The sequence below is a fragment of the Rattus norvegicus genome, chromosome 1 (genome assembly GCF_021556685.1).
Source record: "Rattus norvegicus strain SHRSP/BbbUtx chromosome 1, alternate assembly SHRSP_T2T, whole genome shotgun sequence".
Classification (NCBI taxonomy): Eukaryota; Metazoa; Chordata; class Mammalia; order Rodentia; family Muridae; genus Rattus; species Rattus norvegicus.
The window spans coordinates 130,155,751-130,221,241 of NC_141534.1; the positions used below are offsets into that span (position 1 = coordinate 130,155,751).

General features: G+C 48.2%; 3 long non-coding RNA genes across 9 annotated transcripts; 1 reads left to right on the forward strand and 2 right to left on the reverse strand.

Moving 5' to 3' along the window:
- The first annotated feature begins 2,042 nt into the window (after window positions 1-2,042).
- On the forward strand, window positions 2,043-50,502 carry LOC148007698 (uncharacterized). Of its 2 annotated transcripts, XR_015646847.1 has the most exons (6): window positions 2,043-2,516; window positions 10,540-10,844; window positions 12,611-12,684; window positions 23,807-23,967; window positions 37,084-37,221; window positions 48,078-50,502. It is a non-coding gene; the product is annotated as an uncharacterized LOC148007698 (long non-coding RNA). The 2 variants fall into 2 exon arrangements; XR_015646846.1 differs by lacking the exon at window positions 23,807-23,967.
- LOC102548601 (uncharacterized) lies at window positions 11,974-16,672 on the reverse strand. Of its 4 annotated transcripts, none has more exons than XR_015646852.1 (4): window positions 16,504-16,672; window positions 14,182-14,384; window positions 12,455-12,559; window positions 11,974-12,240 (listed from the first exon to the last, which is right to left on the reverse strand). It is a non-coding gene; the product is annotated as an uncharacterized LOC102548601 (long non-coding RNA). The 4 variants fall into 4 exon arrangements; XR_015646850.1 differs by having other exon boundaries at window positions 14,182-14,780; window positions 16,504-16,635; XR_015646851.1 differs by lacking the exon at window positions 16,504-16,672 and adding an exon at window positions 15,321-15,458.
- On the reverse strand, window positions 45,084-56,319 carry LOC134485125 (uncharacterized). Of its 3 annotated transcripts, none has more exons than XR_015646856.1 (3): window positions 51,540-51,655; window positions 48,461-48,662; window positions 45,084-47,662 (listed from the first exon to the last, which is right to left on the reverse strand). It is a non-coding gene; the product is annotated as an uncharacterized LOC134485125 (long non-coding RNA). The 3 variants fall into 3 exon arrangements; XR_015646858.1 differs by lacking the exon at window positions 51,540-51,655 and adding an exon at window positions 56,211-56,319 and having other exon boundaries at window positions 45,085-47,662; XR_015646857.1 differs by having other exon boundaries at window positions 46,426-47,662; window positions 51,083-51,655.
- Between the last annotated feature and the right edge of the window lie 9,172 nt (window positions 56,320-65,491).

Here is a 65,491-nt window from a genome sequence, read left to right on the forward strand (position 1 = left end):
CTTAATTTATGTTGAGTTCTCTCTACTTTTTGAGTTTCTTGGAGTAGAAATTTTGTCTTTGGGTTGAGGTTCTTGTTTCCCTACGTGTTTGTGGTGTGTGTGTGTGTGTGTGTGTGTGTGTTGAGAATATGTGTGTGCACATGTCTGTTTATCTGTGTGTGGGTACATATGTGTGCATGTAGAGAACAGAGGATGACAGTATCTTCCTCAATTCCTTTCCACCTTACCTGTTGAGGCATAGTCTCACTTGACCCCAGAGCTTGCCCATGTGGCTGGTCTAGCCGGCCAACTTGCTCTGGGGATCCCTCTGCCTCCTAAGGCTGGGATTACAGGTGAGCTGCTATGCCCTGTCACCCACCAGGCATTTTCATGGGTACTAAGGGTCCAGACTCTGGTCCTCACTCTTGTATAGCAAGCACTTTAGGCATGTAGTGACCCCTACCTCCTCCCTTTCCTGCTTTAAAGAAATGTGTTCATTAATTCTTTAAGAATTCATACAATGTACTCTGATCACATTCCTTCCCGGCTTCTCCAAGGTTTACACTTGTTCTTTTTAACACACACGTTTGCAACAGTAGACGTACCAGTTTCACTGACTCTGCACAGGAGACAACATTAACAGTGACTGGGAGGGGCATGTTGGACATCTTGGTGCCTTACTCCAATTTTGGTATGAACCTGAAACTGTTCTAAGTCTGTTGAAGCCCTACCCTTTTTTCCCTTGAAATGGTACGTTCCATATGGGGAACCAACTAATAATGTGTGTCAGAAACGACGTGGGCATTAAAGAGTTAAATGTACATTTTTAAAGTGCTGGGAGCAAAAAGCAACGTTTTATTTTCAGCTGACTGTGGTTGCATGTACCTTTAACCCTGACACTCAGGAAGCAGGGGCAGGTGGATCTCTGTGGGTTGGGTGGTGGTTTGGGGGGATGGTGTGCTACCGTGCACATGTGGAAGTCAGAAGACAAATTGCAGGCACTGGTTCAGTCCCAGCGAGGCGAGCATTGCTTCTGATCCACATCCTCAGTCCATCCTAGTACTTTTTAATGCTAACTACGATGTACTGCCCACTAATCATATTTATAAATAAGTTTTAAATGGAACTCCCAGGGGGCAAACCATCAAAGTATACAGACATATGTATCATGGGAGCACTGACCTTGGCAGTCTGAATTGCTTCATTAATATTGGATAAAGTATTCTTCTGAAAGAGAAACGTTACTGGACCCAAGGAGGGGAATTACATGCAATTAAAAGTGTCCTTGTTTGTTTATTTGTTTGTTTTGTTGAGACAGGAACTCTAGACATAATCCCGGAATTCACAATGTAGATCAGACTAGCTTCAAACTCACAGAGGTCTGTCTGCCTCTGCCTCTTGAGTGCTGAGATTAAAGGCCTGTACCCTCACATACAGCTAAAAGTGTCCTTTGTAAAAAAGACATGGTCAGAGTAAGACATGGTGCTCACCTAGCATTCTGAAGCAACAGCAGGAAAATCTCAAGTTCCAGGACAGACATGCTCTCAGGCACAATCCCTAGTGACACTCAGTCTAGAACAAGCAAGCAAGCAAGCACGACAAAACCCAAAACTATCTGGCACAGACTGAAGTGTTTACCAGAAAATCCTTGTGTTTAGCTCTACCCACAAATGTGACTGTGTTTACATCCAGGGTCTTGAGCAAGTCACTGAGGTTGAGTGGGTCTCTAGAGCAGAGTCTGAGATGGAAAGATTTGTGTGCTCTTACAAGCAGCGAAAGCATGAGTACTCCTGTCTCCCCCCACCCCGCACCCCACCCCACCCTGTCTCCATGTGTGTTCTGAGCCTCTTGGAGTTTGCATTGTGTGATCACCTAGGGAGACACATCCACGGCCAGGAAATAGAGCTTCACCATCACCCATTACCCAGCCATGCCAGCACCCTTCCCAGCCTTGAGATGGGTAAGAAATAGTCTGTTCTTTAAGCACCAAGCGGAGCTTTGCTATGGTGGACTGAGTAGAGGAAGATACTATTTTAATGCACAGGCTCACAATCGCGCAGATTAGAGAGACTCGGAGCAGCCCCATCTCTCAGTGCTCCTGGAGACCCGAGCTCTGCAGTCTGCCTGACCAGGAGACACTGATACAGTGTTTCATTCCTAGGATGCAGAAGGTACCTGATTTTCATGTTTACTAGACAGACACACAAGGGATCAGCAAAGAAGTCTCAAGACAACGAAGAGGGCTGGAAACCATAAGAACAATGTGTCTGACCACGAAGGAATGAAAAGAGAAATTAGTCGCACCGAGACATGGGCAGAGTCCCCAGATCTATGAAAAGTAAAGAAATTCTTCTAAAAACAAAAAAGAAAGAAAGAAAAAAATACCCGCCACAGGGAGGTAAAGGGGGAGGGGCCGAGCAGGAAACTTTGTGAATGGAGTTGCAGTGAAGACTCAGCCTGCACAGACCACAGGGACAAGTCGAAGGGTTTCCAGGGAAGCCTATGGTTTGAAACACATACTTTATTTCAAGAGAGAGGTGAGTAAAGGGGTGAGATATAACCCAGCCACACCCCAATGATGCTTTATGAGATGTTGAGGGGTGTGGGCCAAGGCAGGATTAGACGGAAGTTCAGAGCAAATAGAACAAGGGAGACAAATGCTGCGTGCAGTGTGTGTGTGTGTGTGTGTGTGTGTGTGTGTGTGTATGCATGTGCATATATGTATGAATGCATGTGTGTGTATGTGTGGTGTATGTGCATGTGTGCACATGGGTGAGCATGTGCATATGTGCTGTGTGTCTTATGTGTACCTAGAGACATCAGAACACCAGTCTTCTTGAGCCCCAGGGAATTTTCCAGACTGCTGTTTCTGACAGACTGATGCTTGGAGCATGCTCCGTGCTCCCCAGATGCCTGGAGAGGCAATAGAAGTGCTGTGGTTGGTACCAGTAGAGGAGGCTAACTTAATGGGTGCTGAGCAGCTGGGACCCGAGGGTGTGGAGCTTAGCTAAGTCTCTTCAGCCTCGCTCTTGGACCTGACTCCCTCTGGGTAGGGGCAGGTCGTAGCTGCTCTGTTCTGACCTCACAGTGAAATCTGAATAATTGATGCCCTAGTCTAATGTTTCACCCAATTGTCATAAAGCAGAAACACAAGCCCAGTGTATGGAGGCTGCAGACAAAGGGCTGTTTTCATCGCTCGCTTTCCCCCAGCCTCAGGTCTGTGTGGCTCTCTCTCCAGCACATGATCTGTGACAATTATCCTGTGTTCTCCCACCCTTCCCCAGGGAACCAGGGCAGGAATTATTAGGGAGGTGGCTCCCCAAGGGCGCAGGGGGAGGTCTGGAACCTCCTGCAGTGTGGCATGTGGACTGTGTGCCCAGCTGTTGCTTGACACCCACTTGGCACAGCCTTCCCTCTGCCAGGGCTGCCTGCAGGGCCTCTGAACGCAGGGCTCTCACCCAAACAAGCAGCCAGATGGGTCCCCAGTGGCTTGTGAGCAGGCTCCCTGTGCAGGAGGTAGGACATGAGGGTGGGAGGGGCCGCCTAGGAACTCCCTGAGCCCCAGGCAGATGGAAAGCCCAGCCCTGCTCGCAGGCTTGCACAGGGATTGGGGGTAGGGTTCACTTCTAACTGTCAGCACAAAACAAAACACAGGAAATGAACTTCAAACGCAGTCTGGGAAGCTGAGGACAGGTGACATCCAACCTCCTTTGGCTCTGCAGGAAGAACTATGTCCGACAGGATATCTAAACCATGGCAGGACAGTTAGTGTCAACCTGGCCTCTACAGAGCTACCAAGACCGGTGCGGACAGAATGAAGCTCGTGTTTGGTGTAATGTTCCCGTCAGTCTCCTAGGCCAGGTTTGGGAAATCAAAGGAATCTTTGAGTTTAAGTTGAACACTCCCAAGTTACCAGCAGCACTGTGCTCCCTTTAGTCGGTTTGGCTGGTTTGGTGGAGTCCAGGTAGCAGGAAGCAGGTGAGAGACTCCGGGCAGGACCATGCCGATGTTTGGTTTATTCCTAAGAAAGCGGGATGTAAGAGGAAGGAAAGCAAGGGTGCAAACAACCCGGCTCACAATATAGGAGCAAAGCTATTTGCTTGGCTTGAAGCTGGGTGTAGCTAACACAGTCCAGGCTAGCCTCAAACTCTAAATCCTCCCATCTCAGACTCCTTAGTATTGGGATGATAAGTGAATGACATGATGTCCGGCTATTTTCAATAGTATATTATTGAAAAAAAATCGCACATTATTGGGCTCAAGCGTCTCATTAGGTGACCAGACTTTGGCTTGTTTGTGTGGGGTGCCTTTTATTCAACCTGCAGGAACCAAGCCTGAGTCCCGCCTAGCCAAGGTGCCTAAACACTGGAATGGGGACAGGTGGCCACAGCCTTTATTAGAGATAAGAGGATGTGAGCTCAGAGAGGCCCTCAAGGACTCTCCTGCATTGTCAACTTCATTTACAAGGGTTGAAGCATGAAGCATTCCGTGCCTTGGCCTGCATCTGAGAGGGTGTACGGCCAACTGGCCTTCCACCGAGCTGGTCCTGTCTGCAAGGTCTCTCCCCTGCCTTTTAGAGAAGCTGCTGTCAGACAATGTGATGACCTGTGGGAGGTGAGGAGGACTATGAGTCTCACATGGTCCATGATGCCTTACAGTGAGAAAGTATCCGGTTTGGAAGTGAGTGGGAACTAGACTGAGCTATAGATGGGCGTCTAGAGAGGGCTCTGTTGTCCTTAGTGGCTCATTCCTACCGCCAGGAACAGGCTGTCAGTGCATTACCCATTCTTCTTAAATTCCACTCTCAAGGGAAGCCCTTGTGCAAGCCTCACTCTACCTCATCTGTGTCCAGTGGTCCCCTAAGATCCTTGGTGCAGATCTCAGTCCTGGACACTCATGTTCCTGAGGAATGCTGGGACTTCCTGGTCCTCTCTCCTTGTGCATGGTCCCGTCGTCTCCTTGTTCTTTACAGGCATGTTCTCCAAGACACCCAACTTCCATGGCATTACTTGACAGAAGCCAGCACCCAGGGCCAACCCCCAGTCCTAGATAGCATGAACCTGACAAAACAGTCACTATCAGGAGGGATCTTGGGGGAAGGGGACCTGCTGGCTACTGCAGCATCCTGACCTGTGAGGAGTTCCAGTGTTCTAGAGCTGGGACTACAGTCTTCTCTGAATACAGCTCATGAAGAAGAGAGAAGAGTGATTAAATTCAAATATGAGAGAGAGGGTCTCCCCTCAGCGTCCAGGGAAGCCCTAATTCTTGGCAGCTGGGGTAGTTGGGTAGAAGGAGTGCGAAAGGCTGGTTTGGAGGATTAGACTATATAGGTATTGTGGAATCCTCAGCTCCTGTCTGCTGTGGTCTGAAGATGGGGAAGAGTGGAGACCCAGGACCTTCAGTTGGGAAGGTGTGGGAGCCTTGGATTCCTGTCAGCACAGCAGCCCCATAGAAGTAACCATTTCATCCCCCTTGATGACCAGGTAATGGTCTCAAGCAGGATTAGTGTCTAACGAGATAATGATCTCACGGAACCTGCTCTCTGACCTCTCAGTATGATGTTACTCATAGGCAGGGAGGAATGGACCCCAGTGTAGCCAGCTGGGGAGGTACAGAACCCTTTGAGGGAGGCATTGCAGTTCAGACATGATGTGTCAGACTTCTTCCTCAGCTGGCGAAGCCAATCACCGAGGGCTGCCAGCTAGTTCCTGAGGGCTCCTACCAAACAGGTTAGTCACCGATAGGTTCCTACTAATGGCATTAATGACAAGTGATGGAAACTTCCAGCAGTGGAGCCTCAGGGAAATAAGTGGGCCATTGGGAATATGGTTTCAGAGGTTGAACCTTTACCGAGATCCCTCTTTGCACACCCATGCAGCTGTGAAATTCTGTCTCCCTGCAAGGCCACAGCAATGGAGCCAGCTGCCCATGGACTGGCACCTTGAAACTGTGAGCCCAAATGATCTCTCCTCCCCTAACATGTTTATCTCAGGCATTTGTAGCAGAAATGTAAAATCCAGTATAAGAGACAAGGTTTTTGTTGATTTGGATGTGTGTGTGTGTGTGTGTGTGTGTGTGTGTGTGTGTTTAGTGACTAATTGTTAGAAAATACACATAAACCTGCCAGTAGTGGTGGCATACTCCTTTAATCCTATCACTTGGGAGGCAGAGGCAGATGGATCTCTGAGTTTGAGGCCAGCCTGGTCTATAGAACAAGTTCCAGGACAGCCAGGGCTATGCAGAGAAACCCCACCTTGAGAAATTAAAATAAAACAGACAAATAAAATAAGACAAACAAATAAAATAAAACAAATTATCTTAAATCGCTTTTAAGTACCTAGGCCTGGGGTGTTAAGAAGATGTGTAGTGCTGTGTGACATCACATCTGTCCTGGTTGTCCTGATGAAACTTCATGACCCAAGCAACAAACACTTTTACATCACTGTTCATCACCAGTGGAGGTCAGGACAGGAACTCAAACAAGGCAGGAACCTGGAATCAGGAGCTGATGCAGAGGCCAGAGAGCTGTGTGCTCCTTACTGGCTAGCTCCCCATGGCTTGCTTAACCTGCTTTTGTATAGAACCTAGAGCCACTAGCCCAGGGGTGGTACCATCCACAATAGGCTGGGCCCTTACCAACAATCACTAATTAAGAAAATGTCCTACGGGTTTGCCTAAAGCCAGAGCATATGGAGGCATTTTCTTCCACTGAGCTTCCTTCCACTCAGATCACTATTGCTTGTGTCAAGGTGACCTAAAACTAGCCAGCAGAACATCCAACCACAGAAGTCTTCATCTTGCAAAACTGAAGCTCAGACTGGTTAAGCAGTAAACTTCCCAGCTTTCCTCCCGGCCCTTGACAACCACATCCCCACCTCTCCATGAAACTGATGTCAGTAGACAGTTTGGATGAGCAGAGAGAGCTATCAGGGTATGTCCTCCGTAACTGGCCAACTTCACCCAGTGTACCTATGGTCCACAGATTCCTCAGTAGTTGTAGTCAGTGTCACAGGGGAGGGAGGAGTTTCGTGCTGCAGATTTTGCAGGTCCAGGCAGCACCTAGAAACACAATAGCGTGTGCCTGGGACCGAGCGAGAATGGATGTATGGGAAGAGCCATTCATACAGGCAGCCCCTCCCTGAGGTGGAACTTTATGTTCAGGCAGGGACCTGAGGCAACAGTGCTCCCATGTTCTAGGATGACTCTTGGAGTAGCTGGGAAGGGACAGCCCAGACTACATGCTGAGAAATGCCAGGACCAGGACCTTGAGGAGAAAAGCAAGGAGGCATGAGGCCCAAACCCAGGCTGACGGCTGCTGCATTCCCTAATGTGACAAAGATAAAGTGTTGTTGAGAAGCTCAGCCCGACTGCCCTTTGAGGGCCAGGGGTGACAGGAAAGCTGCTGTGGGGACTTCCATAGCAACGGGGAGGATGACAGCATGGCCATAGTGTAGTTGACAGGTGGCGGCACATTACTGTCTGGAGCAAGGTGGCTGCAATTATCTCAGTGAGTGGCCAGCTGGATAACAGCTGGGGCCACCATCTAGAGAGGAGGGCTGGTGGGACTTAGGCACTCCCCGATTCCAAAAATTAATACTCTGGATGGACACCAAGGAGACGAGGAGCATCCCTCTCCCAAACCCTAAATCCGGATCACTCTCATCCCAAGCAGGTTCTCAGGCAGAGGATCCGGGTTGAAGGAGAAATGCATTCTGAGGGTGATGTACCACCTCATGGGAGTGTGTGAGTAGTGAATCTAGGCCTCCAATGAGGGCCCTCAATCATTTCCATTTCTTTAGGTGCCCATGCACAGGAGCGTAGGGAGCATCCTGGGCCCTTCAGGACTGGGCCAGTCTGAACTGACTTGGTGTAGAGATGGCAGGGTCCCCATTGTCTCTCTGAGAGAATACCCCGTGGAACCAGGCCTGGTATTCCTGCTCCATGAGGCAGTCCCGGGAGCAGTATATCTCCTGTACCCCATAGCGGCTGCTCTTGAGTACCCCACTTACCATTTCTGTAAGGCAAGACGACTGGATTTATAAGATAAGATTAAACTTCCCACCCTCCCTTGCAGTTTTGGGAGGTGAAGCAGATTACAAAGGGAAGGCATCTGTATCTCTTTTGCAGCTGCTCAGGCCTCATGACAGCCGGGTCTGAGCCAGGCTTGAGGAAAAAGTTGGAGTGGTTGCTCCCAGACAGACCTCTATGGAGCTGCAAGGGGCCTGAGTTTAAAGTCCATGTGTTGGGGTGTGCAACCTGCTCTTCGGGGCAGATGGTGTTCCCCAGGCTGTGGGCAGAAGCTCCTTTGTAGACAGCCTTCACACAGCCTGGGTTTCGACCCAAAATAGCTTCCTCTCCTCACCCCGAGCAGGGTGGCCAGCTGCTCCCCCTGTGCGGGTTCCTGGCCAAGGTGCAGCTCCACCTGGTCCGTATGCGAATGGCACCAGGCTCCTCTACCTGCAGGGGCAGGCCATGTTGGATGCCCGGGGGCCTTGTGTGGAAACCACCCTTGTGAGGTGGCGGTCAGGGCCAAGGAGGGAGGAGTCTTGGAGAACAGGATGTAAGGGATTAGCCTGCCCAAGCCTGGAGCTCAGTCACACCCACCTGGCTCTCAGGGCTCTGGAAGCAAGGCCACCTTTTCCTTAGCATGATGGTTTAAACTCTCTCTCTCTCTCTCTCTCTCTCTCTCTCTCTCTCTCTCTCTCTCTCTCTGTTATTTACATATTTTTAAAATCAACAATGGCAGCCTTCTGCAGAGGCCTCCTGAAAATTTACCTTTCCATCCAAATCCAAATTTAGCCCTGACTTCCAGGCCTCTTACCATCTGGTCCTGCCAGGCCTCTGCCAAATGGATCACCTGCCGCAGGGCGAAGAACCACTGCCCCTCCTTCCGTCTGACGACGGCTGCTTCCTGCCTTGGAAAGCCCACTGTCCCTACAACCCACACCCACTGGGCTCAGGAGAGGCGTCGCTGACGCAGGCTTTGAGGCTACACCTACCACTCCCGAGTCCCCTCCAGGGACATATGCCATTTCACGCTTTTAGACTGGCCATTCAGAGTGATAGTGTCCATTTCACTTTGCACTGGTGGTCTTTGGAACCAAAGCCAAGAAGGCTGGAGCTGGGATTGAAAACTTGGGCCACCTAGAGCCTCCCTGGAAGGCCAGGCCACCCAGGGAGTGCCTCATGTTCCTTTGTCCACAGCCAACCTGGATTACATTTGGGCCTCCTAATCAAGCTTTGCAACCCAGGAGGTCAACGGGCTGGTATTTGGTTCTGTGCCAGACACTAGCCTGGGGAAGTGGAGATGTGGGCTATAGGTCTCTACTTCTCACAGCTGGCAAAGACGAAGGGATCCAGGAGTAGGGTGGGCAGGGTGTCCAGAGGTTTTTTTTCCTGTAATTTAGTGTAGTTTGTCGGTTATCTCTTGACCACTGCAAATGCCAAATCTAGATTCAAGGAAGAGATCATCACAGGCAAGGTAGGGGGCTTGTGTCTAATCCTGTGGGGATGAGGTCTCTAGCCCTTCTTCTCGAACCTTCTTGCTTACATTTGTCCCATAGCCTAGTGGCTGGAGGGAAAGGCTGGCTTGGCTCATGGTCCACCTTAGTCAGCTGTCCACTGTCTGATTTTCATCTCCAACCTCCGCAATAAATCGTCAGTGTGACTCTTAACCTTGGCCAAGCTGCGAGTCCATTTCCTAAGGACTGTCTGATACAAGAGACAAAATAAAGAAAGAAGACTGACTATTTTAGGTTCACAGCCTCCAAGGCTGGGAAGTTCAAGGTCACAGGGCCACAGCTGGAGAGGGCCTCCTGCTGCTTCCTAAGCTGGTGGAAGCCAAAGATAAAGTGTGCATGAACAAGACAGAGAGATCTAGCCCCCATAACTATGGCTAATGCATTTCCATGACAGATCTGCCTCGGTGATCCATCCCAAGTCACCCGTTCCCCACAGAGGAACTAAGGCTCCTATGCCTGATTATTTAGAGGCCACACTCAAGCCATAGAATAACCAAGAATTAAGAACTGGATGTTGCAAGGCTGGAGAAATGGCTTAACAGAGTGTATACTGCTCTCCCAGAGGAACTGCGTTCATGTCCCAGACACCTGTAATTCTAGCTCCAGGGAATTCAGTTCCCTCCTCTGCCTTCCATAGGTGTGCCCATGTGTACATACCCATACATATACACATACTAAAAATAAGTAAATTAAAAGAAAAACAACACCACCACCACCACCACCACCACCACCACCACCACCACCACCACCACCACCACCACCAAAAACCCAAGAAAACAACAACTGGAGTTTTCAACCTAGCTGTACTGAATGTTGACTGGCTATGGTTGCTTGCTTGGATTCTCTCCCCTAGGTTCATGGGAATCCCCTTCTTATCCCATCGATTCTGTGACAGTCAGGGTTATGTAGGGGAGCAGAACTGAGTGAGTGAGCATAGACTACAAAGGAAATGCTTCAGATTGTCTTACAGGATACATGCTGGGTAGTCTAGCAACGGCTGTCTGCACACTGAACAGACTGAAAACTGTGACCTGCTCAGTCCCCAGGGCTGCAAACTTCAATGATCCCAAGCTGGCACTGAAAGTGTGGAGGATTCCTGGAGATCTGATCTTCAGTTCGTGTTGGAAGGTCCAGGAGGCTGGGCTGAGCAACAGCTAAGGATGGTGGCAGCAGAGACACCAACCGAAGGATGCACTTGCCAGCAAGGCGCAAGGCAGGCACATGAGATGAATCTCTCACCTCTCCATGTCTGGGCAGCTGATGGTGGCTTCTACCACTCTGAGGAAAGGGCTTTTCTGTCTCAGCCAATGGGCCCAGGAAACACCCTTGAAGACCTACCCAGAGGTGCGTCTCTTAGTTGTTCCCAGATCCAGTCAAACCGATAACCACAATTAGCCATTACACACTCCTTTCCCAGCTCACCCTTCTTCCTAACAGCTTGTTTCTGACAAAAATCCCCAAGTACCAAAACCACAGTGTAGCCTAATGATGTCTTATCAACGACAGTCTTTTTAGAAGATAATAGGCCATCTTCCCCATATTCCCTGGGGCTTAGAGGACAGAACTGACAGAACTTACATATGTCACACGCGTGTTGCTATGCAGCCTATTGTGTCTTGAGATCCTACAGACCACAGATCACATGTGTTGGCTGGCATGGCAACTGTTACTGTGTGCTTGGCAGGTGGGATTGGGTGGGAAGGTCTAGAAAGCCTTCCTTTGCCTGTCTGGTGCATGTGTAGTCCTCCTCATTGTCCTTCCATGCGGCCATCATGGTCTTTCTTACTGTATGGCAGCCTCAGGACAGTCAGGGCATAGACAGGAGGGTCTATGAGTCCAGGGAGCCAAGAGAGTAGACATGCTTATAAAGGGTAAATGTGGTATTTCCTCAACGTGTGACCTACTGTCAAGGATCTGGGCTGTAGTGGTTGGTCAAGTGTCTGATATATGTGACTTGTGACTGGGTAATGTTCTTTGCTCTCCTCTGAATACCATGGGCTCCTGTGCATTTGTACCACGTGGGGACAGTGGTGGCCAGAGGATGACTAGTAACCAGGCAGCATCCTTGGAGCCAGGAGCCTCTAGGTTACAATAGCAACAGGAGTAACAGGTCTCCGTACCAAAACATTTGGGATTCTCTCAGCTTTTCCCTCAACAAGGCTTTAACCTAGGCTTCTTAGTGAAAAAGAATTTATCTGCTTCTTAACTGTCCCATGTTTAAAAACCAAAAAGCTGGGTGTGCTGGGACATGCCTTTGATCCCAGCACTCAGGAGGCAGAGACAGAGGCAGGTACATTTCTGTGAACCTGAGGCCAGTCTGGTCTACAAAGTCAATTCCAGGACAGGCAGAACTACAGAGAGAACCCCTGTCTCAGAAAAAAAAAAAAAAGGGAAAACAAAATTACTATAACTATTCACAGTTCAAGGCCACATCCCAAGGATAACACAGACTGTAAGTATTCACCAAAGGAAGTTCAACATTGCCACAGTTTACTGGTTCTAGGCAGGTGGGGTTCAAGTCACCCCTTGTGAAACAGCTGCTGTCCAAATTTGCACCTTCTCAGCTGAGGATGTGCACCCCTCACCAGCTCCTACATCTCCATGTGGCCTTGGAAGCTTCTCTTTGAAATGTGAACCTTCAGGCCTGTGGCTCCGGTTCTTCCCTTGTTCCTGTGGTGGGGAGAGGCCTGGAAGGATGAGTGCTTAGCTCCAGCCTCTGCCACAGCTTCCTGTCAACAGACTGAAGAAATACAGGATACTTGGTTGTGAATTGCAGCATCTGTCTGAGTGGTTTTTTTTCTTCTCACTGCTGGTGATAAAATATTCTGACAAAAGCAACCTGTGGGTTTATTCTAGCTCACAGTTTAAGGGTGCTGTCTCAGTTAGGTTTTACCGCTGTGAACAGCCACTGTGTCCAAGGCAAGTGTTGTAACATTTCATTGGGGCTGGCTTACAGGTACAGAGGTTCAGTCCACCATCATCAAGTTGGGAGGGAGCAGGGCAGCATCCAGGCAGATACAGTGCAGGTAGAGCTGAGAGTTCTACATTTTCTTTCTTTCCTTTTTAAAAAAAGATTTATTTGTTTATTCTCTGTATGTCATTGCCTTCAGACACACCAGAAGAGGGCATAGGATTCCATTACAGATGGTGGCTGGGAATTGAACTCAGGACCTCTGGACGAGCAGTGAGTACTCTTAACCACTGAGCCATCTCTCCAGCCCAAGAGTTCTGTATTTTCATCTGAAGACTGCTAGTGGAAGACTAACTTCTGGGTAGCTAGGATGAGGTCTTAAGTCCACACACACAATGACACACCTTCTCCAACAGGGTTGCACCCTCTAATAGTGCCATTCCCTGGGCCTAGCATACATAAACCATCACAGGTACAGTCTTTATAATGGTAGTAAAATCAAGGTGGCAGGAACTTGAAGCAGCTGGTCATATCACATCCACAGTTGAGACCAGAGAGTGATGAATGTATGCATTCCTTTCTTCAATTATCAATCCAGGATCCCAGCTAGGGAATCGTGCCACCCACGGTGGACCCATCTCAGCCAATGCAATCAAGATAACCCCTCTCAGGCGTGCTAAAAGGCCTATCCGCTAGATGACCAGATTATATCAGGTTGGCAATGTTACTGGTCACATCCTCCTTCTGTGGCACAGGACGCCAGAACTTATTTCTCTTATCTAACACCATTTTGTTACTTACCCTCCCTTCCCAGCTTCTGACAGACAGTCAACATTCCATAATCTGTTTCTTTGAGATTGCCTTTTTAATGGTCTGCGTCGGAGTGAGTGTGTGTGGTATTTGCATCTCTGTGTCAGGCTGACTGTATTTATCATAATGACCTCCATGTTAATAAGTGGCAGGACCTTATTCTTTACTATGGCTGGAGAGTAGTCCACCGTATGCATGCCTTGGCCATGAATACCCAGGCTAGCTGTGTGTCTGGGTTGTTGTGAATGTCTGAAGTGGTGGTCATGCTCTGATTTGCTCAGCATATATTGTATCATGTAAGGAAACAACCTGCTGTACCCCATGAGTATGCCCAGCTGATGTGTGGCGTCGGAGATGACAAGGATAGAGTCCACCCCAGGGCCTCACCATGGGGCAACCCATTTTTATTGCACTTCATCTTTCCCTGGCCTGGGAAGCTTCTTCTTCCTCAGTTCTTGCTCAGTTCCCTTCCCCCTGGTCTGCTTATTACAGAACCTTTCACTGCTGTCCAGAGACTAGAGACCAACATTGACACCTCAGCCTTGTTGTCACTGGACATGTCTCAGTGAGGGTTGACCAATCCCTGTCTATGCTCTTCTCTCCTTTAGACCAGTACTCCTTAACCGTTCTAATGCTGCAATCCTTTAATACAGTTCCTCCTGTCGTGCTGACCCTCAACCATAAAACCATATTTTTTGTTACTTTATAATTAATTTTGCTACTGCCATGAGTCATAATGTAAATATATACTTTTTGTTTGTTTGAGGGTTTTAGATGACTCCTGTAAGAGGGTCATTTGACCCAAAGGAATCTCGACCCACATGTTGAGAACAACTGATTAAGGCTTTCCTAGTAAAGGCCACAGTCCTGAAGGTGACCAGGTGTGCCTGCTTATTGTAGGTGAACTATCTCATGCCTTTGCACACAGGAAGGAGCTCCCAGGGACATACATGCCCTTACCTTGACACTCTTACCATCGCTTTCTTCTTTAGCCTTTACTTGCCGTGAGACAACTTTTTCAGTAATGGCTCAGCCCTCAGGAGCATCTTGCCCTCAGGGCTTATCAGCCAGAGGGCAGGCATCTTGAGCTTCTCCTGGCATGGGCATCACTTGCCTAAGCCAGTAGTACAGCTGGCAGCTAGGTCTTCAGAGTCTCTAGCTTTCTAGCAGGTAGCAAAGAGAATGGGAGGAGGGTAACAATATGGATGCCCAGGTCAGGAATCTCAGAGCCACCATCCTCAAGGATATGTCAGAGATTCAAATGGTTCTATGGATAGGACATAATGACGGAATAGGCAGAGGGATAGCTTGTGAAATTAGGCATAGGCGGAGGTCTGGGAGGACAGGCTGGCGTGTGTGTGTGTGTGTGTGTGTGTGTGTGTGTGTGTGTGTGTGTGTGTGTGTGAGAGAGAGAGAGAGAGAGAGAGAGAGAGAGAGAGAGTGTGTGTTTGTGTCTATGGTGTCTATGTGTATGTCTATGTCCATGTGTGCATGCGTGTATGTCAGAGAGTGAGTGCGTGTGTATGTGTGTGAGTGAGTGTTGGTGTCTGTGTGTATGTCTATGTGCATATATGTGTGTGTGTGTGTGAGAGAGAGAGAGAAAGAGAAAGAGAGAGAGAGAGAGAGAGACTGTGTGAGTTTATGCATGTATCCATGTGTCCATTTATCTGTGTGTCTGTATTGTATCTGTGTCTGTTTGTACCTGTGTGTTTGGGCCTTTGGTTAGTAATTTAGTGTTTGGGAGATCCCTGTGCACCCAGCATAAAGGATAATGAATTTTCTGTTCCACTCTGTAACCATCCCCTGTCTCTGTCTCAACCCCCAAACACCTGGCTTAAAACATACACTCCTACAGCAAAACAAACAGCTTTTTCTAGACCCCTGAAGCCTCTAGTGCCCCTTTCATAGTAACACCCCCACCAGCCTGCCTTGGCATGTCTGCTGTGGCAGCTGGGAGCCACTCGGCAGCGGCAGTGTGGTCCCTGATACTTAGAGAGCCCCTTGAAGATGTGCAGTGAAGGAACCCTGCTCTTATCTGTCCCCAGCTCTGGGTCAGGTAGGGTGCCACAGAGTGTTCAGTTCAGCCCAGCTAAGTTTACCTCAGAGATCAGAACAGAATGACAAAGAGCCCGTATCCCACGGCCCCTAAGTAAACACTACTGTTCTTGACAGAGGTGGGTCTTCGGGGAACTTGGAACAGATGCCACCCTGATAAACCTTTCTCTTGCGTTTAGCACAAACCTGCCAGCCCCACCTGCCTGACAATAAGAGGGAGGCGGAGCCCCAGAGCCCAGCTGCAGTGTAGTGGCCTTGCATGTTTTTCTCTTCTTGTGGTTTCATGGGGTTAGGCAAAGTTTCATTTCTCAGCACAACTGAAGAAAGCGTCTCTCAGTGAGACCTGGGCAGGGCACTATTCCTCACTAGCTAGCCCTCATACTCCTTGGGCTTTGACTGAGCCCACAGACTGACACAGCTATGTGGAACTCCAGGATTTCCCAGGAGCATCTGGAGAAGGCGAAGACTGGCCAGGGAGTGTTCTAATAAGATTAGGACCCCACTGAAGGCTAATGCTGGCACTGCACAGGGTCCATGGCAATGTTATCACCTACTGCAGGCACAGGCATTTCAAATGGGAAGGCCCATGGGGCCAACACCCCTTCTCCAGCCGCGCAGCTAATGTGTCACAATGTCCTAGCTTCCTGGAAGTCAGCCTGTTCCAGTTTCACTTCTTAGCTTCCTTATTCCCACCCCACAGCCAGAACTGACTCTCTGTCTCTATTCCTGGGGTCACCTGGGAAGTCCCTGGCAGGTGGCAGGTGATCAGCCAGTGATTTCAGGAAGTCACTCGAGGGTGGGAGCAAACAACAGAGTAAGACAGCACTCTGGGGCTGGAGAGATGGCTCAGTGGTTAAGAGCACCGACTGCTCTTCCAGAGGTCCTGAGTTCAAATCCCAGCAACCACATGGTGGCTCACAACCATCTGTAATGATATCTGATGCCCTCTTCTGGTGTGTCTGAAGGCAGCTACAGTGTACTCATATATAAAAAAAAAAAAAAAAAAAAGACAGCACTCTGCTTGATCCTACAAGGACACAGCGACAGCGTTGAGGTCCACCAGAGCACTTCTGTGAGAGCTGGCCTCACACAGAAGTGAGCACACTCCTCCCTTGGGGGCACGGGTGTTCCTATGTACCTCATGGTGCTGTTAACCCAACGGGTTGCCCTGACAGCATCTCCAGGTCCAAGACTCTTCTGTTTCCTGTTAGTCCCTGCTTTGCTTACCTTTAGTAACATATCAGCATTCTGCTCACAGACATGATGACACATAGTGTCTGGGAGCTCTGCTCTCTGCTCTTTCACCTTTCCTCAGAGCTTGGGGAGACCTGTGACCCTCGCCATGGCCAGCTAGAGAGTATACTGCTCTCCCGGCACAAGTATCTTCTCACTCCTTGAGGGTGGAGCAGGCTCTTGTAACGATTGCATCACAAGGAAGGCCTAGAGATGTGCTAAGACAGCTGAAGTGGAATTATTGCAAGCGCAGGGGCCTGATAACCAGAGGTGGCCTCTGTGTTCTTGCAGCCCCGGCTACCTGGGCCATGGAAGCCCTTGTAGAGCAGATGGAGAACGGGATTAGCATCTTCTGGCTCTCCCACTCTCTTGTGCCCAGCAGTCTTGAAGATCAAGAGTGACTTACCCCACAAGTTGCTTCCCCCTCTGCCTCTGTGTCAGTCCTTAGTAGCCTCTTTGCCATTCTGTCTGGCTCAGGGCCTGAGGAGGGCACGGGAGAAGGCAGAGGAGTTAGACACTACCGGGTAAACTTCTTATTAGGAGAATAAGCCTGAAATCTTCACAGTCAGTTATCTATAGCAGGGTGGCTGTCCCTGTTTGCCGATGTTCATTTTCCATTCTATTTCACATTCCCTTCCTGCATTTCATACTCAGGATATCCAGAAACATCTCTTCCCATGATTCCCACCCCAGAGCTCAGTCTAGGACAGAGAGGCGGTATTTGTTGGAGGTCAGAGGAGCCCCTGGATGGACACACTAGACACTCTCTCTCTGTGTGGGAGTGTGTTATCTCAGTGTGTATGTGTGTATATGTGGACTTGTGCATGTGAAACCCATGTTCCCAGCACCAGATCTCCTTGTCCTTCTTTTGCACCTTCCCTCTCAGTGCCAAAATACCCTCCTCTAGTTGCTCCAGTCAGAGTCTTTCCTCTAGATTTGAAGCTAAGTAAGTTATACCCGTGTCTTGGTAAGAGTCCACAGAAGGAAACACAAGAAATGTGTAAGGGAGGGCCACTGGAAAGCCTTGGTGCTGATCAGATGGATGACCAGACCAGGGCTGGCTCCTCCCCCTGCCTCTGGACTGGCTCTTCAGTTTCCTGGCTAAGGCTAATATGGTTCGTTACTTAAGACTAGGAGGGAGCTAAGTGTGGGAACAAGAAGAAAGAACAGCAACCACAGTGGGTTTCAGTTCAACCAGCAATTGCGGAACACTAGTTTTGGGCTATGCAGGCTGCTCAGCCCTGGGGAGCTGCCGAAAGCAGGCAGAGCAAGCTTCCTGCACATCTGAACTGCAAAAATGGCACAGGGAAAGGTTGTCCACAGGTACATAGTGGACTGGTCCCTGGAGACCAGTCCCCAGCGGGCCAGCTGGGTGAGGAGGGCAAGGCGGGACTCCTTTGAGGCCCTCCAGGGAAGAGTGGCAGTGATAGGCTGTGGTGGCTGGTTGTATGGCTAGAACTTAGGTAGGGGAGGGGACAGGGTAGATAATGGGGCTTGGCAGCATAGGATTGAGTGAGCTTTGTCAGGTGCCCAGCCAATGTACAATGAGTGAGGGGTTCTGGAAGATAGGGACCAGAGATAGCATTATGACGGTAAGATTGCTAGGAACTCCTACAAGTCAGATAGGGTCATTCTGCAAGTCCTACAACCGTCCTGTAATCAACCATCAACCATTGATGTAAGGAATGTTGGAGCTCAAGTCACAGGACCCAGGACATAATGAAAACCTGGAAAAGAAAGTCACCTTCTCAGGTGAAAAGCCAGCATCAGGTTTCTCCTGTTACTCACTGTAGAACAAATTCTTGCTTTTTCCCTAGGTCTTCATATTCAGACTAGCCTCAGCAAAAGAGGTTCTGCTAAAACAGGCAGGCCTGGTTTAGGTCTTCTGCAAGTAATGGGTTCTAACAGTCAATGGATTTAGGTAAAGAAGAACCTGGAACAAGGAAACCCTGCTGGACTTCCAAGAGCCCCAGGGCACCGTTTAGTGGCTTCTGGGAATGGGAGCCTGATGTTCCCAATATTCAGGGTCTAGGGCCTTTCTTGTGGAGTGTCAGCCAGCCCCTACAGTTCCTTTCTATGCAGGGGTCAGCTCAGACCCTTCTTAGAAATGGCTGTCCCAAGTCTCCCAAAGATTACATTGTTGTAAAATGGTTAGGAACTCCTAGATCAGATCTGCGCTTATTATTATTATTTTTTTTTCTTTTCTTTTTTTTTCGGAGCTGGGGATTGAACCCAGGGCCTTGCGCTTGCTAGGCAAGTGCTCTACCTCTGAGCTAAATCCCCAGCCCTATTATTATTATTATTATTAACTTGAGCATTTCTTATTTACATTTCGAATGTTATTCCCTTTCCCGGTTTCCAGGCCAATATCCCCTTAACTCCTCCCCCTCCCCTTCTATATGGGTGTTCCCCTCCCCATCCTCCCCCCATTACTGCCCTCCCCCCAACAATCACGTTCACTGGGGGTTCAGTCTTAGCAGGACCAAGGGCTTCCCCTTCCACTGGTGCTCTTACTAGGCTATTCATTGCTACCTATGAGGTCAGAGTCCAGGGTCAGTCCATGTATAGTCTTTGGGTAGTGGCTTAGTCCCTGGAAGCTCTGGTTGGTTGGCATTGTTGTTCATATGGGGGTCTCAAGCCCCTTCTGCTCTTTCAGTTCTTTCTCTGATTCCTTCAACAGGGGTCCAGTTCTCAGTTCAGTGGTTTGCTGCTGGCATTTGCCTATGTATTTGCTGTATTCTGGCTGTGTCTCTCAGGAGAGATCTACATCCGGTTCCTGTCGGCCTGCACTTCTTTGCTTTATCCAGCTTGTCTAATTGGGTGGCTGTATATGTATGGGCCACACGTTGGGCAGGCTCTGAATGGGTGTTCCTTCTGCCTCTGTTTTAATCTTTGCCTCTCTATTCCCTGCCAAGGGTATTCTTGTTCCCCTTTTAAAGAAGGAGTGAAGCATTCACATTTTGATCATCCGTCTTGAGTTTCATTTGTTCTAGGCATCTAGGGTAATTCAAGCATTTGGGCTAATATCCACTTATCAATGAGTGCATACCATGTGTGTCTTTCTGTGATTGGGTTAGCTCACTCAGGATGATATTTTCCAGTCCCCTCCATTTGCCTATGAATTTCATAAAGGCATTGTTTTTGATAGTTGAGTAATATTCCATTGTGTAGATGTACCACATTTTCTGTATCCATTCCTCTGTTGAAGGGCATCTGGGTTCTTTCCAGCTTCTGGCTTTTATAAATAAGGCTGCTATGAACATAGTGGAGCACATGTCTTTTTTATATGTTGGGGCATCTTTTGGGTATATGCCCAAGAGAGTTATAGCTGGGTCCTCAGGCAGTTCCATGTCCAATTTTCTGAGGAACCTCCAGACTGATTTCCAGAATGGTTGTACCAGTCTGCAATCCCCAGATCTGCGCTTCTTATAGGCCATGTCTTCGGTCCATCAAACACAAGACATCTGGTCACACCTCAGTGTGGAGATCTGAGCAGCAGAAGTAGCAGGAAACAGCTCCATGCATCTGTGAGCAGCACTTCAGTGGGGCAGAAGTAGGCAGGGCACATGCACGTGAGTGTATGGGTGCGTGTACGCATGTGGGATATTTTATATGTGAGTCCTGAACACAATTTTATATGTGTTCCTCTTTTTTTTTTTTTTTTTTTTTTTTGCCTTATTGCCTTGAGGTAGGGTCTCTCAATGAACAAGAAGCCCTCCTTGTTTTTGACTGGTAGGTGTGCAGACTAGGAGGTTCTTAGTCTCTTCCTGTCTTCACCCCACTCCCCACCCCGTGTGGGGCTTATAAGCACCCACAGATATGCTTAGTTTTCAATGTGGATGCCATGGGTTCAAACTCAGGTTCTCATGTTTGCACAGCAAATGGCTCTTACCCACTGAGCCTCTCCAAGCTTCAGTCTGAGTTCTTTTCAGAGACCTCTGCTCATGTGACACTAAGTTTCTTGACAGTGTCCCAGAAAAGAATTGCAGGATGAATAGGAAACAGTTCCAGTTTACTTTTATTTTTAATAATTTACTTATTTTAATTTCATGTGCATTGGTATTTTGCCTGAATGTATGTCTGTGTGAGGGTGTTAGAGTCCAGGGAAATGGAGTTACAGACAGATTTGAGCTGCCATGTAGGTGCCGGGAATTGAACCCGGGTCCTCTGGAAGAGCAAGCAGTCAATGTTGTTAACCGCTGAGCCATCTCTCCAGCCCCTCAACCCCCAGTTTCATTTTATTAAGAAAAGATTTTAAGTAGGGATATAAACACAGTCGTTAGTTGAAAATGTTTTGAAACAATGGAGATTCTCTTCAGGTTTGGTAGAGAGGTATGCTGAGTGGGATTTCAGGTAATCGGTGCCTTAAATGTTTGCTGTGGGGGAAGCTGGGAAAGGAGGTCTTACAGCACCTGGGAGAACAAATGCAATTCCTTATGCTTGCAGACTTTAGAGGGGAGGGTCTCTGAGTTTATGTGGGGGGTGGGATGTCTCTGAGTTTAGCAGATTAGTGAAGTGCTGATAGGATGTTAATCCTATTGTCATATCCTACCCTGGGGTTGTTGTCAGGAGTTTAGCAGTTTAGGGGAGGTACCAGATAGAATGTCAGCAATCAGGCATGGCTGATCCCCTCTATGGAAGCACCCTCTGAGATCTCATGGACAAAAGCAGGGTTAGGGAGAGGATAGTACACGCCCAAGCGTGGGCTATTTAACAGTCACCTTTGAAGTTACATTGCTGAAAGGGTTTCTAAGTGACTCTCTCTGTGCGCCTCTATTTTTTTTTTTCAGTGAGATCACGGGGTAGCATCTGAGATACACTAGGTATGATTCCAGGCTGATCAGGGAAAACCACAGGTCATGAGGTTTGCACAAGGGAGCTAAGACATTTCCCATGCTTGCTAATAGATCCCAGGAATTGTAGGTTAATATCTGAGACAGGAGAAGGTCATACTTGAAGATCATACAGTCCTTGAGCATGGTCTGTTGCTATTAAAATGTTGGTTTTTTTTTAAAACATATCTACATAAAAGGATATGGACTTTATGGAGATAATCATAAATCAACATGTATTATTAGTTGTATTGTATTATTCAACTCTGAGCAGGTAGGAGATTTCAAGGAGACCCTGGAGGGAGGAGTTCCTTTCCTTTCCCGCACCTTTCTTTCCTGCCTCGGAAATGTCTGCATCTGAGCCCAGCAAAGGACAGGTGGTACTACAGATGTTGCTATACCCACTTTCAACACACGCACACAGACAACATAGATATGTGCATATAAATACCTACAAGCACACATTATATGCATATACAGATACACACTCATACAGAAACTGACTTATTTAGCAAAAAGGGCACCCAAGTGTGTCTTTCCAAAAATCAGCAATGTTTGAATGTGGCGTTTACAGAACAGCTGCCAATGCAGGGCAGGATGAGTTTCTTGATTTTTGTTTGATGCCCAAGAGTCTGAACCAGTGTGACCTTTTCACAGTGTTCAGTTTATGTAGTTAATACCATACAGACCGCCATGTCCCACAGTCCTCTTCCTGCTACTCAGGACTGTCCAGGTCTAAGAAGCCACACAGAGGACAAAGAGCCCATCCTTAGACTTAGAATCTCCATCTTCCTCCTGCAGAACATCTTCCTAGGCAAAGCCTTGCTGGTGTCCCTGGAGACTGGGCAGTTGGCAAAGAGAAGATCCTGTTCTCCATCATAATTGCCTTTCCTCTGAGGAGAAATTTCAAGGAAGCCTTCAGAGCCAGTTTGAAAACTAAACCTGAGCTTTCCCCTCTACCCGAGGCTGTCCCCTTCTTCACTGCTGTTTTATGACTTCCTCTGGAGCTGCAAGGCCTTTGAAAGACCATTCAGGCTCTATAGAAGGTCTGAGATGAGCTTGGAGCATCCCCATTTCTCCATCCTTATCCTCCAGAACTCTTTGTGCCTGGGCTCCTGCAGATCCAGCTTAGCATCTGACCCTTACTCCCCCAGGAGCCCTGACACCTCAGTTAGGGGCCTCAGGGTTCCCACTGGATTAGCCCATTGGTGCCTTCCTAAAGCTGAATTTATCTGACTGTGTGTCTGCCTCAGAGAATGCAACTCACAGAGATACCAAAGGAAAGCAAGGTCCTCTGTAGCCTTACTTCTGCCATGCATTAGGTCACTGGCACTTTATTAACTCTAGGAACAAAACGTCTATCTATGTGAAGACACTGAAGCCTGACTTTGGTCTCTAAATGCACACAGCCAGGGACTCCTAGAACTGGGCAGCCCTGCTCTACAATGCAACAGTATGAAGGCCAGCAGTCACTGGACAACAGATATCCATCTTCACCACACCCCCACCTGTGTAGTTCTGACATTACTGCACATGGACACTAACACTGTCTCACCTCAGCAGTCCTTAAATGGGCTAGGGTCTGGGCCTGAGCAATCACCCTCTCCAGGGAGGCTGATTCCCCATGAGTCACTGGTGCTGCTTCTGACAAAGCCCCTTCTTCAGCTTCACTGACCACAACTTGTCCTTGGAAGTGACAGTCCAAGTCAAATGGCTTTTGAAACCTCCAGTGCCTTCTCCTTGCTCTGTCCCATGCACTCTGCACAAGGTCATCTTACCCAATTGCCAGATATCTGCTTCTGTGGCTCTCCCCCATCACCCTTCCTTTGATGGCTGCACCCTTCCTTTGATGGGCCTCTGCTCCCCTGTGTAGCCACCAACAGAAGTCAAGTAGACTGCTATGACCTAAGGTAAGCCCCGCCCCACTGCCACCATCCACACATTGAAGCCCCAAACAGCCCAGGACTCGTCAATGTGATTGTATTTGGAGATAAGAACTTGAGAAGATCGTCACTAAGTTAAAATGAGATCACAAAAGTGTGCCCTGATCTGGTGTGACTGGTGGCCTTAAGAAGAAAATAGGACATGGGGATACTAAGGACATGCCAGAGGGAAAAACCAGGTGCCCACAGTGGGAGACAGTAGCCTCGGACACTAAGCAGAGGCCTCAGCAGAAAACAGCCTCACAGAGACTTTAGATTCTGCTGACACCCAGCCTCTAGAACTAGGAAATCCAGTTCTCTTCTTTAAGCTATTTCTCTTGGCAGGATGGCTCTCACAAACTAACAATAATAGTAAAAATAATAAATATTTCAGAGGGGAAAGGAGTTACCTGTGAACGCAAAGCCAAGAAGCCACATCTGCAGGCTGGCAGAACTACTGCTGGTCCTGAAGCTGAGAGACAGGAGGACGTTAGCACTTCTGCAGCCAGACACCCAGCTGCCCTGGTTTCTTTCCTATTACAGTGATGAGCTACCCTGCCAGAGGCAACTTCAAGGAAGAAGTGTTTGCTCCAGTTCCAGGGTACACTCCTTCACAGCAGAAAGAAGTCAAGACAGCAGGAACCTGAAGCAGCTGGTCACATCCATAGTTGAGAACCGAGAGAGAATGAATGCATGCTGGACTGGTGAGCGCCAGGTTTACTGAGAAACTCTGTCTCGAAAATTAACATGGAGATAGATGGAGGAAGATCCTCATATTGATATCTGTTATCCACATGCACCTGTACACACACTCTCATGAATACACACACACACACACACACACACACTCACATACACACACTCACATACACACACACTCAACACTCACACACACACTCACACAGTCACACACACACACTCACACACACACACTCACACATACACACACTACTTATGAACTAATCATCTATAAAAGATATTTTCATATTGCTATTCCCTAAAAAGGTCCCCCATCACACTATTCTCGTAGTGTCTGCATTGTATCAGGAAGAGATTATCTTCAGTACATGGGAGAGCGTGCAAAAGTTATGTTAGCAGAATTATATGTATAAGAGAGTATATAAAAGTTATATACTACCCAGGGGCTTATGGGTGTTTTGGTTTCCTCAGTGGTCCTGGACCCAACCACACACAGGTCCTACAGAACATCTGTACACGAGTCACAAAGGCATAGCCAGATACACAGTAGCACCACAGCACCCATTGTGAGCATAGTCAGTCCAAAATTTTCCCTGAGCCCTTCTAAGCCCATTTCATCCATCAATCCCACTGCACCTTGCATGAATGCTCTCAAAGGTAGGCATGGCTTCTTTTGTTCAACACTCGTGTATGTGGAATTAATTGTTCGTGCTCATTCCTTCTAAGGTTCAATTTCTAAAGATTCAAGTATTTGTCTACTCTATAATTATTGGTAGATATTAGTAATTCCTAGTGTTTTGGCTATTAAAGTAATGCTGTGGTCATTCTAGGTGTCTTTCAGTGACAGTAGAGTGGGCAGACCCCATGAGAGGAAGTGCTGGACCATAGCTTTATATTTACAGCTTTAGTGACAGGTTTGTTCCTTAGAGTGATGGAGTCCAGTGGCCCATTTCAGCAGTGTGTGGCTTCTGGTTTTGCTTTTTTTCCCCAGCAGAACTTGGGATTTATCTTCTTACTCCAGTGGCTGTGCTGGTGGTAGCGGTGTCATAGTGAAGGCCTCTCCTCTTCCCTTTCTCTTCTCCCTCTCTATATTTCTTTTCCTTATTTCTTCCCCTCCTCTTCCTCTTCTCCTTTCTCCTCCTCCTTCTGTTTTTGGTCATCAGCTTTGTTGAGATATACTTTTGTCTGTCTAAGAATATTCAGTCCCTTTGAATATTCTGACAGAGCTGGGTGACCAGCATCAGTCATTGAGCCCCCAAAGAAACGCATAACCTTGGGCTAGTATACCCACATCCTCTTTAACCCCAGTGCTGGACAACTACAGATCTACTTTCTGTTTTTTTTTTTTTTTTTGGTTGTTGTTGTTGTTGTTTGTTTGTTGTTTTTGTTTTTGTTTTTTGTTTTTTTTTTTTTTTGGTTCTTTTTTTTTCGGAGCTGGGGACCGAACCCAGGGCCTTGCGCTTCCTAGGTAAGCGCTCTACCACTGAGCTAAATCCCCAGCCCCTATTTGTTGTTTTTTTTTTTTTGTTTGTTTTGTTTTGTTTTTTCAGAGCTAGGGATCGAACCCAGGGCCTTGCACTTGCTAGGCAAGCGCTCTACCACTGAGCTAAATCCCCAACCCCAGATCTACTTTCTATTTCACATGAATTTTTCTCTCCAAAGATTTTTATATTAATGGAATTAAGTAATATATGGTCTTCTGTGATGGTTTCTTTCAATGATGAGTCTCCTTCATTCCCCATGCAAATATGGACATGCAGTCTCTCATTGTATAGACGCACACTTTGTTCATCCAGTCATCATTTGAGAGGCATCTGGGTTGTTTCTACCTTGGAGCTCTTATAAATAATGCTGCTGTGAGTATTAGTTGTGTAGGGTTTTCTTTTTCCATCCATTTTGGATGTACACCCAGGAGCAAAATTGCTGGTCAAGTCCGTAAACTTTTGGATAATTGAAGATTGTTTCTCAAAAAATTCCATACAATTTTATACTCCTGTGAGCAATGTCTAAGGGTTTTAGTCTCTCCAGATCCTTACCTGCATGTGCTTTTGCCCGACTCTCTTTTCATGAGGTGTTATGGGTGAGATGGTCTCATTATGATGTACTGTAGTTTAAATTCTTCCTTGAAGAAATGGGGTTGAGTTCCCTATCAGATTTGTCAGCCATTCAGAGATGTTCTTTCATGAAGTTTCCACTTAAGCCTTTAATGTTTTCTTTCCCTGTTGAAGTATTTGCTTCGCCCCTCCCTTTTATGGTCCTGGGCCCAAACCCAAGACTTTCATTTATGCCAAGTGAGTGTTTTACCACTGAACTGTGTGCTTCAGCTTTTCTACAATCTTCTTATTGATTCCAAAGACCTCTTTACATATTGTAGACATCAGCCCTTTATTGGATATGTGTTTTATAAATGTCAGCCCCCACCCAGTTGTATATGTGTGCATGCCTTCCTTCCTTCTCTCCTCCATCCTTCTGTCCCTCTGTCTCTCCCTCCTTTCTTGGTGTACATGGTATGCTGGCCCATATATGTCATATGGAGGCCAGAGATCAATGTTAGGTGTCTTTCTTTTAGCTCTTTTCCTTGCTTTTTGAGATAGCCTCTTTCACTTACCTGTGATTCATTTTTTCAGATGGACTGACTTCCCAGCAAGCCCAGGGGCTTCATCTGGTTTTGGCTCTGGCACCTGAGCTGGTGTTACACACACACTACCAGCCTTGGCTTTTTATGTGGGTGCTGAGGAACTAAACTAAGATACACACACACACACACACACACACACACACACACACACACAACACACACACACACCACAAGCACTTTACCACCAAGCCTTCTCCCCTGCCTCAACTTTTACTCTTTAATAAATCTTTAAACACAAGTTTCTAATTTTACTATGGTCATCTCTGTTTGCTTTTCTTTTTTTCCTCCTCTTTCCCCCTTTCCACTCCTTTCTCATTGTTGTTGCTCCTTTGGTCTTTGCCCTCTTTATCTTTCCTTCACAGTTTCTTAGAGGGAAGTCAGAAGTCGCCCACACAGTCTTCACAGACACCAGCTTTACCATAACATTTAAACACAGTGGCAACTTCCTGTCTCAAAGCCTCGCCTTTTCTGGTGCTTCTGCCTGAGCAGCTGTAGGTAATAATCAAAGGACTATCCAGTGTCTCATTTCCCACGGTCAATGAGTTCATCTCTGCATGCACACTCAAAGAGGAGAAGAGTCCAGCCACAGAGATCCAGCTCTGTGGTCTATCCCCTGAGTCAGTATGAGTCTGGTCAGGAAAAACAGACAGTGCCTGATCACTTCACATGGGGATTGGCTTCAGAGGGAGGGCGGAGGGCGGATGATGAAAGAGTTGCTGGGAGGAGAGGTAAAGGAAGAAGGCGTGTGCGTGTGTGTGTGTGTGTGTGTGTGTGTGTGTGTGTGTGTGTGTATGCGTGTGTATACCTCTGCTTAGAAGGATCACATACCCATGTCTTGTGCTACTGCCACAGACTATCCCAGACCCCCAATTTAACCTATAAAGAGCAGGGATGTAACCTGCACACTGCTGGGGGCTGGAGGTGCAAGATTAAGGCGGCAAGCAGTGATTCTGCAGGCTTCCTGTTTTGTAGATGGTGATTGTCTCAGCGTCCTAGGAGGGTGGAAAGTCTGAGGGGGTCTCCCTTTTTTATTGTTCTCAATGTGTGTGTGTGTGTGTGTGTGTGTGTGTGTGTGTGTGTGTGCGCTCACACACACATGCCTGTATGCATGTGAGCTCATGCAGCATGTGGCAGGACATACCTGGGGATGTCAGAGGAAAATCACAGATGTGGGTCTTCACTTGTTCGAGAACATTTCTTCTCTTCCTGTCTCTATAAAGAATATCTTTTATTTTTTGAAACATTTGTACCCATAGACAATGTATTTTGATTCCCAGTTCTTCCCTTCTCTCCCACATCTATGAGGTGCTGCCTAACATACCCTTCACACTGGCATGTGCTCTCTTTCTCACTTACTCTTTCTACACACACACACACATACACACACACACACACACACACAGAGAGAGAGAGAGAGAGAGAGAGAGAGAGACATACATACTTATACACATACACACACACAAGACACACAGACATATGCACAGACATACACACAGATACACATACATGACACACGGACATATGCACACACACATGCTGATACACACACACACAGACACACATGGACATGCACAGACATACATATACAGAGACAGATATACACAGAGATACATATACAGGCAAACGTACACATAGACATACATATACACAGAGACATACAGAGATACACACATACAGATACATATATGTACATATAGACCCATACACAGACTCAGAACAACATACAGAGACACAGACACAGACACACACACACACTGAGGTGACTGATCTTGGCTTGATCTTGTGCAGATAGCTATCATGGCAGAGAGCTCATGGGTGCAAGTGCCATGCTGTGTGGGGAAGACAGCAGTTCACGACATTCCTCCTCACCTGTCCCCTGAGCCTTGGTAGGCAGGAGGTGGTTCATGCAGATGTCTCTTGTTTAAGGGTAAATATTAATTAGTCATTTATTATCAACAACACTTTGACCAGTTATGAACTGTTGCATTAAAGAGAAGCTTCTCTGGCTAAGGCTGAGGGAAGGCAGAATAGATCCCTGAGTATATAAACATACTATGCAGAAAGCAGCTTTGTAATAGTTCCATTTCAAAAGGCAACAGTAAAGCAGGTTCTCCTCTTGGGCCTATGACCTCAGAGTAATGAGCTTTTGGCTAGACTTATAGAACCAGCCATGAATTTCATCCTTAGAGCTGAGTTCAAATCTAACCAGAGAGTTGTTGGTTACCCCTATACCCTTCTCACCGTCATCCATCTTGCCTGGTAGGATGGTACTGTAGCACGCGGTATTTACTGCGGCCTAAGACTGCGGGTGGATTTTCCCAGTAGCTCCATAGTGCTTCCATCACTGTGACGCGTAGTCAGAAACAAGGACATTTCCAGCCTGATCTTCAGATGTGTCTCTTTGTCGTTAACTGCTGCATACACCAGGCTAGCTGGCCTGAGAGCACCCAGGTTTTCTCCTTGTTTCCACCTCCTATCACCCCACAGGGGTGCTGGGATTAAATCCGCTTTCACTACAGGTCCAGTTTTTTGCATGGGTCCTAGGGATTCCAGTTCAAATCCTTCCATAGCAAGTCCTCCTACTCACCCAACACCTCCCTAGATCCCCTCCAGTCTCTTTCACAAGGGTGCTAGTCTAATTACGGGGGCCCTGCTCCCAGAGGCCTCATCTCCTAAATCACAGTGGGGGCGAGGATTGCCATGAGGAATTTTCTGTAATGAACATTCGGACTTCTTTGCCCCTGAGCTAGGGCCCAGGACTTGCCCCTGCCAGGGTCTCTCTAAGGAAGCTTCCATTGGGGGAGAAGCTGTGCAGTAGTTTTGGATCTAGGAAGAGCTTCCTTCTCAGTCAGGGTAGCAGCCGGCCCCACACCCACACCCAGCTCTCCACTACTGTCTTATCATAACCCACACTCCTCTTCTGTTCAGCTTCCTGAACTGTTGAACCTATGCGAAGAGCCAGTCGGTGCGGAGACAGAACTCCAGAGTCCAGTTCTCCCAGCAGGGCACAGAGTAGGGAGGGACTTCATGTCCCCCATTGCCTCGAACTGGGACCCTGTGACTTACAGGAACTCCTCTGAGCTGGCTGTGGCTCACACCACTTTCTTGGCTCACACTGACCTCAGTGCCTGGCTAGGGATCTTTCTCCCTAAGGGTGGGTGGTATGTCTGGTTTAGGATTAGCTCCTAGGCTCCGTGGATGACACAGAAATGACAGGCTTGCCTGTGGGGACACCCAAGTAGCTGGTGGAGGAGGGGTTGACTCTCTCTGGAGATTCCTTTCCATGCCCTCTAGGCATCTTTTTTCTCTTTTCTTTTCTTTTCTTTTCTTCTGCTTTCTCTCCTCTCCTGTCCTCTCCCCTCCCCTCCCCTCCTTTCCTCTTCTCCTCTCTCTCTCTCTCTCTCTCTCTCTCTCTCTCTCTCTCTCTTTCTTCAGACATGTAATGTATGGGTGATATGGCTGAGGGTATGTCTTCACAGTACTATGTGCCTGATGCTTGTACAGGGCATCAGATCCCCTGGAACTGGAGTTAAGGATAGTTTCAACAGACTTGTGGATGCTGAAGTCCTCTGGAAGACCAACCATTCCTCTTACTGCTGAGCCATCTCTCCAGCCGGCATGTGTCTGTTTCTTAAACATCTCCCCGACTCTCCATGGCTGCACCCCATACCCTGTCCTTCTTCTGTACCACCTGGTCAGCACAGACTGGTGAGGCCAACTGTGTTCAGCAGCACAGACCCTGGCCTGGAGGCATGAAACACGGCACTGCTGTTTACAACCAGGGCTATTTATAGAGGATTCATGGCAAAAGAGCTATGTGGTTGCACAAATGTGGAAAATTCAGGTTTAAGCAGATTAAACCGTGTTCTTCACGGTGAAGTTGCTAAAGTCTGTAGGATGTTAGAGTGACCCTCCTGGAAGCTGAGACACACCAGCTGCATGGCCCGCACTCGAATGACCACAAAACCTTTGTTTCTCGGAACACCTTAGTAGAGTCGGTAACAGATAATTTCAGACATATTTAAATGATATATCTTTGAATATGTAATGTATGCCTGAGATTCAATAGGTTCTTAGTACTAAATTTGATAGGTTGTTGACCCTAGGCAGTGGCTAGAGAGACCAGTAGGCCTCTGTGTTTTCCTACAGCTAGTGGAGAACCTTGTGGTTCTGGACTGGCAAACTTCTTTAGGGGGAAGGGTGGGAGATATGGCTCAGCAGGGAAAGTGCTTGCTGCACTAGTATGAGTTCAGATCCCCAGGACCCACATAAAAAGCCATGAAGTAGGACCCCACTTTAATCTCAGCACTTGGGAGGCAGAGATGGGCAAATCTCTGAGTTTGAGGCCAACCTGGTTTATAGAGAAAGTTACAGGAGAGCCAGGGATAAATAGAGAAACTCTGTCTTGGTGGGGGTGGGGAGACATACATGACCACAAATGTCTATAATGTATCTTTAATTCGGGGGGGGGTACAGACCTCTGGCCTTCATACATGTACACACATGTACATACACATGAACATGTACATATGCATATAGTGGGAGAGAGAGAGAGAGAGAGAGAGAGAGAGAGAGAGAGAGAGAGAGAGAGAGAGAGAGAGAGTAGTTTGAGGCTGTGATCCTTGGAGCTGTCTGTCTGCAGGAAGAAAAGTCTGGGGGTAATCCACTAGGAGAGGAGGTACCCCAGAAGCCCTGGTTCATTCTCACTTCTCAGTGGAACAGACTTTCCCTGGAGTGAGTGCAGTGCGTAAAGAAGAAGGAGAAATGGATGGGCTTATTAGCTATCTGTTCTTGCATAGCAAATAACCTCCCTAAGCTTAGCAGCTTACAACAACGTCTCTCCTCTCTCTCACCTGGTTCTTGAGAATCTGGGACCTTGGCAGTGCTGAGCTGGTAGACTGGTTCAGTATCTCTCCCACAGATGGGGTCAAGGTCTCCGTGGGGCCCCGGGCATCTGGAGGTTGACATGTGCCTGAGGGGCTGCCTCCAAGTTTGCCCTGTGGGTCTGAGCTGCCCTTAGGTGCCACAATCACATCCACACAGGGCAGCAGAGTGTCTTCACAGCATGGCAACTCGTGGCCTCCACAGGGAACAATCCAAAAAGAAACAAGGGAAAAAATGATACCATCCTTGCTCGACCTAGTTTTGCCAGCCGTCACACAGGTGGTTTTGCCACATTCTTTTGTTTTCGAGCTGTTTTACATTATAGTATTTATGAAGAATAGTCAGCTCTTCATCCCTGTGGGCTCCACATCTGCCATGGTTCACCTTCATTGTCAACTCGCCAGGCTATGGTCCTATAAAAGCTTTCCAAGTAGTGTGATGGGCGGGGGAGGGGGGACCCACCCAGAACGTGGGCAGTCCCATCCCATGAGCTGGGGTCCCAGTCTGAATCAAAAGGGAAAATCACCTGAGCATTAGATTCATCTGCCTCTGCTTCCGGACTCTGACGGTGGGCACAACGTGACCAGCTACCTCACACTCCTGCCTACATTCCACCTTGATGGACTGTATCTCAAAGTGTGGGCCAGAAGAAGACTTCTTTCCTAGCTTGCTTTTGTCACTGCCATAAGAAAAGTAACTAGCATTTCAGCCAACCGTGGATACAAAATATTCAGGGAAAGCAAAAAGGCTATGTACATGTACATTCTAAGCACATGTTGACCTTTGCCTGTTTAAGGAGGTAATATACAGCATTGAGTAATCACATGGCATTTACCTTGTGTTAGGACTTGCACATAACCAGAAATGATTTAAAGTGAAAAGGAGGACTGTGTAGGTTCTGTGCAAGCACTGTGGAAAGCACTAGGCCACTTTATGCAAAGGTCTTGAACATTTGTAGATGCTAGAACATCTGGAATCTTCTTGCATGGATGGTGGTACTGTGGTTTGTATAGGTTTGTCTAACAAGATGTTGGAGGCGTGACACCAGTATTATGGTGCCGAGGTGGTGGGACCTTTAAGAGGTGGGGCCTAATGGGAGGAGTTGCATCATCAGGGACTTGGTTTTGCAAGGGATTCTGGTCTCCAGGGAGCCTGAATGAGATGTATAAGAACAAAGAAGGCTTCCCCAGTGTCTCCCAATGTGATACTTTCCTTAGATCTGCTCTTCCTGTTTCTCTGTTGTACCGTGACATAGCCAAGGGCCTCACCTGAGCTGGAACAGAAAGGTCAGGATCTGCCTGATCTTGGATGCTCAACCTCCTAACTGCTTGAGCAAAAGAAAACAATTTTTTTTTCTTTTAGGAGACTGTGTGCGTGTGCGTGTGCAAGCTCTTGGAGGTCAAAAAATGGTGCCGAGTCTCCTGGAACTCAGGTCCTCTGGGACTACAGAAATCACTGTGAAAGCTAAAATGTCTTTCCAGGCCCAAAGTTTTTTCTTTATAAAGAAACCACTCTCAGGCATTTTGTTAAAGAAGTGGGAAGCCAGCAGATACAGGTGGCGATATCACAGGGTTCCCAGGAACATCTTGCGTGAGTTCCCTGCTTCCACACCACCAGGGTGGCAGACACTGAACATCTCTTGGTCCCATGTGATGTATCAAATCCACAAATATCTCTGGAGAAACACCTCTGTGGGGCAAGGGGACTGGAATGGAATCTAGCCATACCATTTCATGTCTGCAAGCCTCAGTATCCCCGTATGTACCATTATCTACCTCCTATCGGCACAATGAATGGTGACCTGTAAACTCAGCAAGTGCAGAGTTTACCTGTTTACTGGGGAGGGCAAGGGGGCTCTTGGTGGTCACTGAAATCGAAGAACGGGCTGGAAGAAGGGATTTGTCCCCTTCACACAAAAGCTCTTGCAACCCCACAGAAAACTGTCTCAGCTTTAGTGTTTTCCCTGGGTAAGAAACCTTCTGTGAACATAACTAAGAATTTGGATCCATAGGAGTTTCCAGCCATTCCTAGGATTGAACTGTGACTTCAGAATGAAGTCAAGCACTCTTCTGCCTTTACTAATGTTACTCCGTGTTGCAAGTTGCCAGAGGGGGAGCCTCTATGCAGGGCTGCACCATGGTAGAAGGTTCTGACACCATGTCTATGTCAGTCTGAGAGGTAGCCCAGACATAACCTTCCACCAGGGGACAGAAGGTCAAAGCTCAAAGGATAGCAGACCCTAGCAAAACCAACTTAGATCCAGGAAATGACACTAGCTCAATGTGACATCAGCTTAGAGCTGACAGCATAGGCTCGGGGTGTCACGCCCATTCTTTGGTTATCCCTTGCCCATGGGAAGGCAAGGACCCCCAACTCCCATCCCATCCTATCCAGCTAGAGGCCTCTGCATGGAGGACACGTTCCCAGTATACCTCTGCACCAGCTAGGTGGATGACTGGGAAGAGGTCATGCTTTCTCACATGTAGATTTCCTCAGACCTCAGTGTGAATTGGTCTGTTGGAGGATTCAGCTCTGATCTGGCCACATCAGAGGATAGGGCGGGATCCTAGACAGCTTGGGTTGCTGTGGAGTTAACTACTGCTGTGTAACAAACCGTGCAGACATAGTGGCATGAATTAAAATGAATCTGTCACCGTGAGCAAGAGTCTGGGAGACGACAGGGATCAACCACACTGTGTTCACTTGGGGTCTGACCTGGTTAGGGTTGGATGGTGCCCGGGACCTGGCAATCTCAAATGCACTGTTGCTCATATCCAGCTTCTGTGTACAGAAAGCTCAGACATTCAGGGGTTCCTCCCTAGGATCTTCTCTCTAGGGTGAACAACCTTCTTCTGGATACTCGAAGCTCCTAAGGGAGGGTCCTAAGAGACACAGGCAGAAGCAGCATGAGAAGAACTCGAAATTTGCTGAATGTCATCACTAAGTCTCAAATCAAGGATGGCCATTGTGATGCGACCTTTAGGAATGAATATCAGCGAAGGAAAAGCCTTACCTGAGCATTGCAGGGCACTGACTCAACTGCCTGATTCTGCTGCCTGCAGGGCCAACAGGGATAAGGGCAAGCACTGCACCTTCAGCCAAACGGAGGCCTCCCTTGGTGGTGGCTTTTTAGATCACTAGATTTTCTACTTTTCCTATGAAGGCTAGAAAATCAATTTTCTTCAAGGAGAAGCTTTGAATCATTAGCTGGTGCAAACAAACAAACAAACAAACAAACAAACAAACCACCACCACCACCAACTGCAGAGGTTACACAAGTGCAGTCTGAGGTAACCAGCTTGTGCCTCCAGTGGCCTGGGAAGGTCAGCATGGGCTAGGAAAAGTGTTCACAAAGTACCCCCTTGCTTCCCTGAGTTGGTAGTGGAGGGATGTGGAAGAGAGGTCTTCATAGAAGAGGAGGCCATGTTTCGCCTGAAAGATTTTCCAATTGCACTGCATGGTTTTTGGAGGGTGTGGCAGACTTGTGAGGTCAAGTGCACAGAAAGCAGCTATCAACATCCACATTCTCCTGTGCTCTGCACATCTGCTGTCTGCCACCTCCCTCAGCAAAACATGCCTCCAAGGAAGACCTCAAGTCCAGCTCCATGGCAGCAAGCTCCCCAACCCCCACGGAGCTTTGCTCTATTATGGAGCAAAGGCCTGGGAAGCCCAAGGAGAGAGCTCTCACATCCCAGCACCAGCTGGCAGCCATGACAGGATTCCAGGTGATGACCTCACGAACCTGTGCTCTGTCATTACCATCCCCAGCACTGCCAGCCGGAAGAGCAGAACCTCCCACTTCAGTGTGACCTACTTCTGGCTCTGAAATCACACTCCTGGATTGCTGCCTCCTCCACTCCAAAGAACGTGTTTGTAGGGAGAGCACATTAAGGAGACTCCGCCCCTCACATCCCACTGAAAAGCAAAATCACACTGCAAGAGACCATAGCTAAGTGTGGGGGCTGGAGAGAAAGGGCAATGACTGCCACGGAGGCAGGGATTGCTCTCCGGGGAGTGGACAGACACACAGTGCCAAGGAATGAGGACGTGGGCTTCACTGCTCAGCTCTGTTCCTCAGACAAGGGGCTCAAAGGAGCATCACATTGGTGAGGATTCCCTATAGGAACAGAACCCCAATTGGATGAGTTTGTATTATGCAGCAATCATAATCGGTCAATATTTAGATTGGCTTATATGACAGACACAGTCCAGCAATGGCTGTCTTCATGCTATCAAGGTTGAAAACACAGTTGCTACTTCTCAGTCTACAAGGCTGGACACCTCAGCAGCCCCAGTCTAATCTGCTGCTAAAGGTCTGAGGAATCCTGGAGAGTCACTGGTGTTCTGTCCAAGGGAGATGGGTTCCAAGGTCAGCAGCAAAATAGGAGGGACATATTTACTAGCAAGAAGCCAAGGCAGTCTGGGAGTGGTGATATAGGCCTTTACTGTGAGTTTGAGTTTGAGGCCTACATACATGTGAATCTCCAGGGCTCAGTGTGTGTGTGTGTGTGTGTGTGTGTGTCTGTGTCTGTGTCTGTGTCTGTGGGTGTCTCTGTGTGTGTGTGTGTGTGTGTGTGTGTCTGTGTCTCTCTCTCTCTCTCTGTGTGTGTGTGTGTGTGTGTGTGTGTGTGTGTGTGCGCAAAGGCAGGCAGGCAGGCAGGTGACTTCCTCTGACCTCTTTCAGTCTGGGTTACTGCTGCTGACAGATACTGTCTACTCTGTGGGAGAACCTTCTCTCAGTTAACTCTTTCTGGGAACTCTTACACACCTGCCCAGAGGCCTTAGTTGACTCAAGAGCCAATCACGTTGATAACCAAGATGGGCATCACACAGTCAGAGCCCAAACTATATAATCTCATAATTCCTGTTCCAGCTTTCTGGTTTCAAAACTCTCAAGAGTGAATGTTCAGATATGGGGTCTGTAAAAGGCTTCGGTAGACCCTAATCCAGGCGTCATAAGGGAGGATGCTTGTGTTTGAATCTGAACCTGAATCCCCCCAGAGGCCTGGTGTGGAAGGCGTCCTGCCCACGAGGCGCCTCTGAGAGTTGGTGGACCTTTAAGAGGTGGAGGCTAGTAAGAGTTCTGTTACTTACTTTCTGGGGGTGTTGAAAGGAAGTGGGATCTGCCTCTTTTTTCTTCCTTCTTTGAGCCCCCGAGGTAAAAGGGATACTTGCCCCTCCCTTCCACCTTGATGTCCTGCTAGAGGGCCAGAGCAAAAGCGCTGGCTGACTACCTCCCAAAATGAGCCACCATGACGTATTTTCCCTGTATACATCGATTTACTGCAGAGATTTGTCACAGGGATAGAGAGCTGGCTGACAAAGGAAGGCTAGACACATGGGAAAACCCCAGCAGAGCACATGCACAGAGGACAGATCATGTGACCAGGTAACAAGAGGGCAGCTGTCTGCAAGCCAAGGAGAGTGGCCTCCCAGGAGCCAAACTTGTCAACACCATTGTCTCAAATTTCCAGTCCCTAGAACTGTAAGAAAGTAAATTTCAGTTATTTAAACTGTCCAGTATGTGGTGCTTTGTTACGGGAGCTCTAGAAAAACAATACAGACACCAACACATTTTGATTTTTTTTTTTTTAATTAGGACAAGTCAGCCGGTTTCCATTGCTGCTGCTGTGGTCAGGAAGTACAGAGCCAGATGACCAGGTGGAGTGACCACAGTGCGTAGAGTGAGGCCACATTTGAGGGGTATGACATCATATCAGGCTGGGAGTTGGGAGTGGTAAGTGAGGGGTATGGAGAGTTGGGGGCACAGAGAGTAGGGGGTGTGCAGAGTGAGGGACACTGAGAACGAAAGCATGGAGAGTGGGGGCATGGGGAGGGATATGGAGAGTGGGGGACATGGGGGGGATATGGAGAGTGGGGGGCATGGAGAGTGGGGGGCATGGAGAGTGGGGAGCATGGAGAGTGGGGGCATTGAGAGTGGGGGGCATGGAGAGTGGGGGCATGGAGAGTGGGGGGCATGGAGAGTGGGGGCATGGAGAGTGGGGGCATGGAGAGTGAGGGCATGGAGAGTGGGGGGCATGGAGAGTGGGGGGCATGGAGAGTGGGGAGCATGAGGAGGGATATGGAGAGTGGGGGCATGGAGAGTGGGGGGCATGGAGAGTGGGGGGCATGGAGAGTGGGGAGCATGAGGAGGGATATGGAGAGTGGGGGCATGGAGAGTGGGGGGCATGGAGAGTGGGGGGCATGGAGAGTGGGGGCATGGAGAGTGGGGGCATTGAGAGTGGGAGCATGGAGAGTGGGGGGCATGGAGAGTGGGGGGCATGGAGAGTGGGGGGCATGGAGAGTTGGAGCATGGAGAGTGGGGGCATGGAGAGTGGGGGCATGGAGAGTGGGGGCATGGAGAGTGGGGGGCATGGAGAGTGGGGGGCATGGAGAGTGGGAGCATGGAGAGTGGGAGCATGGAGAGTGGGGGGCATTGAGAGTGGGGGGCATGGAGAGTGAGGGGCATTGAGAGTGGGGGCATTGAGAGTGGGAGCATGGAGAGTGGGGGGCATGGAGAGTGGGGGGCATGGAGAGTGGGGGCATTGAGAGTGTGGGCATGGAGAGTGAGGGGCATGGAGAGTTGGGGGCACGGAGAGTCGGGGTCATGGGGAGGGAGGGACATGGAGAGTAGGGGGCATGGAGAGTTGGGGGCACGGAGAGTCGGGGTCATGGGGAGGGAGGAACATTAGTGAGTGAAGGGTATGGCGCATCTCTTGTGGAGAAGGGGATTCTCACCTCATAAAATGGGTTTGATTGCTCTCTAGATCCTTATATCCCAGCTCAGCTTCACAGCAATGGGTGACATCTGGGACACTTATCTTCTAAAGAGTGTGTGCTGGCAGTATATGTGCTCTGAACAGAGCTACAGGGTGCCTGCCTACACATCTGCCTTTCACTAAGGCACATTAAGGACATTTTTATTTTTAGATTTGTGTGTGTGGGAGTATGTATGTGTGCATATGTGTGTATGTGTGATATGTGTGTATATATGTATATATGTGTACATATGCATGTATGTGCGCATATGTGTGTATGTGTGATATGTGTGTATATATGTATATATGTGTGCATATGCATGTATGTGTGCATGTGTGTATGTGTGCATATGTGTATATGTGGGGGTATGTGTGTATGTGTGCACATGTGTGTATATATGTATGTGTATGTATATATATGTATATGAATGTATAGATGTGTTTGTGTGTATATGTGTGTATGTGTGTTTGTGTGTTTGTGTTTTTCTGTGTTTGGGTGTTTGTGTGTACATGTACATGCCCATGGAGGTCAGAAGAGGGCATTCTGTGGATGTTCACATGGAATGATCAGTACAGAAACAGAGGGAGGGGAATACTGATGTGTAGCTACCTTTCTCCTATTTCCCCTTTTATTCAGGCTGGAGCCCAGCACATGGCACGATGCCACCCACATTTAGAGTGAACCTTTTCTCCTCAGCCAAATCTCTATGGAAACACCCTCACAGACACATCCAGAAGTGTGCTTTCTAGATAACTGGAAGTGGAGTCAAGTTGACAATCAAGATTAGATCTCACCCCACCCAGTCCAGCTGGGTTCAGGCTCCAGACATTCCTGCACGGGACCCAGACTCCTGGGGAGGAGCACAGCCATGTAACAGTGACTAGTATCCACTCATGGTCAGGGCTGCCAGCTGCTCCAGATGTCCATGGTCAGGCTCCAGATGCCTGCCATCCCACGGTATGGCTTATGTTGAAGCTTCCTTAGTTCCTGAATGGCTTCCAAGCTTGGATCTGTGTCTTGGCCCCTGCTTCCCTGGTTACCCCCATCAGTGAGGAAAGTTGGGCTGATCACTAGGCACTGGGCCCATGAAGAGGAGCATATTGACATACGTGAGCACTTCCAAGAACAAAGCCCTCATGATAAGGGGAGCACTGCTGAGGGAACATTCTCCTCTGTTCTCACAAGGAGGGCATTGCCTAGGCCTGAACACATGGCCTTGCAATAGGAGCACACTTCCAAGGGGAGCACCACTGAGCACACCACCTCAGACTTGCAGCACACTGCTCAGGGGAGCACTCTTGGTGTCATTAAGCTCAGGGTTCCCAGGATCCATAGCACTTAGTGGTAGCCCTCAATTCTTCAAGGTGGTTGTAATTCACATAATGGGCTCCAAGTTCCAAACAAGGAGAAGGGGCAAGAGTCCTGACTTTCAGAGCTCTAGAAATGGAGGTAAGACTGGAAGAGATGTTCTCTGGGGCCCAGGGGGCAATAGCCACTAAGACACTGCCTCATATTGGAAGTCGGAAGAGCGGGGAACAGTTTCACATACCAATTCCCATCACAGGACAAGTGAGTAAGCAAGCGTGGGTGCCATGCTCAGTCAGGAATAAAAACACAGGCATCCACTGGTGTGGTTTCATTTGCATGGAAGCCAAGTGTTTGGGAGAATCCATACAAAGAGTATTAGTCAGTTTTCCATACTTGGAATGAAGTCCGTGAGCTGTGTGCTTTTTAACGATAGAAAAATTTCTAGCTCACAAATATGGAAGCTGAAAACCCATGACCAGGTGACCCCATCCATACCACTCCTCCTGAGAGCCCTCTTGGCTGGCAGCTGGTGTTGGGGGCAGTTAATGGAGGATGAAGAGGCCACACGGTAGGAAAGGGAAACAGAGCGAGGTGGGAGGGGCCAATCAGACTCCTGGAGACTTTACTTTAAAGGTCCCACCACCCACTGTGCTGGGTAGCGAGCCAGACCCAGGCTACAGGATGAGGATTAGTGAAGGTTAGTGAAGACAGGGTACTCAGGAGCTGTTAGCACAGGGTTTCATTGTGTGGTGATGGAGGAATACTTGAAGTAGACAGAGACAGAGAATGTGTGGCCCTGTGCGCATACTAGAAACCGCTGGCTGGACATTTTGAAGATGTGTGGACAGAGAGACATACTGTGGGACACATTGTGACATACTACAGCTTCCACAATGAGACGTTTTCTATGCTTTGGGGTTTTTTCTTCTTTCTTTCTTTCTTTCCTTCCTTCCTTCCTTCCTTCTTTCTTTCTTTCTTTCTTTCCTTCCTTCCTTCCTTCCTTCTTTCTTTCTTTCTTTCTTTCTTTCTTTCTTTCTTTCTTTCTTCCTTCCTTCCTTCCTTCCTTCCTTTCTTCCTTCCTTCCTTCTTTTCTTTTTTTGCTTGTTTTTTTATTTTGTCTATGGCAGTGGACATGGGAACAGTTTGGATGTTTCGTTGTTGTTGCTGTTTTTCACTTCAGCTGCTAAATAAGACATGTCATTCAGCAGTAAGCCTTTTTAAAACAACACCTCTTTTTATTAATTATTTTTGAGTTTCCCATCATGCACATATCTCCCTCATGTCTCCATCCCGTTGTATCTACCCTTCACCCTTGCAACTACCATTGACAAAATAAAATAAAAAAAAAAAAGAAGAAAGGAAGAAAGAAGAAAATATCTCATCGTGGAAGCTGTAGTATGTCACGATGTGTCCCACAGTATGTCTCTCTGTCCACACATCTTCCCTTGCAAATGTTCATGGGAATAAGACAGTGGTCTGGTTTGAGATCTCTGGTTCCTGTGACAGCATCAATATTGGTTCCTCACCGGAACCCTCCTGGTTATCCTGCTGTTGCCCTGAGTCATGGAGATCCTCCAGCATGGCTGGCCCTTTCATGCATACAAATATTTGCAGATGATACAAATTCTGGAGTGGACCAATTCAGAGCTTTGGGTCTGGGTCTGGGTGGTAGCTGATGTGATGAGCACAGTGGTTTCCTTTACCACCAGGGCAAGCTCTCCAGCACTGTTCTGGCTAAACCACCCGGTGCTGCCATTCAGCCACCGTGGCAGGAGACAGTCAGTTCTCCTGATCACATGCCCTCAGGGAGGGCTCAATCACATGCATGCCTCCCAGGCCAGCTCCACTGCTGCCTAGCAGAGGCTCAGTGCCCACTCTCCCAAGTGCTGCAGTCTGTGAGAGGCTGGGCTATCTTTCCTCTCACACACTCAGGGCTATCTCACCAAGTGCCTTCATCATCAAGGCCAGCTCTATCCTATTTCCCAGATGAGGAACAGGGCCTATTATCCTGAGTGCTTCAGCCAATGAGGAGGTAGGGTTAGCTCCTGGGCTCTCATGGCTTTGGAGTCAGCTCTCCTAACTACTGCAGGTGGTTACGGGACAGTGATCACCTCCACAATCACCTCACACTGGGGCCAGCTCTCACCTATCCCCCCTCCATCAGGGTCAGAGCTACTGTACTGCCTAGGTGAGGTGCAGGGGTCCGCTCTCCTGAGTGCTGCAGCCGGCAAGGGTCAGGGCCAGCCCTTCAGCTCTCAGGACCCCGGAGCCAGCTCTCTGGACTGCTAGAGGTGGCAAGAGGCGAAGGGGTGGGCGAGGCATTACCACGGCACCCATTCCACTTCACGGAATGGAAGGGAAGTCTCTTCCATGCTGCTCTTCTTGGGGCTGGCTCACCTGTGCCCCTAACACCAGGATCAGCTTGGCTGTGATCACCTCTTTCAGGGGAGGTGCAGGGCCTGCTCTCCTGAATTGCAGCTGCTGAGGGATGTTTGCCCAACCACCGGAGACAGCAAGGGGCAGGGGGGAGGGCATCACTCCCACACCCATGCCACCCCACAGCAGAAAAGTGGTGGGGTCAGCTCTCCCACACTCATGCCCTAGGGGTGGGCTCACCTGCACCGCACCCATGCCTCCAGAGCCAGCTCCATTGGGTTGCCCAGTTAGTGGGCATGGTCCACTCTTCCAAGTGCCTTCAAGAGACTGGGCCAGCTTTCCCACTTTCATATTCTTGGGACTGTCTCCCTCATGCCTTTACCACCAGGGCTCCTGTGCAGACCAGGCAAGGTGCAGAACCCACTCTCCAGAGCGCTACTGGGCCAGCTAAGTGACTCTCATGATGCCAGCTCTCTGGACTGTGAGAGTCGAGGCCAGGGGAAAGGCATATCCCTGCACCCAAGCCTCCTCTTGGCAGAAGAGTGGTGTGGAGTCCGTTCTTCCATGCTCTTGCCCTCAGGGTGGCTTACCTGCATCCCCACCCCTACCCCACCCCCACTCTGGATCAGCTCAGCTCTGCTGTCCAGGTTAGGCCCAGGGCCAACTCTCTTGAACGCTGCAGCTAGTGAGAGGAAGGCTTAGCCCTTCCACACTCAAGCCCAGTAGGCAGCTTTCCTGACTGTCAGAAGTGGGGAGTGGCAGAGGGTAACATCACCTCTGTGCCCATGATACCCCCCCACAGGCCAATGGCAGGGTCAGATCACACTCACGCCCTTGGACTGGTTCACCATCCCTCTCCGCTCGTCTCCCCCACCAGGGCCAACTCCACTGTCTGGGTGAGGCACAGGGTTTGCTCCCATGAATGCTGTCACTGGTGAGAAGTGTGAATAGTTCTCCAGGGCAACAGGCAGGGAGTAGGGCAGTCTATACAGCCCTTAAACACCCACATGGTCCCCCATGGCTGCCCTGACCAGGGTCCCCATGTTCTCCACTGTAATATAACTGTGGTAGTTTGGATATGCCCGGCCTAGGGAGTAGCACTATTAGGAGGTGTAGCCCTGTTGGAGTAGGTGTGTCATTGTGGGCGTGGGTTTTAAAACCCACATCCTAGCTGCTTAGAAGTCAGCCTTCCACTAGCAGCCTTCAGAACCTCACTCACAGCAGGCTACACCTCAGCACCTTAGAGCCTCTAGTTCCATTTCTCCTCAAGCTGATCTACTCTTTCTCTCGAATCTGCAGGCCAGAGTTTTTAAGAAGTGTATTTGTGACTGGCTATGGTAGGCCATGGCCATTAAGTCTCCTTCCCAGTCCTAAGCCAGTGTCCATTAGGAAATGATCACAGCTCAAATCGAGGCTGGAGGACTGGTCAATCCAGCCTTGCTGGGACTCTGAGGATGATGTCTGAGGACAGAGGGCCCACACCTCTTGGTGAATGCACACAGTTATGACTCATTCAGTTCTTCCCAAAGGACCATGACATGTCACTTGGGTGACCCTACTGTGGAAAAGGCAGCCAGCCAGGCTTTTCATGGTGGCTAGATGCAGTCCAAATTGACATTGAAATTCAAAATATTTTATGCCCTATGTCAGTAAAGTCCAGATCCATATCTCAGCATGTGCACTAGGAACCTGGCCTGGATACTCCTCTCTCTCTCTCTCTCTCTCTCTCTCTCTCTCTCTCTCTCTCTCTCTCTCTCTCCCTCTCCCTCCCCCCCTCTCTCTCTGTGTGCACATTGCACACCTATGTATATGCCGTGTGTGTGCACACGTTCATGTATACATGCATATGTACAGGTGTGCAGTCACATTTGCATTTAGAGGCTACAGGTCAACGTCAGGTGCTTCTCTCAGTTATTTTCCACCTTGTATTTTTAGAAATTTCTCTCACTGAATCTGGAACTCACCAATTTAGCTGAGTTAGCTAGCCAGTGATCTCTGAAGCACATCCTCCTCACCATTGGAATTACAGTTGTACCTCGTGCCAGGATTTTTTTTATGTGAGTGCTGAAGCTCGGCTGCAGGCCCCTCTGATTGCATGGCAAGGATTTAACCCATTGCCCATGGCCTCAGCTCTTGAGTTAACTTAACCAGGTTTATCTGGCAGAACCTACGACTTCATTCCTTGGCCTGTAGACATCTTTGAGGTCCCCCAGATAGCTAAGAGAGTAAACAACAAAAATGACTTCTGTCTGAGCGAATGAGTACTGGGGACCATCAGCGAGTGCCGCTCTCCTCATGACTTTAAGGCCATGACTCTAAGTCTTACTGTCATGAGAATGCTGTAGCATTTCACTAGTACTTAGCTTAACTCCCTGTGATTTAAACCATCAGTGTCTACCTCCAAAGATCTTACAGAACACAGTGACAATGCAAAAACTGAAAAAGTTCGCCTGGCCAAGTAACAGCCGATGAGCCACATGGAGTTTCCATTGAGAGAAGGCTTTGTGACAGTTGATCTAAGAAACACTGTTTCCTACCCTAGAAGGACAATCCCAGGCAGCTTGCACTCCTATGCTGGGAGCCAAGATAGTCTTCCTGAGTTTCCCCAGGGTACCAGAGACTCTCTGCTTATGCTATACGGGAACTGCTGGAAGGTATGGGACCTTAGGACCTCTGACCTCTACATGGGACATGATACCATGGCAACCAGACCTGAACGGACAGCAGGTGGCAGGCACCATGGATGGCGTGGAGCACCATGGATGGAGTGCGAGGGATCCCCTGGAGGTGAGGGGATCCCTACAGTGCTCAAAGTGTATGACATCCAGTAGCCTAGGAAGAGTTAGGCCAATAATGCTGAGCTGTAATTTCAGGGCAGAAGCATAGGCTTAGTGTCTTTTGGGGTTGGAGGTGCGACAGTTTGTAGAAGAGTGAGTATCCCTCTGGGCTCCTAGTGTGTGTGTGGGGGCGGGGGGGCTGACTCCTTGGTATTGTTGTAAAAATATAAAAATAAAAAAGTATGGTTTGTCTTTTACCCGCTAGGTCCGCACTGTGGTGCTCCAAGATATCTGCTAGATATCTTGGCGGAAACACATCCCAGCCGCACTTTCCTACACTCAAACTCTCACATAAAAGAACACAGAATACAATAATCTTAGATCCAATTGATAAGATATAATTGCCCACTAAAACATACAAAGCCCGGTACCATCCATCCCTTAGGAACATTGATAACAACCTGTAAATACACAGAGCGGAATCCTAACATCACCTGCCATGGCTTCTCACCCTCTCCTCCTCCTGTCTCTTCCTTTCTCCCCTAGTTCCTCCTCTTCCTTCAAACTTCTCTCCAGCCCACCTTCCTTCTCCTCCAATGACAGGCCTCCTTCTATCCTGTACCTGCCCCTCACCTGTACAGTACAAATAAAATGGGGAAGTGGTTCTGGTGAAGTCACCTGATTCCTGAGTACGTGACTAGGCTGCTGTCTTTGGGGCAGTGGACTTAGCATCCAAATACAGATAACTTCAGGGCAAACCACAACACCTTGGTGCATAAGGTGTAGAGACAGTGGGACCCTTAGGAGGTAGTCTAGTGGCAAGCCCTTACCTATCCCATGGGGTGCTGTCCTCAGAAGGGATTACAAGACAGCACTCTTGGGACCCCTCAAACAGTGAGTCTGTGGGAACACATTCATCCCTTGAGCAGCTCTCTTCCTTCTACACATGCTCCAGTGCCACTGTGGTGCTTCTGCTGACAGGCTGGACCAGCGTCCCTCAGCAGAACTCAGAGCTAACTAAACTTTCCCAAGTTAGAGAATCGTGTTGTCATACAGAAAACACACCACACAGAGGCATGATAATGCCTATGAATGGCTGCACTCATTACTCTCAGGAGGTGCTAGTTGTGCAGGTAACCAGGGACGCTCAGGACCCAGAGTGGGCTCTGCAAGGCCTGCTAAGTCTAGAGCTAAGAATTGTAGCTGACCACATCCCCCCACTCACCCATGCTGCACCTCCGTCCTCACCTTGCATCTCATGTCTCATTCTTCACACTTTCCAGGATCTGTGGCCACAGGAGGTAAAGGTCCAAACGTAAATTTGCTTCATGAGGCAGCTTGGGGTCAGACCAGACAAAGATGGCTGGCACTGTACCTCAGCTCCACACAGCGGGTACCACTGATTACGGCAGGTCCCATTATTAAGAGAGCACCCTGCAGCAGTGAGTCATGTGTGTATGTCAGAGACCACTCTGGGGAAGCCCACTCCTTGGCTACCTGCCTCTCACCCTGGAACTTCTCCCTTGGGCCTCTGCTCTGAGACTCTGATGACTTCCACCACAACACCTTCCCCACAGCTGAGCTGAAGCCAGCACCAGGCCCTAAACTTCTAGAACTCAGAGCTAAATGAACCTCTTTTCATACATGAGCCAGCCTTAGTTATGTCATTATAGTAAAGGAAAATGGACCGGGGTATCGTTTGTTTTCTTATTTATGTTTTTACTAGATATGTTGGTATGTGTGTGCTCGTGCATGTGTGTGTGTGTGTGTGTGTGTGTGTGTGTGTGTGTGTGTGTGCATGTATGTGCATATGCTCACGGGCATGCTCAACTGTGCTGGCAGGCATGAGTGGAAGCCTAAGGTTGAAGTTGGAATGTCTTTTGTACTTCTGTACCCTAATATTTAAGGCTGGGTCTCTTACTAAATGTGAAGCCTGGGATTTGGTTAAACTGTGTGGCTGGTGATCCTCTGAGATCTGCACATTTTTATGCCCTAGCACAGAGACTCCAGACACATCCTGCTCTGCTTGGATTTTACTTGGGTGCTGGAGATTTGAAATCAGATCCTCATGCTGTGTGGCAGACATTTTATCCATTGAGACATCTTCTTAGCTCTGCGTGTCTTTTCTTCTTTTTTGTTGAATATTTTATGTATTTACATTTCAAATGTTATCCCCTTTCCCCCCTCTCCCATCTTCCCTCCTCCTGCTTCTATGAAGATGCTTCCACTCCCACCCACCCACCTCAACACCCTGGAATTCCCGTATACTAGGGAAACGAGCCTTCACAGGACCAAGGGCTTCTTCTCTGCTACATATGCGGCTGGAGCCATGGGTTCCTCCATGTGTACTTTTGGTTAGTGTTTAGTCCTTGGGGTCCCCATGCTCAGTCCGATGGTTGGCTGCAAGCATCCGCCTCTGTATTTGTCACGCTTTGGCAGAGCCTCTCAGGAGACAGCTGTATCAGGCTCCTGTCAGGATGCACTTCTTGGCATCAGCAATATTGTCTGGGTTTGGTGGCTGTGTGTATATGGGCTGGATCCCCAGATGGGGCAAGCTCTGAATGACCTTTCCTCAGTCTCTTCTCCAAACTTTGTCTCTGTATTTCCTCATATGAATATAATTTTGTTCTTCCTTCTAAGAAGGACTGAAGCATCTGTGCTTGGGTCGTCCTTCCTTGTGAGCTTCATGTGGTCTGTGAATTGTATCTTGAGTGAATACCGTGTGTGTTCTTTTGTGATTGGGTTACCTCACTCAGGATGATATTTTCTGGTTCCATCCATTTGCCTGAGATATTCATGAAGTCATTGTTTTTGATAGCTGAATAGTACTTCGTTGTGTAAATATACCACATTTTCTGTATCTATTCCTCTGTTGTGGGACATCTGGGTTCTTTCCAGATGTATGTCTTTTCTTAACCTTTTATTTTCAACTCTTCTCTCACCTTGTGTTTCAGAAATCTTTCAAAAAAAACATACAACCACATGTTAAAAATTTTAGTTTCAATTATATCTTTGTCTTTTAGTTGGAATACTTTATATGTATAATTAACTAATTATATAAATTTAATTATTGGTATAGTTGGGCTAAAATCTGTCCTTGAAATTTATTCTTTGACTCTCTTTACTGAGATTGTATATAGGGGCTAGAGAGATGGCTCAGTGGTTAGGAGCACTGGCTGCTCTTCCAGAGGGCTTTAGTCCAATTCCCAGCAACCGCATGGTGGCTCACAACCATCTGTAATGGGATCTGATGCCCTCTTCTGGCACACAGGTGTACATGTAGATAAAACACTCATAACATAAAATAAATAAAAATAAATCTTTTAAAAAATTATATATATAATATATTATATATGTATATATTCCTCTTCAGAGCTTTCTTCCACCTTTCAGAGAATATCTTGAAATTCTTACTATATGTAAAGTTAAGAATTATAGTTATACCCGCGGATCCCGGCCCGGAGCAGCTCTCTGCTCCCAAACCCCGTGGGAGAGAGACCTCACCGCCTGATCAGGTGGGCACTCCTGAGGCTGCAGAGCGGAGGAGACCACCTACACTGCCCACCCCTGCCCACATCCCTGGCCCAAGAGGCAACTGTATAAGGCCTCTGGGTTCCCGTAGGGGAGGGCCCAGGAGCCGCAGGACCCCTGCGCCTGAGACACCGCCAGAACCTGAAGGAAACAGACCGGATAAACAGTTCTCTGCACCCAAATCCCGTGGGAGGGAGAGCTAAACCTTCAGAGAGGCAGACACACCTGGGAAACCAGAAGAGACTGCACTCTGTGCATATCCAGACGCCAGAGGAAAACACCAAACGTCATCTGGAACCCTGGTGCACGGAGGCTCCCGGAAAGAGCAGCGCAGATCTTCCCGGTTGCTGCTGCCGTGGAGAGGACTTAGGCAGTACCCCACGAGCAAACTTGAGCCTTGGAACCACAGGTAGGACCAACTTTTCCCCTGCAAGAAACCTGCCTGGTGAACTCAAGACACAGGCCCACAGGAACAGCTGAAGACCTGTAGAGAGGAAAAACTACACGCCCGAAAGCAGAACACTCTGTCCCCATAACTGGCTGAAAGAAAACAGGAAAAAAGGTCTACAGCACTCCTGACACACAGGCTTATAGGACAGTCTAGCCACGGTCAGAAATAGCAGAACAAAGTAACACTAGAGATAATCTGATGGCGAGAGGCAAGCGCAGGAACCCAAGCAACAGAAACCAAGACTACATGGCATCATCGGAGCCCAATTCTCCCACCAAAGCAAACACGGAATATCCAAACACACCAGAAAAGCAAGATCTAGTTTCAAAATCATATTTGATCATGATGCTGAAGGACTTCAAGAAAGACATAAAGAACTCCCTTAGAGAACAAGTAGAAGCCTACAGAGAGGAATCGCAAAAATCCCTGAAAGAATTCCAGGAAAACACAATCAAACAGTTGAAGGAATTAAAAATGGAAATAGAAGCAATCAAGAAAGAACACATGGAAACAACCCTGGATATAGAAAACCAAAAGAAGAGACAAGGAGCTGTAGATACAAGCTTCACCAACAGAATACAAGAGATGGAAGAGAGAATCTCAGGAGCAGAAGATTCCATAGAAATCATTGACTCAACTGTCAAAGATAATGTAAAGCGGAAAAAGCTACTGGTCCAAAACATACAGGAAATCCAGGACTCAATGAGAAGATCAAACCTAAGGATAATAGGTATAGAAGAGAGTGAAGACTCCCAGCTCAAAGGACCAGTAAATATCTTCAACAAAATCATAGAAGAAAACTTCCCTAACCTAAAAAAAGAGATACCCATAGGCATACAAGAAGCCTACAGAACTCCAAATAGATTGGACCAGAAAAGAAACACCTCCCGTCACATAATAGTCAAAACACCAAATGCACAAAATAAAGAAAGAATATTAAAAGCAGTAAGGGAAAAAGGTCAAGTAACATATAAAGGCAGACCTATCAGAATCACACCAGACTTTTCGCCAGAAACTATGAAGGCCAGAAGATCCTGGACAGATGTCATACAGACCCTAAGAGAACACAAATGCCAGCCCAGGTTACTGTATCCTGCAAAACTCTCAATTAACATAGATGGAGAAACCAAGATATTCCATGACAAAACCAAATTTACACAATATCTTTCTACAAATCCAGCACTACAAAGGATAATAAAGGGTAAAGCCCAACATAAGGAGGCAAGCTATACCCTAGAAGAAGCAAGAAACTAATCATCTTGGCAACAAAACAAAGAGAAGAAAAGCACACAAACATAACCTCACATCCAAATATGAATATAACAGGAAGCAATAATCACTATTCCTTAATATCTCTCAACATCAATGGCCTCAACTCCCCAATAAAAAGACATAGATTAACAAACTGGATATGCAATGAGGACCCTGCATTCTGCTGCCTACAGGAAACACACCTCAGAGACAAAGACAGACACTACCTCAGAGTGAAAGGCTGGAAAACAACTTTCCAAGCAAATGGTCAGACGAAGCAAGCTGGAGTAGCCATTCTAATATCAAATAAAATCAATTTTCAATTAAAAGTCATCAAAAAAGATAAGGAAGGACACTTCATATTCATCAAAGGAAAAATCCACCAAGATGAACTCTCAATCCTCATCTTCGGTTGGTTTATATACAAGTGTGCAATTTCTAGGCTTGAAAGTAAAATGATGCTATCTGGTGCTGGATAGAGGAGCCTTATTTTTTATTATGGCAGCTTGCTATTTTTGTAACATGGTGATTTGGTTGAACACAATAAATACAGTAGTAACTGACAAAAAAAAGAATTATAGTTATAGTTACATATCAGTGTGCACACTAATTCTTAGTACATTTATAAACCGTGAGCTCAACACTTCACCTTCCCCCATAGTGAAGGAGGACCTCAGCCTTTCGAGCTCTGGCCGTGCTCTTGGTGAGGTGCTTTCTTTTGTGAGAATTGCTCTATCAAAGCTGTGGCTGTCTCAGCCACACTACAGGCTGTTATCACCAAGTTTCAGTCCACATCCTCACAGCACCTCTTTGGCCTTTGATCCTTCCACTTTGGGCCTGCCTTTAAGACCGTTCTTAAGGGTTGGGGGTTTAGCTCAGTGGTAGAGCGCTTGCCTAGCAAGCACAAGGCCCTGGGTTCGGTCCCCAGCTCCGAAGAAAAAAAAGAAAAAAAAAAAAAGAAAAAAAAAAGAAAAAAAAAAGACCGTTCTTAAGAAAAGATATTCCTAAACCCTGCGCTCTCTGTCTCACCTTCTTCTCGGAAGCTCTTTTCTCTGCAGCTCTGCAGTGATGCTTACTTTCAGACCCTGGCAGCTGCACACCACGCCCCCCCCCCCCCCCCGTGTTTATCACCACGCCTCGAATACCTGGTCTGGTGTCTTTGGCTGGTGTCCAACATGGTTTCTCAGTCACCGTCCTGACTCAGTTGTACCCTGAGGGTGCCAGCCTTCGTGGGCGTCCTAACTCCCTCCTGGGTAGCCTGGGAGCCTTGATTGTCCCTTAGGAACAACAGTGGTTCAGAGGCTCAGGCGTTCCTGTTTTTCCTAACTAACATATTCCATAGGATGCCATGGACGTTTGTGTAAGTTATGTCTTGCCCAAAATCAGTCTACAGTCCAGGATGCAAGGGACTCGTGAAGTTAAGGCTGTCTGTTTTTCTAATTCACATTAAGGTTCTACGTGGGCAATACATTAGTGTCTGGGGCCCCTTGTTGGAGCGGGTCGTCGTTGTGGATATGACAGTATTAGTAGACCCAGCAGGGTTCCTGGATCTGAGGACTTAACCATTGCCCAGAACTCCTGAGAGGCTCCTAGGAAACTCACCCAGTGGACATCTGCCTGGAGTTCTGGTCCACGCTGGGAACCGGTCCTAACTTTCGCTCCTCTCTGTCCTCTACTGTCCAGTGCCGACACTCAGGATGAAAACCAGGCACGGAAAGGACATGGCGGCTGCCAGCTGGGCTTCTTGCTCCCCCCTGGGCTTCCAGGGCTATGGGGAACTGGCAGGCTGCGGTGCCGGGGAAAACACATTGTTTGGGGGCGTTGCGGATACAGTACAGGATATTTTTAGCAGATTGTTCTGACTTAGTGAAAAACCTGAAAGATAGTGTTGATGAGCCCCTTGTTTTAGCTCCGCAGATGGCTGGGCTATAATTAGCTGCTTGTTTCTGGGCGACTCTACAGTTCTGTAAGAAGACACCTTGCGGGGTGCAGCGCGCATGGCGGGAGGGTGCCTTCGTGGTTTAATTTGGGGCTCAATCTTTTTACTCTTTACTCTCAAGCATTAACTGTGTTTGTGACAAAAAAAAAAAAGTAAGTGATTCACAGGTTTTTCTAGCTAATCTCAGCTTGGAGAGGTCCGAGGCTGGCCCCTTTGTTTTCTGATTTGGTGACAAGCTGCCAGCCACCCTCCTCCTCAAAGGTGCTTCTGGGACCTGCGGCCAAGCCAGGGTCTCTGTGCTCACCTGCCCTGCCCTTTCCTTTCCAACAAGGCTTTCATTTGTGCTCACGTGTTTATGTGTGAGACGCTGGGCCTGTCCCATCTCTTGCTCTTCACACTTCCCAGGGAAGGGGCTGTAGCTTTTCTATTCATGATTATTTTGGTGCTTAAAATGGGGCCACATGCCTTTAGTCACCAGCTCTCTCTCCTTTGTTCCCTGACCTATGGGCTCCCTGAAACAGGACCAGAGTTGGATCTTTTTCTGTTGAGTTCATTTCCTCATTCGACGAGAGAATTAGTGAAGCATGCTCTGTGCACAATGCATGAGACAGGGAAGACGCAGATGAGACCGAGAGAGATGAGCCAGATGAAGCAGAAGGCAGGAGCCAGCCACTCTACTCTTATGGCTGGGATGGGGCTAAAGATACCGTCCCGGGCAGGAGTGGCCTCTTACTGCCACAAGCTGACTCCCAAGGCCCTGCCTTCAGAGAGACTTGTCACATAAGGCAGAGATATGCTGACCTGCTTCCTATCACTGTCACAAATGTCCAAAGTGACAAACTTATCAAGGGCATAGGCTTCTTAGCTTGTGGATTTGGCCCTGTTTTGGTGTGTCACTGACGGGTGTGTGGTAGAGCAAACACTTCGCCTCACTGAGGGAGTACAAGAGAGTGAGGTTCCAACAGTCCTCAGAATCCCAGGGACTCCAAAGGCTTCTCTTGGCCTCTCACCTCATAAATACTCCATAACCTCCCACCGCACCGATGGGCCAAGCATTTACCTTACTGATCTTCAGGGGATGCACAAGGCCTCAACGCCATTGAGAAAGGAGGTGTGCCACTTCCAAGTTTGACTTGTGTCTTGTTTTCTCTTGCTGTGATAGAACCCCGTGACCAAAAGTGACATGGGGAAGAAGAGGTCTGTTTCAGCTTATATCTTACAATTCAGGTTCCAGGGGAGGCCAAGGCAGGAACCTGGAGGCAGGAACCGGGAACCGAAGCAGAGGCCATGGAGGAATGCTGCCTACTGGTTTGTTTTCTGTTGGCTTGCTCACCTTGGTTCCTTACCAAAAAAAAAAAAAAAAAAAAATCCAAGCCCATCTTCCCAGGGGTGGCATTGCCCACTGTGGGCAAGGCCCTCCTATATAAATCATTAACCAAGAAAATGTCCCCCAGGGTTGCCTACAAGCCATTCTGATGGGTGCATTTTCTCAGTTGAGGTTCCTCTTCCCAAATGTCTGTAGCTTGTATAAAGTTGACAAAAAAAAATACCCAACAACAACAAAACAAAAACAAAAACAAAAAACACAACCAAAAAATAGAAAAACAAAAACCAACCGACCAACCAACAACAAAAAAGACAAAAACAAAACACACACACACACACACACACACACACACACACACACACACACACACACATACCTCAAAAGACTAACCAGAAGGGATTGTAAAGGTACCATGCTGCACCCTATGTTTATACTGCTGTCAGCTTCTACCTCTGTCTGGTGACTCGCCCTGAGAGAAGCTAGGTTAACAGCAGTCATTGAAGGCCCATGGGATGAGGCGCTGCCTCCCTCCTGTAGCCAGCCGTGGGTATGGCTTGAAGGCAAGACCTCATCCACTGTGCCTGTCACCACCAGCTTGATAACCACCAGGATGGTCTGATGGCCAGTCAGTCAGAACTGCTAGCTGAACTGTTCCCAGTCCCCTCCCCCCACCACCGAGGCCAGGCGAGCTGAGCATGTTTGCTTTTCTAAGTTGTCAGACTTTCGGTTGACAGATAACAGGCACACCATACAATCTGGATCCTGCCATTACCTGAGTCAGGGCTGGGGGCTCAGTCACCCTCCCCATAATCTGTTGTCCCTCTGCCTCTCCTCCCTCCAGCATCGTTTCCTCTTTCCTCTGCAGGCTAGTTGTCAGCTCTTATCAACACAAACTGCTGTGTAGCCAGCATCCACCAAACTGAGGAGTAACCAAAGCCATAGGGAATCATGGAAGCCAGAGAGTCTCAGAGCTCTGTCCCCTGCCTAAGATAGAAGCATGGTCTTGTTGACATTTGCGACAATGGCTATGCCTGGTTCCTAAAAGAGGCAGGACCCTCTATTCCTCTCACAAAGCTATGCCCTAACTTACTCCTCCAAACCACTAAAGCCCATTTCTCCCTTCATACCCCAGCACTTGGGGACTGGTGTTCTAGAAGGTTTTTCCCAATGGTCAATGCAGCTGCTGAAGCTACGTGAGAGATCAGGCCTCCAGGAATCCCACGGGGTAGAGTGCTATATGCCAGTTCTTCAGGTCACCTGTGTCCCCCAGCAGGTAGGCGCTACCCATTCCTATGGCACACCCCATTCTTCCACACTGCAGCACGTGGAGAAAGTGTTCTTTCCTTTTGTGCTTTAGAACGGTGTACCACACAGAGAGTGCACGTCCCTACACTAGACCCAGTGTGACATGGCTGCTCTTCGCTTGTCTCTCATTCCATAGATTCCCCATCACATAAAAACAGGGCACAGTAGTGCAGGCCTGTAAGCCGGTGCTGAAGAGAGGGAGACAGGTAGATCTCTGGAGCTCACGGACAGGCTAGCCTCGTTGATTAATGTGCTCCCAGATCCGTGAGAGACCATGAGGATCTTGCTCACTGTGGAACTCTGACCCAGCCTGCCTGCCTACAGTTCAATCCCCAGCAGTGCGAAACAAACAAAATAACCCCTAACTTCTTGGATCAAGGAGATGGTTTAGTGGGCAGAGCATTCGCCATACTATATGAGACCTATAGTCTCCAACACCAACACGATTGTTGGGTGAACATGATGGCATGTCTGTAATCCCAGTGAGAATGTCTGGCCTTGACATACACATGCACCACATATATGTGTCCACACATGGAGACATAGATGCCCTCTCCATACAAAAATGTAAAGAGTTTTTGAGGAAGACACCTGATACTGACTTTTGGCTTCCACATACCCATACATACACGTGCACACACATATGTGCCTACACATTGAGACATACAAGTACAACACACACACACACACACACACACAGAAATTTTTAAAAAATGGAGAGTGACATATGTTATGTGATACTGACCTTGGGCCTTCACGTACATGCATACCCTTGTTCAAATGTGTACATAGACAACTGTAGGGAGGGAAGGAAGCTATGAATGAATGAATGAATGAATGAATGAATGAATGAATGAATGTGTACTGTTGGCATTGGCATGGCCATTTCAAGGCCAGACCCACAGGGAGTTGTAAGGCCTTCTCCCCAGAATGAGCCTAAGAGGGAAATAGTAGCGCCTTCCTTATAGATCCCAGTGTGAGTGTTGATAGTATGTGAGAGAATGTCTAGCATCGTCTTCTCCCCCATGGGCTGTTTATAGTCTCAAGACTGTTTGGGCAGAGACTGCTCCTACTGGGGTTAGCTAGTCCTGTTTCCTTGATCCAGCTGTACACCATAAACCCTGCCTCCTTGTTAGCCACATGCACTAATCCACCTCTCTGCTCAACTCTGTAATAAGCACACTAAACTGGGGTGCTACAGCCTCTCCAGCAGCGATCTGAGGCCACCAGATCCCAGCTTTCTGATAACGTGTCTGTCTCTCTTTGGCCCATCCTGAAGTTGCACTGGAGGTGGGATCCTACGCACACGCACATGTGCGCGCGCGCTCATACACACACACACACACACACACACACACACACACACACACACACACACACACACCTTTAAATAATTATTCCTGAAACCACAGGACTACATTACTGTGTAGGACTGTGTAGGACTACATTACTATGTAAGATGAAGGGCTGCCTCTCTTTTAGCAGCTATTTGACGTCACAATCCTGCCTCCTTTCTGTTTTCTGTCATCATCTTGGGTTAATTCACAGTCAGTGATACATGACCGAGATGCAATGTCATGCTCACTGCACAGCCAGGGCTGAGCCTCTTACACACAGTGGCTACCTCTCTCCTCAGTGCCATTCACTCAGCTCTGATTGTCCCGGTGCTAGCTTCCCTAAGAATCCATCCCCTGTCAGTCACCTGCCAGTTGCTCAGGCTGACATGAAAGCGTCCTTGCAGGCTTCCCTCTTGGCCTTTCACTTCCTGTTCTGTTGGGGCTTCTCTGCTCTCTCCGTCCTCTGTGTTCCCTGCTGCCTGCACCCTGGGCTCCCCTTTTATGAGTTTACTGTTTTCATGGGCAAGCCTCCAGTGTCCCCAGAGAGATCTTAGAGTCACCTAGAAACAGTGAAAGGTAATTACAGTAAACTGTCGGCCTGAAAGACAAATATTGCATTTTCTCTTGTTGGTGGGTTACACTTTGAAGCTTCACAAGCTCATGTGTGTACAGACAAAAGGAAGGCAGAAGTGAAACTGTCCAGGGGATGAAGGGACTATGAGGAGGGGAGTGAGAAAGGAAGGCAGTGTGGCAAAGGGGTGTGCTAATGACATTATATATGGATATATCATATATTATACATCATATATCACATATCATCAATCATATCATACATCACATACCATATATTATATACACTTTGATGAAAATGGCCTGGTGTGATAGTATGCTGAAAGAAACAATTTTATAGCACCTTACACTTGGAAAGTAATCTGTCTGGCCATACAGACTTAAGTTGAAGACTATTTCTCACCAGTATTCTAAAGGCCTTGAGGCCGCTGCTTCTGCTTCTGCTCTTGTCCTTGTGGTCTAATGCCAGCCTTGACACTCAGCCCTTCCCTGTGCTGTCCCCAGCCCCGTCTGGCAGAGTGTGCGATTTCTTCCTGATGGGCCTGCTGTGGCATTGATTCTGAAGCTCTTCCCATCGCTCAGTTGCTGACTTCCCTGTATCCTGTCTCTGCGAACGCCTGTCTCCCCTTTGTTTTCGTTGTTCTTCCCTTTCATGACCCCAGTTAGCAGAACTTCAGGTCAACCAACCGACCCCTGCACCTGTCCTTTACATCTTACTGCCCATCTCTTTGCCTTTTCCCTTAGCATGCCCCTGCCTCTGTCTGCCTGTCCCTTGCTCTGCTTTGCTCACTCCTCCCTCTCTCTTTCCTCTTGCCTCTGGAGTGTATGTGTGATCGTGGCTTCACTCTCGATCAGTCCTGGCTGCCTTCTAACTCCTACAAGCCTCTGCTGCTTGCTGTCCCTTTTTTGCTCCTTGCTGGCAACTCTGTTCCCTGCCCCAACATCCTGGGACATAGCGCTCCGGGGTTCACTGGATGTTTGTTGGCAGAGCAGTGGCTTTAGATCGCTGTCCAAAGCGGAGTTATCTGTAGGGTGATCTTTACATGTAAATGTTTTCAAGTCTTTCATCTGGGGACATGGGACCCCAAGGCTGTTGACTTTCTGGAGGCTCAGTAAAGGAAGGGCTTGGGGGGTGTGTGTGAGGTCTTTCCCCTTATGTTTCAATCTCCTTTACTATTCAGACTCCTCTCACACTGGTCTCCTCTTGCCCCTGAGGTCCTTGGGCTCAGATATACCATTCCTCAACTCCTCTGCAGGCTTCTCTGCAGAGGGCAATGGAGAGACCTGGGAACCTGGCTTTCTCCACAGCCTGTGGGCCAGCCCTGCTCTTCCTCTCCCCTCCCCTGCCATAGACGTCTATAAGGCTAGCCACCCACAACTATTTCTAGAGTCCTGTGATGGAATGGACCCTCTCTGCCTGCTCTCAGCTTCACCCTCTGTACTCGCACCTCATTCAGAGTACCCATGTTTCAGGGCTGCTGTGAGAACTAGTGAGTTCTTTACAGAGCCATATTCTCACAGGGGACTCACTGAAGCACCCATCTGACGAGCTCTGGTCCCCCGGTTCAGGCTCCACTTTGCCAACATAGGCCAAGGAAGAGGGGCAGTGCCTGGTGATGGCGTACCAGCCCAAAACTGTGTGCATGACCATAGAAATCCCACACTCTTGAGTCCCTGCCAATCATGCCTGACCCAGCTGCTAGTCAAGTATTGGAGATAGGGAATGGGTGGGATCTCCCCAAGCTTTGCCCAGCGTTCCTCCACACCAACAGTGAGAGATGCCCTCCCTCAGTTCAAACCAGCAATCATGATGGCACAAGATGGCAGCAGAAAACTGTACTGCAGCTGGAAGGCTCTCTGCACTTGCTGTCTACCCAACAACCTTCCCAGTTACATTTATCTACCTCTGAAACAACATGTCTTTGGCAGAAGCAAGTACTGGTGTGATACTGATATGGGTGTGTACCCGATCCAGGGTTGTTGCAGGGCCCAGGCTACTAGGGTTGACCTTGGAAGGAGCAGAGTCTCTCCTCTGTTGCTTCAGGGAGCAGTGAGGCAGCACAGGTGATCGTGACCCTGTATCACCATGGAGACTAAGCCTGCCGCTGTGATCCAGGTTCAGCTGCCTTCTGTTTCTGCAGAGGGCTCCCTGACAAGCCTCAGATGCCCGGAGACCAGGTCAATCCCAGACAACATAATCGGATGGTAGACACAGCCATTTCCCACAGCTGTGCTCCTTGTAGATTATCTAGAGGGGTATCGTGGTCACGCAGCTGGATATCAGGGAAGCCAGTGAGCCTGGGTACCTAGTCTGCTAATCAGAGAATTGTCCAGTGCCTACTCAGATACATAGACCTTTAGCTCTAAGTCTGATGGTGGAAAAGACATGCTACTCACAAGTTCCTCTTGCTCCTAGAGCTCCTGTGGTTTCCAAGGGAAGAGGAGAGAGGTGTAGATGCTAGAGGGTCTGACAGTGCTGAGACCCTGCCAGGGACAAAGAGACATATAGATAATTGTGACACATGAGCTCCAGCCACATTCAGAAGCTTCCTTTGAACAGTTTGAACTGACAGCTGTTGGGTGCCTCACCAGCCCCCCAGAACAGACTGCCAGTCACTGTCCCTGGGGAGCACCATCATCCAGGGACATCAGCAATAGCTGGGTAAGTGCTCACTGTTAGGGAACACGAAAAAAAAATAGCAATCCATCATAAGAGTGTTTGGAACTCTGGCTGCATGGCCTCCATGTCTCACAGACCTCAGCTCAAGATGGCCTCTGCCGGTGGGACAATGGGTGTGCTGTGATTTGCTCCCCAGAGCCAGCAGCCTTCCAATCCAACACGAGGAGGAGTTGGCTAGGTGCCAATCCCTGCGAGCAGAAACCAAAGGTGGGATGGGGTGGCCGTGGCTTCTCAAAGGCACAAAGCTGTTTAAAGATCAGAAAGCACACCTCGTGCTTGGGCTGAATCATTGCAACAGAACAAAGGACGAGGCAATGGGGTGCTCCGCTACCATCCTTCCCAGTGCCCCCCGTGCCCCCAACCGTTCCCCTGGAGCCTCTGTCTGGGAAGGCTTGTAAACAATCAGTCGTCTTTTAGTTTGGGGGTAAAATGTCCCTCATAGACTTGTGTGTTCAAACACTTGGTCTCCACCTGGTGGCGCTGTTTCGGAAGGCTGTGGACGTGTGAGACCTGTGTCTGTGTTAGCAGAAACGGAACGCGGCAGGTCCTCGGAACATTTGTTTCTGGTTCTAGTCTGGAGCTCTCGGCTTCCTGATCTGTTAAGATGGGAGGAGCTTCTATCATACGCTTTTACTTCCATGAGGATAGAAGAAACTGCTCGCCTCAGGGCAGCCAGGAAGCAAAAGAGAAAGGATCTGAGGTCCCTATATCCCACTCAAAGGCATGTCCCCAATGATCTACCACTTTCCCACCAGGTCATACTTTCCAAAGGTTTCACCCTCTGGAAGAGCAAGCAGCCAGTGTTGTTAACCACTGAGCCACCTCTCCAGCCCCCCAACCCCAGTTTCATTTTATTAAGAAAAGATTTTAAACAGGGATATAAACGCAGTCGTTAGTTGAAAATGTTTTGAAACAATGGAGATTCTCTTCAGGTTTGGTAGAGAGGTATGCTGAGTGGGATTTCAGGTAATCGGCGCCTTAAATGTTTGCTGTGGGGGAAGCTGGGAAAGGAGGTCTTACAGCACCTGGGAGAACAAATGCAACTCCTTATGCTTGCAGACTTTAGAGGGGAGGGTCTCTGAGCTTATTGGGGGGGGTGTCTCTGAGTTTAGCAGATTAGTGACAGGTTCGGGAAACATACCCTTGGACAGCAGCTCCCCACAGCAGTTCACAGTGAGTGAGAGGATCACATTGATGTCTCATTTTTCATTTTCCTTATTGTGATTAGAGTAAGCATATTTTTAGAAGTGCAGAGGAATTTTCCTTTTGGGCAAGGATTTCCATCTACCGTCCATTTCGTAACTCCACGGTTAGATCTCTGTCTCATTGATCTGTAGCGATGACATCAGCTACGGGCATCTTTGTGCAGAAGACACTGTTGTCTGTCACAGGTACACATGCATCGTGCTATTCCCAATCCTGCTTGGTGACTCCATTCTCAGGAGGTAGGTAGCATATCGGCTTTTTAGTTTTCTTTCCCTTTTCATAACTTGGCTTTTAACTTTAGTCAGGACACTTTCTGCCATGCTTCTGCCATGCTTCAGGAGAAATCGATGATGCTATTTATGGCTTTGAGATAACATAATAAAAAAAGCTTCTAGCTCCAACATAATACATTTAAAAACTTTGCTTCCATTACTTTACGGACTGTGTCTTTTTCCATTTAAGTCTTTCATCTATTGGGGTCTCTTAGGGATTTATTTTGGCTCATAAGAGGTAGTTTCTTATTTATATATTCTCCAGTGATGGGTCAGTTGTTCAGCACTGTATTGCCTTTCTGGACAGGGTGAACCCTATTCTCTCCTCCATATGCCCACAGTGTCTGTTGTGAGTGCCTCTCTGACCATCCTCTGGGGGGCGATGGGGGGGTTGTCCCTGCCTGGCCCCAGCAGCCGTCTCCCAGCTCTACACAGAATATTTTATTTTTTTCCACCTACAAATAGGGTAACATTGTGTCAGCCCTTGACATTGGCAGAGTCCTGGAGACCCACACCAGTCTTCAAATCAGAGGGCACCATTTATGGCCCGACACATCCATTCACACCCATCTCCTATTTTCTAGGTCTAGCCAGCCTCCATTTCCCCAATCCCAGGTCCAGAGGAGGAACCACACTTGTACTGAACAGCCCTCCAGTGCTGTTTATGGAGCTGTTTATGTTTGGGTATTGTGTCATTTAGAGATCACTTAAAGTGTGCTGTGGAATGCGTCTTGGTTCTCTATGAAAATACAATGCTGTTTTCCAGAAGAAACGCAAGCCTCCCGTGGGGTCAGGTGTCTGGGGTCCTGGATACTGTCCTCATTGCTGGTTCACGAATTTAGGCCTCCCAGTGCTTTTTATGTCATTTCCTGCCACAGATCTGAGCACATCCGGTGCCTCTAAGATGTGGGGTAAAGTGCACAGCTAAGCCCTGAAAGGTGAGCCCCGTGGGGGTGACCAGCGGATATAAGGTTCCCTAACCAACACTAACTCTCCCTAAGTCCTGCCCATCTCTGTAGCCACAGCAGGTTTCCAGCTCAGTGCCCATCCTGTCTACAGGGCCAAAGAGGGCCCTGGAGGGCAGGTCCCAGGCTGCACCTCAGGTGTCTGAGCATTCCTTTCTGTGGCCCTAGCCATGGCTCTCACGTTAGGTCAGGAAGTGGTTGAGTCTAGCAGGGTTGCCTTAAATTATTTCAGCTGCACGGAGGTATTTCAAAGTCAGACCAAATAAACATTTGCATCTAAAAAAAGAGAAATGGGGTCATTTGAAATGGAGAAGAAAGGCTTTCCCATGTCCGGAGTCCGGAGGGTGTGGCCACACTTTGCAGAGAAGTGGGTTTACTCTTTATACTTTGGCCAGGGCAAGTAGCTCGGCTGCTGTTCCTCGGGGAAAGGGTTTGCTGTTAAGTAAAATGTGAGGTGATCTGTGACCCCATCTGCTCCAGAGTCACCCAGGGCCTCTCTGCTGAGCTTTGTCTGCTTTCCATGAGGAAACAACTGCCTCCAGTGTGATGCTATCAAGTCACGGAGGGAGAGCAGTGCTCCTCAAGCAGAAAGAGCCCCACAGCATCCTCCACGTGTGCTCTGCTGTTGTGCGAATGCAGGCTTCTCCCATAGGCTCAAGGGTGAACAATTGGTCCACCGCTGTTGGCAGTCTCTTAGAACACGGCGGAACCTTTAGGGACATTCATTCAGGTTTCACCGTCTGGCCTAACTCCTTGACTGCAAAAAAAAAACAACGTGACCAGTCACCTGACACTCTAGTTGCCGCACTTTCCTGATGACTGTGTCCCTCCAACTTTAACCCAGAATGAATCATCTCTTAAGCAGGCTTTTGCCAGGTGTTTGGTCACAAGGAAAGAAACTAGCACAGTCCCTACAGCCCCGCTTCCTTCTCTCCTGATGCTTCCTAGTGGCTAAGTGAAGACGGTTGGCCCAGTTCCCAAGAAGCATGAGCTGTGCCTTCTAAGTCAGGACTGGCATGCAGGGTGAGTATATGCTCTTTCCTTCTAGACGTATGTCCCCTTGCCTTAACTTCCCTCAATGAAATGGAGCCCCGATGGGAACAACAGGTGATGCACCTTCTGCATGATGTCCTCTTTGTGTTTATACCCAGTTCCTCTACTGTAACTACTGTGACATTCCCCACACAGACTTAAGATGATTGCACACAAGTAGGACTTCTTTCCGTTTTTTTATACTTATTTACTGGTGTGTGTGTGTGTGTGTGTGTGTGTGTGTGTGTGTGTGTGTGTGTGAAAGAGAGAGAGAGAGAGAGAGAGAGAGAGAGAGAGAGAGAGAGAGAGAGAGAGGACAGAGTGGCGCATGAACATGCTACAGCATATGTGCGGAGGCCAGAAGACAACTTGCATGAGTTGATTCTGTCCCCCCTTCAGGTAGATCCTGGGGACTATAATCAGGTCGTCAGACTACTGGCAAGTGCCATTACCCACTGAACCATTTGGCTGTCTGCCTGACCTTCCCCCATTTGAGACAGGTCTGATCTCTTAGGTGCATGTCCTACCCAACCAACCCCTCTGTCCCCTTTCTAGTCAGTAGATGAATACGTAAAAGTCCTTAGGCACCTTTGAGACGTGACCCTTAAATCAACAACAGGAGCCCAGCAGGTGAGCCCAGTGCTCGACTCTTAAAGCTCCAGAAACTAAGACTTGGGAATCCCAGAGGAGAGGCAGTGGGTGATGGGATACAGACACGGACCTCCAAGTGGCTTAGAGGGCGCACTGTTTGCTCTCGGTGGAGCATCCCACCCAAGTCACTGTCAGGTCTATATCAGCCAAGATGAGAGGCCAGGTGCTGAGGCCCAGGGGCTTTGATGGTACTCTTCACCCTCACACATCCTTCCTTGTTCCATAACCCTGAGTGCCCACGGGCACAGAGGCTTTCAAACAGCACAGGCTGTGAGGACACAGTAGGAGCCATCAGCCAAAATCAGCAGTTCCCAAACATGCTATATGCAGGAACTCTTTGCTCTGTTTGAACAGTAAATTTCTACCGAAGGTCTATTCATCTCTGGGGGGGGGGGGGTCCTGCTAGATGGTGGGGCCTAGTGGGATATCCTCAGGTTATTGGGTAGCTTCACCTCAGACCCTTCCTCTCTTATTTGCATCTCGGCTGTGGAGGGAGTGGCTGTGGTCAGCCCTGTGTTCCCTGAAGTGATGTTTCTCACCTCAGCTGTGTCCGGTAGTTCATGACAACTTGACACAAACCAGAGTCATCTGGGAATAAGGAACCTCAATTGAGAAATGTCCCCAATCAGATTGCCCGTAGGCAAGTTCGTGTGGCATTTTCTTGATGGATGACTGATGTGGGAGAGTCCAGATGACTGTGGTGGTGCCATTCCAGGCTTGGTGGTCTTGGGTACTATAAGAAAGCAGGCTGAGCAAGCCCTGGGAAGCAAACCAGTAAGCACCCTTCCTCCATGTCCTCTGCACCAGCTCCTGCCTCAGGGTCTCAGTCCTGCTTGAGTTCCTGCTCTGACTTCCTGATGGACCGAGAGTTGCAATAAATCCTTTCCTTCCCAACTTGCTTTTGGTGCTGGAGTTTGTCACAGCTATAGACAGCTAACTAGGACAAAGGTCCAAAGGCATTGGGGCTAATTAGAGACAAAAACCACTGAAGTCGTGGGCTAATATTAACCTGTTCTCTCCTTAAAAGCAAGCAAGCAAACAAACAAGTAAGTAAACATCCCACAACACTTTACTAATAAAACATTGAAAATAAATAAAATATCACTCACCAAAATTCACAAGACCCAAAGTTTACAGAGCTCAATGAACCTCTATTCAGTTAGAATTGGCATTTAGAATGGAAATCATGAAATTTCACACGAATTTCAGTATCCAATGTATTTGAGCTCGTATCTACCGCCTAACTCCCCTAAATGCATGACAGAATTAGAACTAGACAAACAATTAGCTTTCTGTGCTCTTTCTTCTTCTTTGTGTTCGTAATGTGTGTGTGTGTGTGCTTGTGTGTGTGTGTGTGCTTGTGTGTGTGTGCTTGTGTGTGTGTGTGCTTGTGTGTGTGTGTGTGGTGTAGGGGTTTGAGTATGTGTGGAGGTCAGAGGTAGACATCAAGTGTAGACATCCTCTATCCCTTTCCACCTTATTTGTAAGGCACAGTCTCTCTCTGAACCTGGAGCTCACTGGCTCACTAGGCCGCACAGCCAGCAAGCTCCAGGAATGGTTCTTCCATTCCCACCTACCTAGTGCTGGAATCGTAGGTGCTCACTGCTGTACCTACCCAAGGGTGCTGGGAATCAAAATTCAAATTTTATAAGCATTTTACCAACTGAGTCATCTCCCTGAGCCCAACCTTTTCTCCCTGTAAGTGGGTGTCTCAGATATTTGATATAGTTGTGGAGACTGACTGACACAGAAAGGTGGGAAAGCTGACCAGGCCGTTCTCTTAGAAACGATGGGTGATGCCAGAATGCTTTCTTTAAGCCTTTCAACATTTACTATGGTAGCAAAACCAAGAGAAACCTCACAATATCCATCTGTTTTTAAATAGTAGTAGCAATGACATTAATTGAAACATTATTTATGAGAATAGCTGTTTGTGATAAAGAGTGACAACGCTTTATATATTTGAAGCGCTCTCCAGTATTTGGCTTAGCAGACAGCTGGACTTCCATATCTGAATTTGCCGTCAAGCTGTTGTGCTATTACACATTGTGCAGGCTTTGGGAAGCTCCTCTCAACACCCATGAGGAAAACATCTTTTACTCCCACCGAACCATGTCAACATTTTAGATGCCATTGAAAGAGTCTCGGGAATCCACGGAGTGGACTTTGGGAGCCGCTGTTCAAGTGATTGCAAACGGAATGAGAAAATCAAGACTCCACTCATGGAAGGAACTCAGTGTAGGGCAGAAGCAGCAGAATCCAGGGCAATG